The sequence below is a fragment of the Gymnoscopelus braueri genome, assembly GCF_963280865.1.
Source record: "Gymnoscopelus braueri genome assembly, chromosome: 12".
In the NCBI taxonomy this organism is placed as follows: Eukaryota; Metazoa; Chordata; class Actinopteri; order Myctophiformes; family Myctophidae; genus Gymnoscopelus; species Gymnoscopelus braueri.
This window is the reverse complement of record NC_137614.1, coordinates 48822065-48894153: the sequence shown is the minus strand read 5'-3', so window position 1 is coordinate 48894153 and position 72089 is coordinate 48822065. Positions and strand designations below refer to the sequence as shown.

At 41.1% G+C, this 72089-nt stretch overlaps 4 protein-coding genes across 4 annotated transcripts in view; all 4 read left to right on the top strand.

Moving 5' to 3' along the window:
* Positions 1–2213, top strand: part of LOC308097715 (nuclear factor 7, ovary-like) — a 2974-nt gene extending 761 nt beyond the window's left edge. The window contains exon 1 of the mRNA XM_080445688.1: positions 1–2213. This exon is cut by the window's left edge and continues 761 nt beyond it. Coding sequence (XP_080301814.1) covers positions 1–641 — 641 coding nt within the window. The 3' untranslated portion in view covers positions 642–2213.
* A 17581-nt stretch (positions 2214–19794) lies between these two features.
* On the top strand, positions 19795–29285 carry LOC308096639 (E3 ubiquitin-protein ligase TRIM35-like; the record flags this gene model as incomplete). The annotated part of the gene is made up of 4 exons (XM_080444051.1): positions 19795–21132; positions 27672–27779; positions 28624–28701; positions 29259–29285. The coding sequence occupies 4 exons, from the start codon at positions 19795–19797 to the stop codon at positions 29283–29285; spliced, it is 1551 nt and encodes a 516-aa protein (XP_080300177.1).
* Positions 29286–30258: 973 nt separating this feature from the next.
* LOC308096637 (uncharacterized protein) lies at positions 30259–47229 on the top strand (the record flags this gene model as incomplete). Its single annotated transcript, XM_080444049.1, has 14 exons — positions 30259–31654; positions 32769–32779; positions 33764–33899; positions 34441–34522; positions 35153–35224; positions 35420–35531; positions 36555–36609; positions 36971–37161; positions 39733–41115; positions 43681–43810; positions 43945–44026; positions 44664–44735; positions 46049–46160; positions 47191–47229. The coding sequence occupies 14 exons, from the start codon at positions 30259–30261 to the stop codon at positions 47227–47229; spliced, it is 3873 nt and encodes a 1290-aa protein (XP_080300175.1).
* Positions 47230–47387: 158 nt separating this feature from the next.
* Positions 47388–65822, top strand: LOC308096636 (E3 ubiquitin-protein ligase TRIM39-like; the record flags this gene model as incomplete). Its single annotated transcript, XM_080444048.1, has 11 exons — positions 47388–47397; positions 53694–53818; positions 55887–55941; positions 56572–56762; positions 57688–57765; positions 58864–60267; positions 62800–62929; positions 63046–63127; positions 63763–63834; positions 64610–64721; positions 65784–65822. 11 exons carry the CDS (start codon positions 47388–47390, stop codon positions 65820–65822), a joined length of 2298 nt encoding a protein of 765 aa, XP_080300174.1.
* Positions 65823–72089: the final 6267 nt, after the last annotated feature.

Genomic DNA, 72089 nt, shown 5'->3' with positions numbered 1-72089 from the left:
AGTTCACACTGCAGGACCCACAGCCGGTCTCAGGAGCACTGATAGACGTGACCAAACACCTGAGCAACCTGACCTTCAGAGTCTGGGACAAGATGAAGGACATTGTCTCTTACACTCCTTTCATTCTGGACCCCAACACTGCCCATCCAGTATACATCCTGTCTGATGATCTGACCAGTGTGAGATGTGGAGAGAAACAGCAGCTTCCTGACAACCCAGAGAGGTTTGACCTCTATGGCTATGTCCTGGGTTCTGAGGGCTTTAACTCAGGGACTCACAGCTGGGATGTTGAGGTTAGAGACAATACATACTGGGAGGTAGGTGTGTTACCAGAGTCTTATCAGAGGAAGGGAAAAGAAAGGGGTCAATTCTGGAGAATACAGTTAGATAAAGGTAAATACACAGCAGGCTACTCACCAGGGTCAACCACTGATCTCTCATTGAAGCAGAAACCTCAGAGGATCAGAGTCCAGCTGCACTGGAATTTAGGAAAGCTGTCCTTCTCTGATCCTGATACTAACACACACATACACACCTTCACACACACTTTCACTGACACACTCTTTCCATACATTTACACTGGTCATGGTGGTTCTCTGAAGATGTTACCAGGGAAGGTCAGTGTAACTCTGGATAGTTAGACATGATGATGAATGGTGGTAAGAAGTACTTTAAAGGGGAACAAGTAAAGGAACATTACTAGTAGTATAGTGTCTATTTCGTCTCTGTCGGGCAGAAACCTCTTATCTCCATATTAATCAAATTGTTTTTGTAAATGAACGCCCTACTTGTACTTGATCATTCTACAGCGTCACACAAAAGCATCAAAAAATGATGCTTATTTAAATCCTGTAAAGTAACAGTTTTGGAACATACTGTATGAGGTTTCCACCCGACAGAGACCATATGATGTGTTGTGTCTATGGATGACAATCAAGTGTCTAAAGTAACACTAGTCTCTGATCTGTGATGTCATCAACATGTTCATATGATGGGATTATTATGTTGTTATGAATAATATCTACAGTTTTTAGTTAATAACCAATAATTATAAATCCTATTATCACCTGTTTATTATCAATAATAATAGTAATGCTAAAAATGATGTAATGTTTATAATTAATAATGGTAATGATTGTTCGTTACTGATGGTTATTATTATATTTTAGGTTCAGAGTTAAATGATCAAAATGATAAATATTACTGCAAAGCGGCAATTTGTCCTTTGACAGTTTCTGACAACATGTATTAAAGATAATTAACAGCTTTTATGACCATCAGACATTTCAATCATTTATGGTAAAAAAAAAGTGCCAGGTCATGGCCTTCTTCAGCAATGCCATCACCCCTACTGTTCAATTTATGGGGACATTTATGGGTTTCAACAGCATCACTCATTCACTGCCACAATTATTGCTGGCCGCGTTTGCCCACTGCCAGAGATTTTTCATTTAAAAAAAAAAGTACTCAGGAGCCGAGATACAGAATTTTTAAGTTTTAAGTTAACAAGGAAGTGGATGGGAGTGTAGATCTTTAAACAATCATATCTCCTTGGTCTTTGGGTCAAATTTGAAAAAAAACAAAAAACAAAAAACAAAAAAAAAATAATAATAATTTTTTTCTAAAAAAAAAAATTACGTTTTTTACGTCAGTGGCAGGATTGGTAAACGGGACAAATTACGTTTTTTACGTCAGTGGCAGTGAATGAGTTAAACATATCCATCTAGTTTGTTGATGTTTGGACAAACTGTCATTCATTTATGGACACATTTGCACCAGACCCATGAATGTGTTTCGAACTGGTGGCTACACCTATTTGGAGATTTAAAATACAATACCTAGTTCAACAGTCAAACATATAATAATTGAATGTATATTCTGATTTGTGTTGCAATTGTAGTTTTACTATATCATGTATCAGACTAATGTACCAATACTGTATTTTCTTTTTTCATTCTTTTCATGTAATTATACCCAGAACAATAACAAACGTTGATCCTACTTATGAAAATGACTGATTTACATACTGATATCCTGTCCTGCAGTAGAAAATAATGTGAAGAATAAATAAATAACTGGAGTGAAATGCATGAATACACTTAAAGGGATAGATAAGGAGAAGGATGGAAATTAACAGGATAACAAGACACTCAACTAAAATGATAGAGAGCCATCCTGTAGAGATGATTTAACTGTGCTATGGTCTACATGCTCACTGAAATGCCCTGTTAACTGTTTATATTATAGTCACTCAATGAGATGGGAGACACAGTGTTTCTGATGTAATGTGTAATGTGACTGCATTCATAATTAAAGTCTGACTATCGAAAAGTTGAAATCTGAAGTCTTGGTTGTTTTATAGTGTACAAATGAGCGTCGCGCCTGTCACAGACATGCGCAGAGCAAGTTCTGTCAGGGAACTCAGTGCAGTGAGCATGGCCTACTATTGGACCACATCAGCTCCACGTACACATCCACTCATCCATTCACACTCATCTCATTCTCAGACCGCTCTGTTTAAGCTGGAAGGTTGCACTTCTCATTCTGCTTGCTTTGCTGCACACACACCATTGCTGCTGCTGCGCTGCTGTTCATTGCTGTTGCTAAAATTGCTGCTCACCCTCCACCACCCCATGCTACCACCTGTTGTTTTGGATCTGCTGTTTATGTACTGGGGATTCTGAGTCCCTATGGTTGGGAAATGCGCTTTATCAGAGTACCTAAAAGCAGATCCAATTCATCGCCAAACCATAATAAATATATTGCTCATAATAAATATATTGCTCATTTTATATTCAATAAATATATCTTATTCTTCATTATTTGTCTTTTCTATTTATGAGTTGTCCTGACAGAATAGTGGATTTTCATGATTCATGACTGCATGTGTGATTCTAGTCTTACCACAGGGTGTGTTGGCATGAAATATTTTAGTAACACTGGTGAGTAATTATTATTTAGTATTTGAAAAGATAGTTTCATAAATGGTGAATTACAAACATTTTCAACATTTAGTGTTTTCTTTATATTTTCTTTTTCTTTTGTCATAATAATGAGTACTATATAAACTATATAAACTATACTATATTCTAATTATTTCTACAAAGCGTCCTCATAAATTATAGAATCGCTGAACGAGTTTGGATGAATGTCAAATAGTTTTATTGAACCATGTTGATATCCTGTCACTCTAATTCTGAGATATGAATGAGTTCTAATGAAAGATCTGTAAAGAAACTAAAAAAGTTAAAATAAACTGCCACACATTTCGTGTGATTTCAGATCAGCTGCATAAAATAACATATCTATATGTTATGACATCATACAGTATGACATTTTATATGTTAGCAGAGGTCAATATTTAAAATGTTACAGATGTTTTATGAAACCACCAAGGTGTTAGGTAAAATACACAACAAGTGTGTTTTGTCTAATCCTCTGAATATCAATAATTTTTTCTTTAACCACATTAACCACTTGAACCCCAGCATGCCTATTCTGGGGGGAACTTTCTGCGTCACTTTTGGGATAATTAACAGCATTTTTCTTAAAACTATTTAAATAGTATACAAAAAAGCCTATGTGTGTTTAAAGGTAGCTGCTCCGTTTATATGTGCAGTAGGTCTATGTCAGAGGTCCACTCGGTACAGATAGTGCAGGAAACACAGTGGTTAGTAGTCGTTGTAGTGGTTGTATTCCATTGGCTAACCTTGCACCTATGTCTCTCTCTGTTGTCTTCAGCACCTGAAGAGTTCCCAGTGGTGTCAGGAACACTTCCTCAATTACAAGGGTCTCCTGCGAGCCGTGACGGTCCGAGAGCAGCTGCGTCGGCTCATGAACAAGTTCAAAGTGCCGCGTAACACCAGTGAAGGTATGTGTGTGTGTGTGTGTGTGTGTGTGTGTGTGTGTGTGTGTGTGTGTGTGTGTGTCTGCATGTGTGTCATGTGGTGCCAGTACCATCATACAGTATCATGTGGAGTTGAAGGCGTTGAATTTATTTTTCCTGCCGTTGTGTTGCTGTCCAGGTGACCCTGATGTGATCCTGAAGTGCATTGCTGTCGGGTTCTTTGCCAACGCGGCCCGCATTCACCATTCAGGATCCTACAGGTGAGAGACCGACCATGGACAAAGGAAGAGAAATGATTTTTATGTGTCAAACGTACAATATTAAACTATTTCTCAGATGGGATGATGGCTGATTTAAGCAGTCACACATGGCCTGAGTCAGAGCTAGACGGCACACCTGTTGTGTCATTCATCACCAAACACACATTCGGGCGTATCTGTCGTGGCACTTTGTTATGTTTTTGTGTTGTTTCCTAACTCGTGGCAGTGGTTCCCAAACTGGGGGTCGGGACCCAAATTATTTTGGGGGGTCCTCAGACGATTAGCTTAATGTGCAACATTGTTTTCTCACTTAACAGTAAACAAACCAACATACAGTATAACTGTACAGGGTATATCTGCACATTTCTAAAGTTACAATTTAATGACTTTTTTTTTTTAATGAATTTTTGAGCGACTATTTTCACAATATTTATCTGTGGAACCGAGTCAAACTAAATGTAAATGCCTCAACTCCTATACAAATCCAAGTGCTTGTCAGGGTGGGGGGTCCCCAGTTCAAATATATTATTTTGGGGGGTCACGCCCTGAAAAGTTTGGGAACCCTTAAACTAAGGCATGGCGAGCTTGATGTCTGATTTAAGCGATCACAATGATAATAATAACCCACTGCCTCTCCCTCTCAGGACTCTACGTGACGACCGTGAGCTTCTCATCCACCCCAACTCTGTGCTGTTTGGGGAGACGCCTCCAAAATGGTATGTTAAGTCTGTCCATATATATCATTGATAAATTCATTCATACACGTGGTGGTAAGTACTCAAATTCTTTACTTAAGTAAAAGTTTCAATACTGAAATATAGACATACTCCGTTACAAGTAAAAGTCCAGAATTCTAAATTTACTTGAGTAAAAGTACAAAAGTATTGGCATCAAAATGTACTTAAAGTACCAAAAGTAAATGTACTAAAATGTTTGAAAATAGCAGATCTACAAGCTCACAACGCGTTGCGACGCGTTGTTATGTATAGGGCTGAAGTGGTTACTGTATGTTTTATAATACAATAATGTATATCTGCAAAGTAACTAGTAACTTTTTCAAATAATTTTATTGGAGTAAAAGTAGATATAGTGGCGTAAAAGTATTGGAAATTGGAAGTACAAACACCTCAAAATTGTACTTAAGTACAGTACTTAAGTAAATGTACTTAGTCACTTTCCACCACTGTATATATGGGGTCATCCCTATGTTCCCCGGGTTCTATGTTCCCCCACTAAGGTTAGGGTTAGGGTTAGGTTTAGGTTAGGTCCTATGTTCCCCGCTCTCCCTAGGAAAGCGGGGAACGATAAATTCATTCATACAATACACATACTGTATATTCTAGCAATGTTTTTGTTCTTTTTATTAAAGAAAATAAAAAAGTAGCAGTACAGAGATAGGTTTGCACCTGACAGTGACGATATGATTATTAATCAAATTAAATCTATCACATTCTGTCCTTCTCCAGGGTTATCTTCAATGAAGTGGTTCAGACTTCAAAGTACTACATGCGTGACGTGACTGCGGTTGAATCATCCTGGTTGGTTGAACTGGCTCCCCACTTCTACAAGCAGGCTAAGGTAGGCCGTAGAAACTAACACACTCATCCTTTGTTTGTTTTGCACCTCGGTCTGAAAAATGTGGATGTTTCCAGGGCTGCACATGGATTAAAGTTCTCAGTCACCCCAACTGATTTCAGTCATTTGGATTTGTAACTTTTGTAGCTGCTGTGAGCGCAGCATACAGTAACTGTCCATTCAACTCTGTGTGTGTGTGTGTGTGTGTGTGTGTGTGTGTGTGTGTGTGTGCCGCTGCACGTCAGCAGCAGCTGTTTATAAACAGAGCGCTGCGCATCACAGGAAAGATGAGAAGAAAACAATATAAAACATTTTGTCTCGTCTTTTTTCGTGAACTAAAATGAAGACATATATATAAGTCCTTTTGTTAAGTAACGTGCGCTACATTATTTAGATTTGCAAATGCACATTCCTGAGCCGTGCGCGTGTGCATTGCAACATTGCATCATTTTCACTAGAAACTTTGGGCTCGGCGCTACAAATTTCTGCCTCAGCGGGGCGCCGAGGCAGAAATGGTCTGCCGGAAACCCTGCTGTGACCCCACTTTGAGAACCAGTGTTCTGTCTGTCTGTCTGTCTGTCTGTCTGTCTGTCTTTTCTCTCTTATCTCTCTTATCTCACTATCTCTCTCTTCTCTCTAAACCAGGGGTCTTCAACAGGGGGTCCTCAGAGTAACTAAAGGGGGTCCGCCAAATCTATGTGTGACATGATTTCTTTTTTTACATTAACCACTTGAACCCTAGCATCACTTTTCTGAGGAGAACTTTAGCCAAAAATAGCAGATCTACAAGCTCTAGATCGGCTATTTTTGGCAAAGAGTTATTATAGGTGTCAAGGGGAAAAAAAGAGCAGCAAAATGTTATCTGAAACACAATATTATACAATATTGAGGGGGTCCCTGCTTCATCTCTCTCTCAGCTAGGGGGTCCTTGGCCTGAAAACGTTGAAGACCCCTACTCTAAACTCTAAAATGACACAGATGCTTTCCCGGATTGAACGTGTCTCTTATTTCTTTCAGCATGGGTCGCTGGCCAGCAAGAGATCTCGGATCCTCTGAGAAGTGGAGCCGGCCCAACACTCACTGCTGTGACAGAAAGAAAATGGAGAGCACCTCATTTAACACACACTGTGCCCTATCCATCACACTGTATATAAAAAAAGATTGTACAATGTATTTACTTTACATCTCCATCCAAGGGGCCCAATCTTGTTAGAATGGACACCGGTGAGTGGCACATCGTTGAGCCTCCACTCTCCTCTGCCTTTTGGCTAAAGATCAAAGTGTAGAATCTGTTCTTATCAGTTTAATATCTGACTGTTGTTGATGACCCTGTGCGGAGGAAGATGAAGTGATAGTATAGTATATCGACTGATTTAGTTGGCACGCTGGTGTCTCGCACCGAAAAGAGCCCGTCTACAAGTTCACAATGCGTTGTGAGCTTGTATATCATCTATTTTCCTCAAAGTAAGAGTTACCCCATTAAGACCTGGAACGCATCTGTGTCACTTTAGATTTCTTTGGCTATTCAAAAATAGCAGATATACAAGCTCATAGCGCGGCACCGAGTGCCGCGCTATGAGCTTGTAGATCTGCTATTTTTCGAAAATCTTGAAAAAAAAGGATTAGGATTTAGAAAACACTTTCAATAATCGCCTCAGGTCTTAATGGGTTAAAGGGATAGTTCACCCCCCAAAATTACTTTTTTTTCCTATCGATCACTCACCCCATGGAGACTTGAATTCATGGATATTCTTTTTGGTTTTTGTCGCATTCCTAAGCCAATAATTTGACGACGAGCAGTGGGTTCCGGTAGGAGACACAAAGACTCAATGAGAGACGGGTGATTTATTTGGGACGTGTGGAGAAGTTGAGGGGCGGAGAGGCAAGCGGGCGAGGCCCTGTGAAATTCTCGCGCTTGTGCTCGTTTCGTGCACACGGCCGCGGGGCGGCAAGAGCTGGATTGTGGTCAGCTTTTTTACCCCCGCTTCGCGCAGGAGGACAAAACAACAATGACTGGTCTGTGGCCCCAGACGCTCTGGGTGGGCGTTTTGCAAAAACCAAAATAGTGGAAGAGCCATTCAGTGTCTGTCAATCACAGGGCCCTGAGCGCAGACGTTGATTGGCTCTTCCACTTTTTGGTTTCTGCAGAAGACGATGATAATGTGAATTCACGCGACCGGGATGGTTTGCCATGCCAGGCTATGGTTTACCAGGCTTAAGACCTGGAATAAATGGTCAGATAGTAACGGTTGTTTCCACATTACACTTGAATGAACAGAATACTCATGTAGATCGGCTATCTTTTGGTGCAAGACACGATGCGCTGCCAAGTCTAATTCCGTCTTAAATGGCGATCGGTTCAGAATGTTCCCCACCGGTGTCCATTCCTAGCATTGGCCATACAGTAGTGACCCTCCACCTGTGTACATATCAGAGCAAGGCTGAGATCCAGGGAATGACTGTCCTGTCACAGCCCTCCTCTGGTTCTCAGCTTCCATTTTTATTTTTTTAACGCTGTAGTATTTTTGTTGTTATTCCAGTTGGCAGCAGCAGAACTCGGAAAATAAACTAAAGACAAAGTGGAAAGTGAAGATGTTATATTTTGAGGGACTTAAACGTGGTTTATCTTTCGGTTTTAAAGTTTGCTTTACCCCAAACGCCTGGGTGCCTTTATGTTTATTAATTGGTTTGCGATATCAACCTGTTGGATACAGAAGCGAAGCTTCGAATCAGATCTCATCCTTTTCATTTCTGGCCCCCCGAGATTTAAGACATTTTCAGGACTTTTGCTGCAGTGGAAACTGTGTAATGCGGTTTTCTTTGTTTGACCTTGAAGATTGTACAGCTGATGTGAAACTGTGAAAAAAGGACTTGGGACAGTTTGTCCGATAACTCTTTCTTGCCACTTAACTTCTGACTAGTTCGAAACGCAGTGGCCTTTCTACCTCTTGGTGCCAATTTTTTTCTATTAGCCATGATATTTCACATTTCATGTTCATATGGAATGTGCAAATAAACCGCGCAGATACAAAGCAGTGCAATCGAAAAAACTCAAAAAAAATCAAGTGCCATTTTGTTCCTATGATGATGTGAAGCAACAATGAAACAGTAGTGCTCATGTTTTTAAGCCATGTCTGTTTGGCCAATCATGACAGTGGTTCTTACATCACATTGGCATGCACATTTCATTAATTAATACTGCCATAATCGCTTGATATTTGGTATTATGAGGGGTTTACACTATGGTCTCGGAGGCACTTGCCCGTCGGGCAAGTACAGGTCATGTTCTACTTGCCCCAAAGGTCATGCCTACTTGCCCGAAAAGTACATTGTCCATTATGAAATGATAGCTTGTAGAACTAATAAATGTTAAATCCAATCGATAACTGCCGACTGGTGACAGTCACTTTGAAATACCAGAATGAGCGCAACTGCTAGTTGTAAAAAGTTAGCATTGTTCTTCATGAATAGCCAGTAATATTTAATGAAGACGGAATGCACTTGCCCGTCGGGCAATCTGAAAGCAAACCCAAACGTTTTATTTACCACGGGGCAGTCGGGCAACCGTTTAGTGTCAACCCCTTCCATTCCATGACGACAACATGCATTTTACATTCCTGCTTTTGCCTTTGTTTGTATACTTAGTAAATTGTGTTAATCTGGACAAGTATTTGGGTCTGAAAACTTCAGAAGGTCTCAGTGGAGCAATTGAACCAAGGGTGTCATTTTGATCCATATGTAGGACCTGCTTTCATATCGGTAAAGGTTACTTGTCCTGAACTTTATTGACTTATGTCTGCATGGTTTTCCATAACAGTAGGTTAACTTCAGATCAGTGAAACACGGTAATCAAACTCTGGAGAAATTAACGCCATCAAAAATAAGTGCAATCCAATTAGTAGAGTCTATAAGTGAAGTACTCTTGCATGTTAAAATGGTACTCTTAAGGTACACTTTAAGATCACCTTGTAGCTTAAAAAAACAAAAACAATGACGTAGCCAAACATGTAGCCGCAAAAAAAATGAAATTGTTTACTCCCATTTGTGCTGATTACTCCTGACTCTGTATGCAGACGACACTGCTGCAATCTGTAGAACTGTAGTTAACTCAACCACCGAGGAAAGAGATCTGTAACCCTTGACATCTCTAAAACACACATCTTCAAATAAAGCCTTATGGTCGTGCACTGAAATAACTGACCCTATAGTCTTTATTTACAGTGGTTCTCAAAGTGGGGTGGGGGATTCGGGAACCCCCAGGGTTCCTTGAAGGTGTTCCAGGGGTTCCCCCGGCTAAATAAGTTAATATAGCATCAACATTTAAAAGTTTTGAGCTTGTATTGATGGGTTATTTATGAAATAAATTGGAATATAGAATTTAGTTTTTAAATCTTCTCTTCTGGGGGTCCCTGGCACAAAATCTTTTCAAAATGGGGTGCGCCGCAGCCAAAATACATGTTAATTTGGGGGTCCTTGACATGAAAACGTTTGAGAACCACTGGCTTTATTACATTGAATACATCCATGTTTATTATTGTCTGCCAGTGAAGTATACTACTCACTCCTCAAGTCCTGTAGTGTGTTATTTTTACCAGAAGGTGGCAGTGTTTAATCATAAATGGGAATTTACTCCTCTGTATTATGATGACTACTTGGAGGAGTTTTATACTTTGTATTTTCACTGCTAAAGCCCTATCATTAGAAATGTCTGTACTTCTGTCTATGCCAGGGGTCTTCAACAGGGGATTTAGGACCCCTAGGGGGGTCCTCAGAGTTACTACATGGGGCCTGCCAAATCTTTGTGTGATAGGATATATTTTATTTTACATTAACCACTTGAACCCTATAGCATCCCTATTCTGAGGAGAACTTTAGCCAAAAATAGCCGATCTACAAGCTCACATGTGAGCTTGTAGATCGGCTATTTTTGGCAAAGAGGTTTGGTGTAGAGGGAAAAAAGAGCAGACCAAGTACAGAGCCAAAGGTCAAGTTTACTAAGCATTGAATGTTTAAGTGGTTAAATGTCTAAAATAAACATAACAAAACAAAACCTGCATTTACACAACACTGATGATAGTCTATGAAGCTGAGTATGAAATCTATGAAAAAGTTTAATCTGCAAGTTCCCGCAACTCAATTGTATACAATATGTAGTGGGGGTCCCTGCTTCATCTCTCTCAGCTAAGTGGTCCTTGGCCTGAAAAATGTTGAGGACCCCTGGTCTATGATGTTGGGTCCAACACACACACACACACACACACACACACACACACACACACACACACACACACACACACACACACACACACACACACACACACACACACACACACACACACACACACCACGTGTATAGGCATATGATAATATATGCTCAGAGTAATAGTAGCTATCAGTTTATGTAATGATGATTATGGTAGGAGTAGGGTTGTTGTGTCGTTGACAAAAGTAGGTTTATATGTCCCATGTAATTAAAATGAATGTGAAATGTTAATGGAGGGGGTGTAGTGATTTAGACACCTGCCATCGAACCTGCTTGTAGCTAACTCAAGCTGGCTGAGGATCCACTTACCAGTGCAGCTGTCCACTTCAATGATACATAACAGTGTGTGTGTGTGTGTGTGTGTGTGTGTGTGTGTGTGTGTGTGTGTGTGTGTGTGTGTGTGTGTGTGTCTCTAGATTTATTTTAGGATTTATTTAATGCAATGGCCTATGTGTACATGTACATATAAATCTAGCTTGTAATAATAGGCTATATTATACCTAACCCTTTAACTCAAATTGGAACTTGGAACTTTTTAAGAGTTCCCACACATCATCCTTTTGAGTTTAAGAGAAATAGTTCTTTTAAACCATTGTGTGGTTGAAACATGGACATCGTCTACTTACTACACACTAATTAAAATATAATGCGATCATTATGTTCAAATAAAAAATGAAATAGACACTAATACTGTGGTAAACAAGAAAGGACTATTTCCTCCAGTGGAGGGACCAACAGTGGTCCCCAGCAAACGTAGTTAATATAGAATCTCAATCATTTTAATCACTTTATTCATTGGCTATTCAAAAATAGCAGATCTACAAGCTTGTACATCTGCTATTTTTGAACATTTTACATTAAATCTTGAAAGTGTTTGGAAGATTTTGAATAATTTAGATTTTCTTTTTTTTTTACAGAAATCTTTTCTGGGAGTCCCTGGCACAAAACCTTTTCAGATGGGGGTCCGAGGCCAAATGCATATCAATTTTTGGGGTCCTTGCCTGGCTTTAAAAAGTTTGAGAACCACTGCCATAGGGACAGTAGGCCTTCTAGTAGTACAGTAGGCTACTATACTGTCTGATAGGACCAGTGATGGAAAGTAACTAAGTACATGTACTCAAGTACTGTACTTAAGCAGAATTTTGTAGGTATTTTTACTTTACTGGAGTATTTCCAATTTTTAATACTTTTACTTCTACTCCACTACATCTCAGAGGCAAATCACATGTGTTGTGAGTGAGCTTGTAGATCTGCTATTTTCAAAATATTTGTATACATATTGAACTTGTGAAATGGGACATTTTGCACAATGATTAATCTTACATTTGGTACTTTAAGCATATTTTGATGCCGATACTTTTGTACTTTTACTCGAGTGCATTTTGAATACGGAACCGATCTACTTGTAACAGGGTGTATATCTACATTGCGGTATTGATACTTTTACTTAAGTAACAAATGTGAGTACTTTTTCCACCACTGGATAGGACCAGAGAACTTCTTTCTCAGATTCGAGTCACTTTAAAAAAAAAAAAAAATCATCTCCAGCTTTGTGAATGATGCAACCTTGAGACCGATCAGGACCAGCGGCTTTCACTTCAGCGCCACCAAGAGGTCAGTTTAAGATTTTTTTTTGTTTTCTTTAAGTTATATTTCCATTAATCTTAATCATGAAGTCAGTGATGTTGGTTTTTTATTTGATTCTATACTTAATATTTTCGCTCGAAGCCACCCGTCCTCCCACTGAACAGGTCTGGTCCAGACTTTCCTCCGAGGTGGAAAGACTGGTGATGCGAGGTTAGGTCCAGACTAGCCCTGGTTCGGAGCGTTTTGTGAGTTCTCTCTAACGCCCTGCCAGACCCTGGGCTCTGCGCTTGTACAAGGAATTCCACTGCCCTGCGAGGGCTCCAACAGTAGTGAAAATAAACAAAACCATTTCACTACTCACCGAAACAAAGTCTGTTTTGTGTTGTTGAAAGTCTATTCTCGGAACTGGGAAGCCTCTCAGCACCCCACTTACTCTGTAAAATACACTTTTTGGGCAGAAAATAAAAGATGTCAGCGATATTATTTTTATTTACTCCACAGTGCCCTCTACAGATCTGGAGGAATTTAACTTCCCATTAACCAAATCTGTAGAGGGCACTGTGGAGTAAATAAAAATATATTATATATATATATGTATTATAATGTCTTGATTTTATGACAATTATTTATTTATGATAATTTTGCAGCGGGCCTATGCCGTTCAAAACTCGGTTTGGAGAAGCTCTGACGTGCGTGTGCGCGCGACAGTGTGTGTGCCGGTGGGATTGACTGATTGATTGATTGATGTAGTTTATTTAGAAAGACATGAGAATAGTACATGACAGTACATAACAGTACATGGAAGTACAAATTCACAATACAAGGTCTACTAAACTGGAAACCCTCATTAAGCATTACGCTTGTTTAAGATGAGAACCCCATGCACACAAATCATGATGAAATATAAGAGGCAGGCAGATATACACACTACTATACAGAATGTCATACAATCAGCTTTCAGGTTACTGGTATGACGAGAGAAAAAAATATATAAATATATACAAAAGAGGAAAATGAAGGAGGGGGGGGGGGTAGGGGGGGGTAGGTTAAGACTTAGACAGGGGCCATTTTCGAATTGCAGCCTCCTGAAGGTGTATCTTTAGGGCAGTTTTGAAAGTGAGTAGGGTTTTACACTCCTTTACTCCTTTTGGTAGGGCATTCCACATTTTTGATGAATAGCATGAGAACGAGTTCATACCCTTAGTTGAGCCAAATCTGGGTTGAACATGATCAGTGGAGCTGCCTCTGGTGTTATGATCATGGACTTCATTAACATTTTGGAAGTATTTTGACAAATACAGGGGGATCCCAATGTTGTGGTGTATCTTGAAGACCAGGCCCATAGCAAGTTGCTGTACTCTGTCCTCAACCCTAAGCCATCCAATCCTAGCAAAATGAGCAGGGGTTAGATGGGTTCTGTGATTGAGGCCAAGAAGTAGCCTTACAAGTTTGTTTTGGGATGTTTGGAGCCTTGTTTTTAAGGCCTTGGAGGTGTTGTGATACCATGAAGTGCATGCATAATCATAATGACCTTGAATGAGGGCCCCTGCAAGAATCTTCAGAGTATTCTTACTGACTAGGCGATCAATCCTCCACAAATAGCGTGTTGTTCGGTTGACATTTTTGATCACTTTTTCTGCGTTTTTGTTACCAGAGAGGTTTGCCTCCAAGATGGAGCCCAGGTAGGTAATTTCATCCTTTCTTTTGATGACATCATCACCCACTTTGATCGTGAAACTCTCTGCCTTGCTAAGGTTAGGACTGGACCCAAAGAGGATGGATTCAGTTTTACCCAGGTGTAATGAAAGTTTGTTGTCAGAGAGCCAGATGCAGATCTTGTTGAGTTCGGAGCTGAGAGTTTTCTCAACCTGCAGCCTGTCCCTGTCCGAGACTAGCAGGGCCGAGTCATCTGCGAACAGGAACAGCTTGCAGTCGCAGGCCGATGACATGTCATTCACATATATCAGGAACAGTAAAGGTCCTAGTATACTTCCTTGTGGGACACCACAAGTCACAGGGAGGGGGGGGGACTGGGTGCCGTTTACTTCCACCACTTGCTCCCTCCCTTCCAGGTAGGATCTCATCCAGTTCACTGACGTATCATCAAAACCTATTGCTTTGAGCTTATTGATCATAATTGGGTGATTGACGGTGTCAAAGGCCTTCTGGAGGTCCAGCATGACCATGCCGCAATATTTGCCCTTGTCGACATCTTGTTTGATAGAGTCGTTCAAATAGAGAAGGCATGTGTCAGTGGAGTGGTTTGTTCTGAAACCAGATTGGAATTTGTAGATTAGATTTTTTTCGGCAAGATACTTATCGACCTGTTCATAGACTATTTTTTCCATGACTTTCGAGATGGAGCTAAGAATAGAAATAGGGCGGTAGTTGCCAGGGTCTAATTTGTTTCCTTTTTTGTACAGAGGGGTCACCCTTGCTTTTTTGAAATCGTTAGGGACCCGTCCCTGTATGATGGAGAGGTTTATTATGTGGGTAATGATTGGAGCAATGGAGGCGGCCGAGTCTTTTAGAAATTTGGCGGGGATATTGTCGAGGCCTGTGGCTTTGTGTTGATGAAGAGCACTACATTTTTTAAACACCTCTTCTGTTTTCACAGGGGAGAGTTTAAAATCATCTTTGCGTACACCCTGTTTTTCGTAAAATGAGTCAACATGCTCTTCACCATAGCACCCAGAGTGAGGGGGTAGTTTTTCAACCAAATCTGAGGTTATGGTCGTGAAGAATATGTTGAGGATTTTACTCACTTCATGTTTGGATGTGATGAGAGTGTCATTCACCTTGAGGCTTATGTTTGTAAACCTGGTTTTCAATTTCTTGCTGCAGCCTAGTAGGTTGTTGAATAGCTTCCAAAGCTCGTGGTTTGCTTTTATTTTCCTAAATGTTGTCATCGAGGAAGCTTTTTTCTGCTAATTCGAGCATGCCATTAACCTTGTTTCTTAGCTTGTTTCTTTCTTTTACAAGTTTAGCTACGTGGGATTCGAGACCTTTGTTAAAACACCTGGCGAGTTTGATCCTACCTTTATGAAGCTCAGAACACTTTTTGTTTCTGACCTTCATGGCAGTAAGGATGTGGAACGATGGGGAACTGCACAATGCGTAGGTTGTCTACAGTTAGCCTAGTCACACTTTCCAAACCCCATAGGCAGTGGCTCCCAAACTTTTTATCTCGAGCACCAAAAGAGACATATTTATGTCCCAAGGATTTAGCATATCTAATGTCACAGACCCAGGTGAGCAAATGAACACACAAAAAAACACATTAGTCCAACTTTAGTCGGAAGTAAACATTTAAAAGTTGCTTGCAGGCCAACTCACGAGCAAACTACGTATTTTACGGTGGTGGAAAAAGTACTCAAATGTTTTACCTAAGTAAAAGTATCAATACTGCAATGTAGAAATACTTGGTTAAAAGTACAAGTCTGGAATTCAAAATGTACTTGAGTAAAAGTACAATATTTTAGTATAATATGTTGATATTGATATCAAAATGTACTTACAAGTGCACCCCTTGTACATGAATGACGCTAGTATGTCACTAGCCTGGTAAACCCTCCCTCCGGAAATCTCATTTCTATTTGATTCTGGAATCAAATAGAAATGAGATTTCCGGAGGGAGGGTTTACCAGGCTAGTATGTCACAGGGACTTGCTCCCAATTCAACCCTTGATGCAGAGTGCCAGGCACGGGGGCATTGGGTAGAGAAGGAGGCATTGGTTAGAGTCTTTGGTATGACCCGGCCGGGGATCGAACCCCGACCTCCCAGTCCTCAGGGTGGTGGACACTCTAACCACAAGGCAGAGTCCTGCACGGGTCCAATGTTTGACAACCCGCACCCACCCGGCCCCCATCAATAATCAGATCTGTATTCCAAACCGTCACCCATGACTATATCAAAATTAAAAAACAGACCCGCCCTAACCGTCAAATAATGGACCCGTTGTCCGCCCGGTTACCCGTGATTACATTGCAGTGAATAGCCTTCAGTCGCTCAATTTAAACGTGTTTTAAAATGCTTTCAACACAAGATAGCAGCCTTCAACAATAGCGGTACATTCAGCGGTCAGATTCGTTCAGAAATCTGCACGTCAAGTGAAGAACGGAGGAGCGAGCTTTCCATATAGCCACGCACGAGAACGCGCATACACGCAGTACGCACGTGTCATTGTTTACATTGTCAGATGATTTTAATTTGAAGGTTGAACAGGATGTTCAATGTGTTTTTTGTGAGTTAAGACAACTGACCGGCGTGCTGTGTTAAGTTACACAAGTGATAGTCTCGCGTAGCCAGACAACTATTCCACAATCTCCGAATGCTATATAGAGTCTGGAACTACAACTCCCAAAATCCGAGAGAGGAAACTGGCACTTCCGTTCACGAAAATATATTTAAAAATATCTTTACACTTTACTTTTTAATTTCCATTTCTGCTAAGCAGCAAGCTATGTATACTTAGATGATTTGTATTTATATTATGATAAATTTGCGCGACTGTAAAGACGAAACGGAAATGGAGAGGAGGCTCCACATCTGGTTTATATTCTAATCATGATCAGAGCTTCCGAGTCCCAGACTGTATGCCGGAAACATTTGAAAATTGTGGGAGGCAACAGTCTGGTAACGCGAGACTACACAAGTGACGTTGTTTGGGCGGAATCAATTTCACAATAAAATGTTACCCACCCGTGTTTGGTTCAGTACCGCCCGTCCCCTTCCCCGTCAACTTATAAAAGTATATTTTTCACCCGTTGTCACCCCTTAAACGCGGGTGCCGTCCCCTCAGGGACAATAAAGTCTTTATTGTGTAATTCCAAATATAATATCTTCAATTATATATCTAATATCTTCAATTATAGTTGCTTTGTTGATTAGAGATTTACAATCGAAAACGGTCTTCTCATTGACTTACATTGTACGCTCTAGGGTTTTTTGATTTGTTGAATCTGATTGGATTTTTGCTTTAAATGGATTTTTGCTTTAATCCATGCGTGTGTGTGTGTGTGTGTGTGTGTGTGTGTGTGTGTGTGTGTGTGTGTGTGTGTGTGTGTGTGTGTGTGTGTGTGTGTGTGTGTGTGTGTGTGTGTGTGTGTGTGTGTGTGTGTGTGTGTGTGTGTGTGCGCGTGTGTGTGCGTGTGTGTGTTCCCTCTCAGCCCCATGTTTGCTAAGATGCTCCTGGAGTCTGGGACCTTCGGCTGCTCCAAAGAGATCGTCACCATCGCCGCCATGATGCAGATTCAGAACATCTTCGTCGTGCCGCCCAATCAGAAGAAAGCTGCTGTGAGTTGAAACGGGGGCTTTTCTAAAGCAATGGGGGACCACCAGGGGTCCAAAAGGGACCCTTACGAGTCTATAACTCCTTAGAGTGTACAAATGGAATTAAATAAACACTCAGGATTTTACGATGTACAGGGGTGGGCAGCATTTATTTCCAGAGGGCCATAATGACTCTGATAAAGTGAGTAAAGGGCCACACATTAGTGCTGAATTCTGTTAAAACTGCATGAATTTGGTAGACATGCCAGACTACTTTAAAATAAGGTCCTTGCTTTCACAATAAGATTTTTTTTCTTTTTTCTTTTTTTACAGCTGTAGTATACTGTATCACTCTGGTGTACTCTGTACTTCTTACATAAAACAATCCTTGTCAATAACTTTTAAATGAGCCTATACAGTATCTTATCTTAACTGATATGCACCACTCCATAGGTCACCGATAAAACACATTGCATTATGTTATAAATATGGACTCAAGGCTGTTTTACTGTTACATTATAAATATAAAACATTTGAGTACGGATGGAGGAGTGCAGGTATTTTGCTCAAATGGTAAATATTAATTACTATTAATTGGAGTTGACTTAAATTCATTTGTCTCAAAACAATTAACACATGGATCTACAAACTAACAACACGTTGCACCGTGATACGTTATTAGCTTGTAGATCTGTTCCTTTTTGTCACGTGACACCTTCGCTCCACTCTGTCTTGGGGCATTGATCGCACACTGGTGTAAGAGCCTCATTATTACACTGTATGATTGCTATTAATGGGATTGCTGGAAATGGGATAAATCCTTTGGTCCCAGAGATAACACATTGTATTAAGTGGGGGTCCTTGGCCTAACAATGCATATCATTCAAACTGGGTCCTTGAAATGAAAGAAAAAAAGGTTGAGAATCACTGCTGTGTACATCGTCACAGAAAAGTACTTTATAAAACATAAATCACGTCTGTCTGATGTTTGACTCTGCAGGCTAGAGAACACAGGAAGTTTGCTGTGGCTGAGGGAGATCATCTCACCATGCTGAACGTGTATGAAGCATTCATCAAGGTATGTGGACTAATGCCTTAATACTTGGTACAGTAAGTTTAAGGCTGGACTCAGACATTCTCTTCAGACATCCATCCATCCATCTTCAACTGCTTATCCGGAATCGGGTTGCGGGGGTAACAGTTCCAGCAGAGAGCTTCCCTTTCCAGAGCAACATTAGCCACTTCCCTCCTGGGGGATCCTGAGGCGTTCCAAGGCCAGTGTGGAGATATAATCCCCCCAGGTTTGGTGCTGTAATGTGAAGTCACATGATGAAACTTGATTCAATTATTAGCTAGTGGGACAGAGGTCAGAATCTCCATGTATGAGATCACTTCTTGTGTTTCAGCATGAACTCGCCTATATTTAACTTCTCTTTAAAGTCTCTTCTATGGTTTCCGGTACGGAAATCTTTGTTAAAGGGCCGTTTGTTTACAACTAATGTCACCATGTCCGCCAACACTACATCACTGCCATAATCTCAAATGCAAATGCATTTCTGCCCTCCGGCCTCAGTGGGTGAAAAGGTGATTATAACTGAACTTTGCATTGCAAATTTGCGTTGTCAAGGCTCTGCCCATTGCCAGTCTCACCTGACATGAAACAGGAAACAGAGAGGTTGCTAACCTTACCCCTCACACTGCAGTACTATCATCCTCACACACACAGAGAGACCGACAATAAGAATCACCTTCAGATCAAACACAACTTCCAGTGAGGAGGACAGACTGTCTGTCCACAGCTACAGGAGGGAATACTGACCCAGACCTTGAACCTGCTGCTGACTCTGTCAGCTGAATGGACTTTAACAAGAACCAGGATTCACAATGAAAGTAAACTTCAGGGAACATTCTAGAGGAGGGAGTGTTACCACCACTGACTGGCTGATTTCCTGGCTTGAACAGTGTGTTAGTAGCTTCACTCGGAGACCAAATGGCTTCCAAGTCGTCTCGCCCTGAAGAGGATTATTCCTGTCCCGTGTGTCGTGACATCTTTAAAGATCCTGTTATCCTGTCCTGTAGCCACAGCTTCTGTAAAGCCTGTCTGCAGGAATGGTGGAGAGAGAAGGTAATAAAGGAATGTCCAGTTTGTAAGGAGAGACATTCAGTGGATCCACCCAGAAACCTGGCTCTGAAGAACGTGTGTGAGGCCTTCATACAGGAGAGACATCAGAGAGCTTCAACAGGGTCTGAGGTTCTCTGCAGTCTGCATGCTGAGAAACTCAAACTGTTCTGTCTGGAATGTCAACAGCCAGTGTGTGTTGTGTGTCGAGATTCTAAAAAACACACCGACCACAGATTCAGACCCATCGATGAAGCTGCATCGGATCACAAGGAGGACGTCCAAAAATCACTGAAGCCTTTACAGGAGAAACTGGAGGTCTTTAATAAAGTTAAAACAACCTATGATCAAACAGCAGCACACATTAAGGTCCAGACTCAGCACACAGAGAGGCAGATGAAGGAACAGTTTAAGAAGATTCATCAGTTTCTACAAGAGGAAGAGGAGGCCAGTCAGATGATGAAGGAGAAGATTGAGGGTCTGAACAGAGACATCTCAACTCTTTCAAACACAATCAGAGGCATAGAGGAGGAGCTGAGAGCTGAACACATCTCATTCCTGCAGAACTACAAGACCACAATGCAAAGAGTCCAGTTCACACTGCAGGACCCACAGCCGGTCTCAGGAGCACTGATAGACGTGACCAAACACCTGAGCAACCTGACCTTCAGAGTGTGGGACAAGATGAAGGACATTGTCTCCTACACTCCTGTCATTTTTGATCCCAACACTGCCCATCCAGTATACATCCTGTCTGATGATCTGACCAGTGTGAGAAATGGAGGAAATCAGCAGCTTCCTGACAACCCAGAGAGGTTTGACCAATATCCCTTCGTCCTGGGTTCTGAGGGCTTTAACTCTGGGACTCACAGCTGGGATGTTGAGGTTGGAGACAATACACTCTGGACATTAGGTGTGTTACCAGAGTCCTTTCAGAGGAAGGGAGACAGAGGGGGTCAATTATGGGGAATATTGTTAAAAGAAGGTAAATACACAGTAATCGTCTCACCATGGTCAGTCACTGATCTCTCAGTGAAGCAGAAACCTCAGAAGATCAGAGTCCAGCTGGACTGGAATGAAGGAAAGCTGTCCTTCTCTGATCCTGACACTAACACACACCTACACACCTTCACACACACTTTCACTGACATACTCTTTCCATACATTATCACTGGTCATACTGTCCCTCTGAAGATGTTACCAGGGAAGGTCAGTGTAACTCTGGATAGTTAGACATGATGATGATGGGTGGTAAGAAGTACTTTAAAGGGGAACAAGTAAAGGAACATTACTTGTAGTATAGTGTCTATTTCGTTGCTGTCGGGCAGAAACCTCCTATCTCCATATTAATCACATTTTTTTTGTAAATGAACGCCCTACTTGTACTTGATCATTCTACAGCGTCACACAAAAGCATAAAAAAATTATGCTTATTTAAATCCTGAAAAGTAACAGTTTTGGAACATACTGTATGAGGTTTCCACCCGACAGAGACCATATGATGTGTTGTGTCTATGGATGACAATCAAGTGTCTAAAGTAACACTAGTCTCTGATCTGTGATGTCATCAACATGTTCATACTGTATGATGGGACGATTATGTTGTTATGAAAAATATCTACAGTTTTTAGTTAATAACTATAACCAATAATTATAAATCCTAATTATAAGTCTATTATCAATAATAATAGTAATGCTAAAAATGATGTAATGTTTATAATTGATAATGGTAATGATTGTTTGTTACTGATGATTATTATTATAATATTGTAGATTCAGAGTTAAATTATCAAAATGATAAATATAACTGCTAAGCAGCTATTTGTCCTTTGACAGTTTCTGACAACATGTATTAAAGATAATTAACAGATTTTATGACCATCAGACCTTTCAATCATTTATGGTAAAATCTGTGCCAGGGCATGGCCTTCTTCAGCAATGCCATCACCCCTACTGTTCAATTTAAGGGGACATTTATGGGTTTCAACAGCTTCATTAAACATATCCATCTAGTTTTTTGATGTTTGGACAAACTGTCATTCATTTATGGACACATTTGCACCAGACCCATGAATGTGTTTCAAACTGGTGGGGTGGCTACACCTATTTGGAGATTTACAATACATTTTACACACCTGGTTCAACACTGAAACATATGATAATTTAATGTATATTCTGATTTGTGTTTCATCTGCAGTTTTACTGTATAATGTATCAGACTAATGTACCAATTCTGTATTTCTTTTTTCATTCTTTTCATGTAATTATACCCAGAACAATTACACAAACATGTGGTTAAAAACTTTGATCCTACTTATGAAAATGACTGATTTACATACTGATATCCTGTCCTGCAGTAGAAAAGAATGTAAAGAATAAATAAATAACTGGAGTGAAATGTATGAATACTCTTAAAGGGATAGATAAGGAGAAGGATGGAAATAAACAGGAAAACAAGACACTCAACTAAAATGATAGAGAGCCATCCTTTAGAGATGTTTTAACTGTACTATGGTCTACATGCTCACTGAAATGCCCTGTTAACTGTTTATTGTATAGTCACTCAATGAGATGGGAGACACAGTGTTTCTGATGTGTAATGTGACCACATTCATAATTAAAGTCTGACTATCCAAAACTCATCTGAAGTCGTGGTTGTTTTATAGTGAAGTACAATAGTGGATTTTCATGATTCATGACTGCATGTGTGATTCTAGTCTAGTCTTACTGCAGGGTGTGTTGGCATTAAATATTTGAGTAACACTGGTGAGTAATTATTCATTATTTAAAAAGATAGTTTCATAAACGGTGGATTACAAACATTTTTTACATTTAGTGTTTTATTTTCGCAGTGTCATAATAATCAGAATCAGAATCAGAATCAGTTTTATTGTCACATCACAGGTTTACAAGGTAAAAAAGTGGGTGAAATTCTTTTTTGTACATCGTTCCCATCGCAACGTTAGTTTCCATAGAAAGAAGAGGGGGGGGGGGGGAGAAGAAGAGGGTGGGGGGCAGGTGGGAAGGAGATCAAAAACAAGAGAGCAACAGAAGGCCAGACAAGTTATCTACATATTTACAAATTACCTGAGATAATAAAAAACTAAAAAACTAAACTAAGGTGCCTGAGCATAGCAGCAATGTATTGTATACTGTGCATGTTATACTTATACTGTGCATGATAGACAAAGGACGTTAAGGTGCTTAGAGGAAAAGGAGCACAATAAAAAGACCCAAAAAAAGTCAGTGCGTTATACAAGGGATTAAGGTGCAAAAGGTCAGTGCGTGTCCACCTAGAGTGGACTGACCCTAGTATAATCCGCATGTAGCTCCATGAGGGAGTGCAACAAAAGTCATTTGTACCTGGTGTAGTCCACAGGTGTGTCCGAGGGGGGGGCTAAAGTCCAAGTAATTGTCCCTGGTATAATCCACAGGTGTGTTCAGGAAGAGCCAGAAAAGTCTGCGCCGCCTGCTGTCAGGCTGCTGAACTCATCCAGGCTTATGCCCCATTCAGCATTCTGACAGCAGTTGGATTGAAACTACACCAAAATCTGGTGGTGGAACTCTTGATACTGCGGTAGAGCCCCTTGCCCGGTCGCGGTCGTTGTAGGGGGTTGAACAGTCTGTGACTTGGGTGGTGCTTGTCCTTGATGATGCGCTTGGCTTTGACCACGCACCGCTTTTTGTACAGTTCCTGGAGCGCTGGGAGCTCGATTCCCATTATCCGCTCTGCCGATCGCACTACTCGTTGTAGGCTGACCTTTTCTCGGGCAGTGCAGTTCCCGTACCAGGCCGTGACACAGCCTGTTAGGATGCCTTCAACAGAACTGTTGTAGTACAGCCTGAGGATGCGACGTCCTACTCCGAGCTTCTTCAGGCGGCGGAGCCAGTACAGTCGCTGCTGAGCCTTTTTCCTCACGTGTGTGGAGTGCGTCTCCCATTTGAGGTCCTCCTCGATGTGTACTCCGAGGAACTTGAACTCGCTGACCCTTTCCACTGCAGCACCGTCGATGAGGATGGGCGCATGGTCTCTCCGCGGCCTCCTGAAGTCCACGATCAGTTCTTTGGTCTTGTCGACGTTAAGAGAGAGGTTGTTCTCACGACACCAGTGTGCCAGTGATTTGATCTCCTCTCTGTAGTCAGACTCGTCGTTGTTGACGATTCGGCCTATCACTGTCGTGTCGTCCGCGTACTTTATGATGGTGTTGGAGACGTGTGTGGCTATGCAGTCATACGTGTACAGGGAGTAGAGGAGAGGGCTCAGCACGCATCCCTGGGGTGCTCCGGTGTTGAGGGTCAGGGGGTCGGATGTGATGCTGCCCATTCTCACCACCTGATGTCGGTTGGACAAGAAGTCCTGTATCCAGTCGCACATGCTTGGGTGTAGCCCTAGGTGTCTGAGCTTTTTGTCAAGTATTGCTGGGACAATGGTGTTGAATGCTGAGCTGTAGTCCACGAACAGCATACGTACATATTTGTCCTTCAGCAGCTTGTTGTCCATGTGCGAGAGGACGGTGTGGAGAGCCATGGCAATAGCGTCGTCGGTGGATCTGTTTTTGCGGTATGCATACTGCCACGGATCCAGCGAGGCAGGTAGCGTGGAGCTGATGTATTCCCTCACCAGTTTCTCGAAACACTTGCTGACGATCGGGGTGAGAGCAACAGGTCTCCAGTCGTTCAGGCATGTCACTTTGGCCTTTTTGGGAATGGGCACAATGGTTGACATTTTGAACCCTGCAGGGACCACAGCCAGGGAGAGGGAGAGGTTAAAGATGTCAGCGAAGACACCCGCCAGCTGGTCTGCACATGTCTTAAGGACCCGGCCTGGAATCCCATCAGGTCCGGCTGCCTTGTGGATGTTGACCCGTGTGAAGGCTGTACGCACTTCTCTCTCCGAGATGGTTAGAGGAGGGTTCTCCTCTGCTGGTGCTGCTGATGGCCCTGCTTGGCTGCCGCGGTTGGAGCTGATCTCAAACCGGCCGTAGAAAGTGTTCAGTTCGTTGGGGAGGGAGGCAGGCGGGTTCACCTCGCTTCTGGTTCTTGTTTTGCAGTCTGTCAAGGTGTGTACTGCCTGCCATGTGCTCCTGATGTCGCCACTGCTGAGTTTGTCTTGCATCTTTTTTGTGTAGGCCTTTTTCGCCTTCCTGATGGCGCTGTTTAGGGCCGCGCGCGTCGTGTTGCGCGTTTCCACGTCGCCAGATTTGAAACCAGCGTCCCGTTCATGCAGATGTGCACGTACTCCGCTGTCCATCCATGGTTTCTGATTGGGATAGATCCGAACTGTCTTTTTTGGGACTATGTCATCTATGCACTTGCTGATAAAGCCAGTGACTGAGTCTGAGAGTTCGTTGATGTTATTCCCAGCGGCGTTCTTAAACATCCCCCAGTCAGTCTGGTAGAAGCAGGATTGTAGCATAGCGTCTGTGTCCTCAGACCAGATTCGGATTTCCTTCTCAACGACCGGCTCCCTTTTTAGCCTCTGTTTGTAGGCAGGTAGCAGCTGGATGGCGTCGTGGTCAGAGCTTCCTAGCGGTGGGCGGCGGAGAGCTTTGTATCCATCCTTGAAGGGCGTGTAGCAGTGGTCAAGAATATTGTCACCACGGGTACTGCAGGCGACATGCTGGTGGAATTTGGGAAAGACCTTTTTTAAGTCTGTCCGGTTGAAGTCGCCTAGGCAGATGACTGCGCAGTCCGGGTGGCGATTTTCTTGTGCACTGATCGCCTGGTGTAATTCCCTCATAGCTGTGTCCTTATTAGCTCCAGGATGAATGTAAACAACGGCTACAATCACGATGCTGAAGTCGCGTGGTAGGTAGAAAGGACGGCAGGCTATGATTAAAAGTTCAAGGTCTGGTGAGCAGTGACTGTCTAGGATTTTAACATCTTTGCACCAGTTGTTGTTGATCAAGGCACAAACTCCCCCCCCACGTTGCTTACCGCTCAGTACAGGATCTCTGTCCTTCCTATACGCGGTGAAGCCAGGAGGAGTGATAGAAGAATCAGATGCTAACTCCGTTAGCCACGTCTCTGTTAGCACAACAATACTAGTCCTCCTCGTCTCTGCGTTGTATTTAACGCGCGCCAGTAAGTCGTCCATAGTGGTCACTGTTCTTGATTCACACAGAGATCTAACGTTCGCTAGCAGGATTGAAGGCAGTGCAGGTTTATATCCACGTTTTGTTGTTCTTACGAGAACTCCCGCTCTAGTGCCTCTTCGCCACGGTCTTTTTCGTCGGGGGTTTGTTGATCCGGCCGGAACAAAGGGGACCCCACCCCCCACCCAGCCGAGTGGAAGGTTTTCAGCAAAAAAGTCCGGAATTCTGTGTGTAATCGCTGTGCTAATGTCCATAAGTGCTTGTCTGTCATAACTCCTTAGACACGCGACGGTGTAGGGAAAGAAGAGAAGGCTAAAAAATACTAAAAAGATGGAAAAACGTTGCGATGTTACGGAGCATGTACGAATGCGGCCGTCCTTCATGGCGCTTCCGGTGTACCTAATAATGAGTGCATAAAGGAAGATTAGCATGTATTTTATTATAAAACTACTATACTATATTCTAATCCATCTCTACAAAGTAGGCCTGTCCCCGACTAAGGATTTCTATAGTCAAATCTGATTGGCCAAATGCTGTCTATAGTCGACTAATAGTCGACTAATGCAACACCAAAAAATATATATTTTTTAAAATGTATTTATTTATTTTTGGCATGATTCGACTGAGATTGGCAGTCTGATTCGACTGCCAATCTCTCAGTCGAATCATGCAAAAAAGATGTTACGCAACAGAGGAACATTCCATTTGGGCTGTAGGGGTGCTTAATGTCTGATTTAACATATACTTGCTTGGTTTCTCCCAATAAATCATGATGTATATCCTATTTTTGGCAAACTATTAGTCAATTAATATAACAAATTATCTCTCAGTGGAATAATATATATATATATTTATTTATTTTCATAATTCGATTCGACTAAGAGATTGGCAGTCGACTAAGACTCCCCTCAACTGATTAGTCGTCAGTCGACTATTCGAATAATCGAGGTCAGGCCTACTACAAAGCGTCCTCATAAATTATAGAATCGCTGAACGAGTTTGGATGAATGTCAAATAGTTTTATTGAACCATTTTGATATCCTGTCACTCTAATTCTGCTATATGAATGAGAGTTCTAATGAAATATCTGTAAAGATAAAATAAAAAAGTTAAAATAAACTGCCACACATTTCGTGTGATTTCAGATCAGCTGCATAAAATAACATATCTATATGTTATGACAGTATGACATTTTATATGTTGGCAGAGGTCAATATTTAAAATGTTACAGATGTTTTATGAAACCACCAAGGTGTTAAGTAAAATACACAATAAGTTAGTTTTGTCTAAGCCTCTGAATATCAATACATTTATCTTTAACCACATTAACAACTTGAACCCCAGCATGCCTATTCTGGGGGGAACTTTCGGCGTTTTTGGCGACGAGTTTTTGGCTTTTTGAAACAAATAGCAGCAATGTTTTGCAGTCACTTTTGGGATAATTAGCAGCATTTTTCCTAAAACTATTTAAATAGTATACAAAAAAGCCTATGTGTGTTTAAAGGTAGCTGCTTCGTTTATATATGTGCAGTAGGTCTATGTCAGAGGTCCACTCGGTACAGATAGTGCAGGAAACACAGTGGTTAGTAGTCGTTGTAGTGGTTGTATTCCATTGGCTAACCTTGCACCCATGTCTCTCTCTGTTGTCTTCAGCACCTGAAGAGTTCCCAGTGGTGTCAGGAACACTTCCTCAATTACAAGGGTCTCCTGCGAGCCGTGACAGTCCGAGAGCAGCTGCGTCGGCTCATGAACAAGTTCAAAGTGCCGCGTAACACCAGTGAAGGGCCACACATTGAAACTTAGTGTTGAATTATGTTAAAACTGCATGAATTTGGTAGACATGCCAGACTACTTTAAAATAAGGTCCTTGCTTTCACAACAAGAATGTTCAGTGTTTTTTTTTTTTTTACAGCTGTAGTATACTGTATCACTCTGGTGTACTCTGTACGAGGTTACAATGAAAAGATTTCTGACATAAAACAATCCACGTCAATAACTTTTAAATGAGCCTATACATTTATACAGTATCTTATCTTAACTGATATGCACCACTCCATAGGTCACTGATAAAACATTGCATTATGTTATAAATATGGACTCAAGGCTGTTTCACTGTTACATTATAAACATAAAACATTTGAGTATGGATGGAGGAGTGCAGGTATGTACTCAAATGGTAAATATTAATTACTATTAATTGGAGTTGACTTAAATTAATTTGTCTCAAAACAATTAACACATGGATCTACAAGCTGACAACACGTTGCACCGTGATACGTTATTAGCTTGTAGATCTGTTCCTTTTTGTCACGTGACACCTTCGCTCGACTCTGTCTTGGGGCATTGATAGCACACTGGTGTAAGAGCCTCATTATTGCACTGTATGATTGCTATAAATGGGATTGCTGGAAATGGGATAAAATCCTTTGGTCCCAAAGAGAACACATTGTATTAAGTGGGGGTCCTTGGCCTAATGCATATCATTCAAACTGCGGGGTCCTTGAAATGAAAAAAAAAAAAGGTTGAGACTCACTGTTATGTACATCGTCACAGAGAAGTACTTCATAAAACATAAATCACATCTGTCTGACGTTTGCCTCTGCAGGCTAGAGAACACAGGAAGTTTGCTGTGGCTGAGGGAGATCATCTCACCATGCTGAACGTGTATGAAGCATTCATCAAGGTATGTGGACTAATGCCTTAATACGTGGTTGGTTGGTTGGTTGGTACAGTAATTTTAAGGCTGGACTCGGACATTCTCTTCAGACATCCATCTTCAACTGCTTATCCGGAATCGGGTCTCGGGGGTAACAGTTCCAGCAGAGAGCTTCCCTTTCCAGAGCAACATTAGCAACTTCCCTCCTGGGGGATCCTGAGGCGTTCCAAGGCCAGTGCGGAGATATAATCCCCCCAGGTTTGGTGCTGTAATGTGAAGTCACATGATGAAACTTGATTCAATTATTAGGTAGTGGGACAGAGGTCAGAATCTCCATGTATGAGATCACTTCTTGTGTTTCAGCATGAACACGCCTATATTTAACTTCTCTTTAAAGTCTCTTCTATGGTTTCCGGTATGGAAATCTTTGTTAGAGGGCCGTTTGTTTACCACTAATGTCACCATGTCCGCCAACACTACATCACTGCCATAATCTCAAATGCAAATGCATTTCTGCCCTCCGCCCTCAGTGGGTGAAAAGGTGTTTATAACTGAACTTTGCATTGCAAATTTGCGTTGTCAAGGCTCTGCCCATTGCCAGTCTCACCTGACATGAAACAGGAAACAGAGAGGTTGTTAACCTTACTCCTCACACTGCAGTACTAGCATCCTCACACACACAGAGAGACCGACAATAAGAATCACCTTCAGATCAAAGACAACTTCCAGTGAGGGAGGACAGTCTTTCTACAGCTACAGGAGGGAATACTGACCCAGACCACTGGAACCTGCTGCTGACTCTGTCAGCTGAATGGACAACAACCACGATTCACAGTGAAAGTAAACTTCAGGCAACATTCTAGAGAAGGCGGAGTTACTACGACTGACTGAATTCCTGTATTGAGCAGAGTGTTTGTAGCTTCACTCAAAGACAAAATGGCTTCCACGTCACAATGCACGTGGCTTCCACGTGCATTGCGTGGCTGTACCTGTTTTCCCATAAATACCCTCTGAAGAAATCACACCACATACCTGTTTGATAGCATACCTGAGTGAGGCACAAACAACTGGTGTGTGTGGTGTGTGTGTGTGTGTGTGTGTGTGTGTGTGTGTGTGTGTGTGTGTGTGTGTGTGTGTGTGTGTGTGTGTGTGTGTGTGTGTGTGTGTGTGTGTGTGTGTGTGTGTGTGTGTGTGCGTGCGTGCGTGCGTGCGTGCGTGTGTGTGTTTGTGCGTTAGTGTCATAGCGCCACTCCTACCAGACTCATCTGAGAGAAACCAGGAAACAGAGAGGTTGTTATTCTGCCACTTCACACGCAAAGAGACGGACATTATGATTCACCTTCAGATCAAACACAACTTCCAGTGAGGGAGGACAGACTGTATGTCCACAGCTACAAGAGGGAATACTGACCCAGACCACTTGAACCTGCTGCTGACTCTGTCAGCTGAATGGACTTTAACAAGAACCAGGATTCACAGTGAAAGTAAACTTCAGGGAACATTCTAGAGGAGGGACAGTTACCACGACTGACTGGCTGATTTCCTGGCTTGAACAGAGTGTTTGCAGCTTCACTCAGAGACCAAATGGCTTCCACGTTGTCTCGCCCTGAAGAGGATTACTCCTGTCCTGTGTGTCATGACATCTTTAAAGATCCTGTTCTCCTGTCCTGTAGCCACAGCTTCTGTAAAGACTGTCTGCAGAAATGGTGGAGAGAGAAGGTAATAAAGGAATGTCCAGTTTGTAAGAAGAGACATTCAGTGGATCCACCCAGAAACCTGGCTCTGAAGAACGTGTGTGAGGCCTTCATACAGGAGAGACATCAGAGAGCTTCAACAGGGTCTGAGGTTCTCTGCAGTCTGCATGCTGAGAAACTCAAACTGTTCTGTCTGGAATGTCAACAGCCAGTGTGTGTTGTGTGTCGAGATTCTAAAAAACACACCGACCACAGATTCAGACCCATCGATGAAGCTGCACTGGATCACAAGGAGGACGTCCAGAAATCACTGAAGCCTTTACAGGAGAAACTGGAGGTTTTTAATGAATTTAAAACAAACTATGATAAAACAGCAGCACACATTCAGTCCCAGACTCAGAACACAGAAATGCAGATTAAGGAACAGTTTAAGAAGATGCGTCAGTTTCTACAAGAGGAAGAGGATGCTAGGATTGCTGCATTGTGGGAGGAAGAGCAGCAGAAAAGTCAGTTGATGAGGGAGAAGATTAAGGGTCTGAACAGAGACATCTCAACCCTTTCAAACACAATCAGAGCCATAGAGGAGGAGCTGAGAGCTGAACACATCTCATTCCTGCAGAACTACAAGACCACAATGCAAAGAGTCCAGTTCACACTGCAGGACCCACAGCCGGTCTCAGGAGCACTGATAGACGTGACCAAACACCTGAGCAACCTGACCTTCAGAGTCTGGGACAAGATGAAGGACATTGTCTCCTACACTCCTGTCATTCTGGACCCCAACACTGCCTATCCACAATACATCCTGTCTGATGATCTGACCAGTGTGAGAGATGGAGAGAAACAGAAGCTTCCTGACAACCCAGAGAGGTTTGACCGCTATGGCTTTGTCCTGGGTTCTGAGGGCTTTAACTCAGGGACTCACAGCTGGGATGTTGAGGTTAGAGACAATACACGCTGGGATGTAGGTGCGTTACCAGAGTCTTATCAGAGGAAGGGGAAAGTAGGGGGTCAATTCTGGAGAATACAGTTAGATAAAGGTAAATACACAGCAGGCTACTCACCAGGGTCAACCACTGATCTCTCATTGAAGCAGAAACCTCAGAGGATCAGAGTCCAGCTGGACTGGAATTTAGGAAAGCTGTCCTTCTCTGATCCTGATACTAACACACACCTACACACCTTCACACACACTTTCACTGACGCACTCTTTCCATACATTTACATTGGTCAGATTGGTGGTACTCTGAAGATATTACCAGTGAAGGTCAGTGTAACTCTGGATAGTTAGACATGATGATGATGGGTGGTAAGAAGTACTTTAAAGGGGAACAAGTAAAGGAACATTACTAGTAGTATAGTGTCTATTTCGTCTCTGTCGGGCAGAAACCTCTTATCTCCATATTAATCAAATTGTTTTTGTAAATGAACGCCCTACTTGTACTTGATCATTCTACAGCGTCACACAAAAGCATAAAAAAATGATGCTTATTTAAATCCTGAAAAGTAACAGTTTTGGAACATACTGTATGAGGTTTCCACCCGACAGAGACGATATGATGTGTTGTGTCTATGGATGACAATCAAGTGTCTAAAGTAACACTAGTCTCTGATCTGTGATGTCATCAACATGTTCATATGATGGGATGATTATGTTGTTATGAATAATATCTACAGTTTTTAGTTAATAACCATAACCAATAATTATGAATCCTATTATCACCTGTTTATTATCAATAATAATAGTAATGCTAAAAATGATGTAATGTTTATAATTAATAATGGTAATGATTGTTCGTTACTGATGGTTATTATTATATTTTAGGTTCAGAGTTAAATGATCAAAATGATAAATATTACTGCAAAGCGGCAATTTGTCCTTTGACAGTTTCTGACAACATGTATTAAAGATAATTAACAGCTTTTATGACCATCAGACCTTTCAATCATTTATGGTAAAAAAAAAGTGCCAGGTCATGGCCTTCTTCAGCAATGCCATCACCCCTACTGTTCAATTTAAGGGGACATTTATGGGTTTCAACAGCATCATTAAACATATCCATCTAGTTTGTTGATGTTTGGACAAACTGTCTTTCATTTATGGCCACATTTGCACCAGACCCATGAATGTGTTTCGAACTGGTGGGTACACCTATTTGGAGATTTAAAATACAATACCTAGTTCAACAGTGAAACATATAATAATGTAATGATTATTCTGATTTGTGTTGCATTTGTAGTTTTACTATATCATGTATCAGACTAATGTACCAATACTGTTTTTCTTTTTTCATTCTTTTCATGTAATTATATCCAGAACAATAACACAAACATGTGGTTAAAAACATTGATCCTACTTATGAAAATGACTGATTTACATACTGATATCCTGTCTTGCAGTAGAAAAGAATGTGAGGTAAAATAAATAACTGGGGTGAAATGCATGAATACACTTAAAGGGATAGATAAGGAGAAGGATGGAAATTAACAGGATAACAAGACACTCAACTAAAATGATAGAGAGCCTTCCTGTAGAGATGATTTAACTGTACAATGGTCTATTCTACATGCTCACTGAAATGCCCTGTTCACTGTTTATTGTATAGTCACTCAATGAGATGGGAGACACAGTGTTTCTGATGTGTAATGTGACTGCATTCATAATTAAAGTCTGACTATCGGAAAATTATCTGAAGTCGTGGTTGTTTTATAGTGAATTACAATAGTGGATTTGTCATGATTCATGACTGCATGTGTGATTCTAGTCTAGTCTTACTGCAGGGTGTGTTGGCATGAAATATTTGAGTAACACTGGTGAGTAATTATTATTTAGTATTTGAAAAGATAGTTTCATAAACGGTGAATTACAAACATTTTCAACATTTTGTGTTTTATTTGTGTCATAATGAGTGCATAAAGGTTAGCATGTAATTTTATTATACAACTACTATACTATATTCTAATCTATTTCTACAAAGCGTCCTCATAAAATATAGAATCGGTGAACAAGTTTGGATGTCAAATAGTTCTATTGAACCATTTTGATATCCTGTCACTCTAATTCTGAGATGTGAATGAGTTCTAATGAAAGATCTGTAAAGATAAACAAAAAAAGTTAAAATATACTGCCACACATTTCGTGTGATTTCAGATCAGCTGCATAAAATAACATCTATATGTTATGACATCATACAGTATGACATTTTATATGTTAGCAGAGGTCAATATTTAAAATGATACAGATGTTTTATAAAAAACGTTTAAAGGTAGCTGCTCCGTTTATATGTGCAGTAGTTCTATGTCAGAGGTCCACTCGGTACAGTGGTTAGTAGTCGTTGTAGTGGTTGTATTCCATTGGCTAACCTTGTACCCATGTCTCTCTTCGTTGTCTTCAGCACCTGAAGAGTTCCCAGTGGTGTCAGGAACACTTCCTCAATTACAAGGGTCTCCTGCGAGCCGTGACGGTCCGAGAGCAGCTGCGTCGGCTCATGAACAAGTTCAAAGTGCCGCGTAACACCAGTGAAGGTGTCTGTATGTGTGTCTGCAAGTTCGTGGATTAAAGTTCTACTGATTTCAGTCAGGATTCCATAGAAGCCAGCATGTCTTCTATGGAAGCACGTTGTGTAGCGAAAACAGCCGATCTACAAGCTCTCAATGAGTCGCACTGCGTCGTATTGAGAGCTCGTAGAATAGACTAGTTTCGGTTAATATTTTAAGATCAGCGCATTTGAAGTGGTCAAACTAACAATATATTCAGAAGCATCTTCCGTGAAACCCTAATGGTCTCAGATATTTCGTAAAAGCAATGATTTATTCACCTGGTTGGCAGTATGTAGAACAGCAGGAACAATGACTAAAACATCATAATTTTACATAATATTGTGTGCTTTAGGAAACAGCGCTAGTGTGTGGGGACACCTTTCACACCGTTTCACAAAGTGTGACATTTTATTTAGCTTTAATCTGTGTGCAAGTGTGTCATGTGGTGCCTGTCCCAAGTGTCCCATCATACAATATTTGTGGCGTTGAAGACATTTTTTATTAATATTTCTGCCGTTGTGTTGCTGTCCAGGTGACCCTGATGTGATCCTGAAGTGCATTGCTGTCGGGTTCTTTGCCAACGCGGCCCGCATTCACCATTCAGGATCCTACAGGTGAGAGACCGACCATGGACAAATCAAGAGAAATGATTTGCTTGTGTCCGTACAATATGAAACTATTTCTCAGATGGGATGATGGCTGATTTAAGCAGTCACACATGGCCTGAGTCAGAGATAGAACATGTGACGGCACACCTGTTGTGTCAGTCATCACTAAACACACACTCGGGCGTATCTGTCGTGGCATTCTGTTATGTTTTTGTGTTGTTGCCTAACTCGATGCCAGTGGTTCCCAAACTGGGGGTTGGGACCCAAATTATTTCAGATGATTAGCTTGATGTGCAACATTGTTTTCTCACTCAACAGTAAACAAACCAACATACAGTATAACTGTACAGGGTATATCTGCACATTTATAAAGTTACAATTTAATTACTTTAAATTTTTGAGCGATTATTTTCACAATATTTATCTGTGGAACCGAGTCAAACTAAGTGTAAATGCCTCAACTCCTATACAATTCCAAGTGCTTGTCAGGATGGGGGGTCCCCCTGTTCAAATATGATTATTTTGGGGGGTCACGGCCTGAAAAGTTTGGGAACCCATAAACTATGGCATGGTGAGCTTGATGTCTGATTTAAGCGATCACAATGATAATAATAACCCACTGCCTCTCCCTCTAAGGACTCTACGTGACGACCGTGAGCTTCTCATCCACCCCAACTCTGTGCTGTTTGGGGAGACGCCTCCAAAATGGTACGTTAAGTCTGTCCATATATGTCATTGATAAATTCATTCATACAATACACATACTGTATATTCTAGCAATATTTTTGTTCTTTTTATTAAAGAAAATAAAGAAGTTGCAGTGCAGAGATAGAAGGTTTGTGCCTGACAGCGACGACATGATTATTAATAAAATTAAATCTATCACATTCTGTCCTTCTCCAGGGTTATCTTCAATGAAGTGGTTCAGACTTCAAAGTACTACATGCGTGACGTGACTGCGGTTGAATCATCCTGGTTGGTTGAACTGGCTCCCCACTTCTACAAGCAGGCTAAGGTAGGCCGTAGAAACTAACACACTCATCCTTTGTTTGTTTTGCACCTCGGTCTGAGTGTGTGGATGTTTCCAGGGCTGTGTGTGTTTGTGTGTGTGTGTGTGTGTGCCGCTGCACGTCAACAGCAGCTGTTTATAAACAGAGCGCTGCGCATCACAGGAAAGATGAGAAGAAAATAATATAAAACATTTCGTCTCATCTTTTTTCGTGAACTAAAATGAAGACAGATTTGAGCCCAAGTCCTTTTGTTAAGTAACGTGCGCTACATTATTTAGATTTGTTCTGCGGCGCTGCAAACGCACATTCCTGAGCCGTGCGCGTGTGCATTGCAACATTGCATAATTTTCACCAGAAACTTTTGGCTCTGCGCTACAAATTTCTGCCTCAGCGGGGCGCCGAGGCAGAAATGGTCTGCCGGAAACCCTGCTGTGACCCTTGTGACACTTTCTTTCTTATCTCTCCTATCTCACTATCTCTCTCTTCTCTCTAAACCAGGGGTCTTCAACAGGGTGTCAGAGTTACTATGACCCGCTTTAATTACTTCAGTCTGTATAAGTAGCATAATGACTAGTATTACAATTCTGTTGTCTTTTTTATGTCCAATGTATTTGTATTTAAGTTAAAAAAGTTAACATAAGTATAACTAAATGCATTTGAAATTAAATACAAATGTTACTTTTCAGGATTCCAATTCAAAAATAGCCAAAAAAAAATTCAGGATTCCAATTCAAAAATAGGCGTTTTGAGCTTGTAGATTGGCTATTTTTGCTACTTTTGTGTGACATAGAATGGCAAAGTACGGCATTCATCTACGAAAAAAAGTTAAAATACGGAGACAAGAGGTGTCTGCCCAACAGTGTATGCAATGTGGAAGTGCGAGTGTGGAATTATAGTGGTCAACGTTGCCCACCCCTGTGTTATATGGTTCAAATAAAGTGGATGTAGAGGCATGTGGCATTATGTTTTAAATGTTAAACTTTGTAATTAAATTGCTGGACTTGACCTCCTGTGTTGTCATTGAACAGCCTCCCCCTGCCCAGACCATGGTCCAGGCTCTGGAGCTGCTCTACGCTATAGGAGGTAAGAAATGACTCCTTAAAGCAAACCTTACACGTCGGTAGAGGTTTAGGTTGTTGTAGTTATCTGGCCATGGTGTAATTCCAAATATAATATCTTCAATTATATATCTAATATCTTCAATTATAGTTGCTTTGTTGATTAGAGATTTACAATCGAAAACGGTCTTCTTTCATTGACTTACATTGTACGCTCTAGGGTTTTTTGATTGGTTGAATCTGATTGGATTTTTGCTTTAATCCGTGTGTGTGTGTGTGTGTGTGTGTGTGTGTGTGTGTGTGTGTGTGTGTGTGTGTGTGTGTGTGTGTGTGTGTGTGTGTGTGTGTGTGTGTGTGTGTGTGTGTGTGTGTGTGTGTACTGGCAGGCCTGGACCAGTATGGCCGGCTGACTGACCCCATGGGCGTGCGGATGGCAGAGTTCCCTCTCAGCCCCATGTTTGCCAAGATGCTCCTGGAGTCTGGGACCTTCGGCTGCTCCAAAGAGATCGTCACCATCGCCGCCATGATGCAGATTCAGAACATCTTCGTCGTGCCGCCCAATCAGAAGAAAGCTGCTGTGAGTTGAAACGGGGGCTTTTCTAAAGCAATACGTTGTACCATCACCGTTTCTCATCATGGGGTCTGGGAGACCACCAGGGGTCCAAAAGAGACTCTTACGAGTCTGTAACTCCTTAGAGTGTACAAATGGAGTTAAATAAACACTCAGGATTTTACAATGTACCACACATTGAAACTTGAAACACATAGTGCTGAATTATGTTAAAACTGCATGAATTTGGTAGACATGCCAGGTCCTTGCTTTCACAACAAGATTTTGTTTTTTTGTTTTTACAGCTGTAGTGTACTGTATCACTCTGGTGTTGATTTATTGATTGATGTACTTTATTTAGTAAGACATGAGAAACAGTACATGGAAGTACAATTCACAATACAAGGTCTACTAAACTGGAAAATTCGTAAAGCACTAAGCTTGTTTAAAATAAGTTCCCACGCACACAAATCATTATGACAGACAGATTGTGTACTCTGTACGAGGTTACAATGAAAAGATTTATTACATAAAACAATCCACGTCAATAACTTTTAAATGAGCCCATAAATGTATACAGTATCTTATCTTAACTGATATGCACCACTCCATAGGTCACTGATCAAACACATTGCATTATGTTATAAATATGGGCTCAAGGCTGTTTCACTGTTACATTATAAACATAAAACATTTGAGTACGGATGGAGGAGTGCAGGTATAGTACTCAAATGGTAGATATTAATTACTATTAATTGGAGACAACTTAATTTAATTTGTCACAAAACAATTAACACATGGATCTACAAACTAACAACACGTTGCACCGTGATACGTTATTAGCTTGTAGATCTGTTCCTTTTTGTCACGGGACACCTTTACTGGACTCTGTCTTGGGGCATTGATAGCACACATGTGGAAGAGCCTCATTATTGCACCTTGATTGCTATAGGCCTGGAAATGTGATAAAATCCTTTGGAAAAGTTTTGAAATGTCATTGTTTAAAATGTGAGGGAACCCTGAGTGTATATCGGGGTCCTAGAGATAACACATTGTATTAAGTGGGGGTCCTTGGCCTAATCCATATCATTCAAACAGGGGGGTCCTTGAAATGAAAAGAAAAAGGTTGAGAATCACTGCTGTGTACATCGTCACAGAGAAGTACTTCATAAAACATAAATCACATCTGTCTGATGTTTGACTCTGCAGGCTAGAGAACACAGGAAGTTTGCTGTGGCTGAGGGAGATCATCTCACCATGCTGAACGTGTAAGAAGCATTCATCAAGGTATGTGGACTAATGCCTTAATACTTGGTTGTGCAATAACTGCACACCGGTACAGTAAGTAAATGTCCGAGTATACACTCAATGAATATATTAATTAATGAAATAGAAACCTATTTCTATAATTCATCAATTGAATACTTTTTTCCCCCATTTTATATGTGCACTTAAATTAGCTGATAATTGTGATTAGATTATTAAATAATACATGTATATTTATTGATAGACTATATGTTAACTCAGTCTGAGCAAGTCCAGTAGTATATAGTAAGGTTTATCTACAGTATTGCCATGGAAACACTACCTTTCAAGCAAGTATTGCCAGTGGCAATACTACTTTTTTAATTTTAATTTTAAACACTTGAGTAACCTGTAATGAAAACTTAATTGTATCTAGTGAAGAACTGACTCATCAACGTTATTATTATTATTATTATCCTAAATTCAACGCCTCACTCAACTGCTTTCCAGGAATGACATGGTTATAACATCTTGCCTGGAATTAGTGTAAGACATGCAATGTACTACATTTCTGGTGTGAATAACATCATTGTAAAGGGCCCCCCAAAATCCCCCCAAAAAGGCTTGCGGGACCCCCAAAAAAGTACCCCCCAACATTTGCAGCGCGGGGGCTTTGCACGTGCACATTGTGGTACTCCACAGAATTTCCCACGGTTGTCAGGTCTGGTTGTGGTTTGGTGCTGTAATGTGAAGTCACATGATGAAACTTGATTCAAATATTAGCTAGTGGGACAGAGGTCAGAATCTCCATGTATGTGATCACTTTTTGTGTCTCTGCATATACTCGTGGATGGATGCCTATATTTAACTTCTCTTTAAAGTCTCTTCCACTGCCGTGGTTTACGGTACGGAAACCTTTGTATGAGGGCCATTTGTTTACCACTAATGTCACCATGTCCACCAACACTACATCACTGCCATAACTTTATGGTGTTGTGGCTCTGCCCCTTGCCAGTCTCGCCTGACATAAAACAGGAAACAGAGAGGTTGTTAACCTTACTCCTCACACTGCAGTACTATCATCCTCACACACACGGAGAGACCGACGATAAGAATCACCTTCAGATCAAATACAACTTCCAGTGAGGAGGACAGACTGTCTTTCTACAGCTACAGGAGAGAATACTGACCCAGACCACTGGAACCTGCTGGGTTAGGCTGAATGGACTTTAACAAGAACCACGATTCACAGTGAAAGTAAACTTCAGGCAACATTCTAGAGGAGTGAGAGTTACTACGACTGACTGAATTCCTGTATTGAGCAGACTGTTTGTAGCTTCACTCAAAGACAAAATGGCTTCCACGTCGTCTCTTCCAGAAGAGGATTATTCCTGTCCTGTGTGTTGTGACATCTTTAAAGATCCTGTTCTCCTGTCCTGTAGCCACAGCTTCTGTAAAGCCTGTCTGCAGGAATGGTGGAGAGAGAAGGTAATAAAGGAATGTCCAGTTTGTAAAGAGAGACATTCAGTGGATCCACCCAGAAACCTGGCTCTGAAGAACGTGTGTGAGGCCTTCATACAGGAGAGACACCAGAGAGCTTCAACAGGGTCTGAGGTTCTCTGCAGTCTGCATGCTGAGAAACTCAAACTGTTCTGTCTGGAATGTCAACAGCCAGTGTGTCTTGTGTGTCGAGATTCTAAAAAACACACCGACCACAGATTCAGACCCATCGATGAAGCTGCACTGGATAACAAGAAGGAAGTCCAGAAATCACTGAAGCCTTTACAGGAGAAACTGGAGGTTTTTAATGAATTTAAAACAAACTATGATAAAACAGCAGCACACATTCAGTCCCAGACTCAGAACACAGAAATGCAGATTAAGGAACAGTTTAAGAAGATGCGTCAGTTTCTACAAGAGGAAGAGGATGCTAGGATTGCTGCATTGTGGGAGGAAGAGCAGCAGAAGAGTCAGATGATGAAGGAAAAGACTGAGGGTCTAAACAGAGACATATCAACCCTTTCAAACACAATCAGAGCCATAGAGGAGGAGCTGAGAGCTGAACACATCTCATTCCTGCAGAACTACAAGACCACAATGCAAAGAGTCCAGGTCACACTGCAGGACCCACAGCCGGTCTCAGGAGCACTGATAGACGTGACCAAACACCTGAGCAACCTGACCTTCAGAGTCTGGGACAAGATGAAGGACATTGTCTCCTACACTCCTGTCATTCTGGACCCCAACACTGCCCATCCACAACTCATCCTGTCTGATGATCTGACTAGTGTGAGACGGGGAGAGAAACAGCAGCTTCCTGACAACCCTGAGAGGTTTGACCTCTATTGCATCATCCTGGGTTCGGAGGGCTTTAACTCAGGGACTCACAGCTGGGATGTTGAGGTTGGAGACAATACATACTGGGGTGTAGGTGTGTTAGCAGAGTCCTTTCAGAGGAAGGGAGACAGAGGGGGTCAGTTATGGAGAATAGGGTTAACTAATGGTAAATACACAGCATGCTTCTTACCAGGGTCATCCACTGTTCTCTCAGTGAAGCAGAAACCTCAGAGGATCAGAGTCCAGCTGGACTGGAACAGAGGAAAGCTGTCCTTCTCTGATCCTGATACTAACACACACCTACACACCTTCACACACACTTTCACTGACACACTCTTCCCATATATTGGCACTGATCGTCAAACTGTCCCTCTGAAGATATTACCAGGCAAGATCAGTGTAACTCTGGATAGTTAGACATGATGATGATGGGTGGTAAGAAGTACTTTAAAGGGGAACAAGTAAAGGAACATCACTAGTAGTATAGTGTCTATTTCGTTGCTGTCGGGCAGAAACCTCTTATCTCCATATTAAACACATTTCTTTCGTAAATGAACACCCTACTTGTACTTGATCATTCTACAGCGTCACACAAAAGCATCAAAAAATGATGCTTATTTAAATCCTGTAAAGTAACAGTTTTGGAACATACTGTATGAGGTTTCCACCCGACAGAGACCATATGATGTGTTGTGTCTATGGATGACAATCAAGTGTCTAAAGTAACACTAGTCTCTGATCTGTGATGTCATCAACATGTTCATATGATGGGATGATTGTGTTGTTATGAATAATATATACAGTTTTTAGTTAATAACCATAACCAATAATTATAAATCCTATTATCACCTGTTTATTATCAATAATAATAGTAATGCTAAAACTTATGTAATGTTTATAATTAATAATGGTAATGATTGTTTGTTATCAATGATTATTATAATATTTTATGTTCAGAGTTAAATTATCAAAATGATAAATATAACTGCAAAGCGGAAATTTGTCCTTTGACAGTTTCTGACAAAAGTTTTTGAAAAACCCTGTCAGTTTAAGAGTTAAAGATAATTAACAGATTTTATGACAATCAGACATTTCAATCATTTACTTTTATGCCTGATGAAGGTCCAAGCGGCCGAAACATTGCATCCTAAATAAAAACCTATTTATAAGTGAAGACGGTGTCTCCCGCTCTCTTCCATATTCAGCATTCATAGTCCGACGCACATGTCCGTTTGTAGGTGTGTAAAAGGACATGTCCTAAAAATCATTCATGGTCAAATCTGTGCCAGGTCATGGCCTTCTTCAGCAATGCCATCCTCCCTACTGTTCAATTTAAGGGGACATTTATGGGTTTCAATAGCATCATTAAACATATCCATCTAGTTTGTTGATGTTTGGACAAACTGTCATTCATTTATGGCCACATTTGCACCAGACCCATGAATGAATGTGTTTGGAACTGGTGGCTAATTCATTTTACACACCTTGTTCAACACTGAAACATATAACAATGTAATGTATATTCTGATTTGTGTAGCATCTGTAGTTTTACTGTATAATGTATCAGACTAATGTACCAATTCTGTATTTTCTTTTTTTCATTATTTTCATGTATACCCAGAACAATAACACAAACATGTGGTTAAAAACGTTGATCCTACTAATGAAAATTACTGATTTACATACTGATATGCTGTCCTGCTGTAGAAAAGAATGTGAAGGATAACTAAATAACTGGAGTGAAATGTATGAATACACTTAAAGGGATAGATAAGGAGAAGGATGGAAATGAAGAGGAAAACAAGACACTCAACTAAAATGATAGAGACCCATCCTGTAGAGTTGTTTTAACTGTACTATGGTCTACATGCTCACTGAAATGCCCTGTTAACTGTTTATATTATAGTCACTCAATGAGACACAGTGTTTCTGATGTAATGTGTAATGTGACTGCATTCATAATTAAAGTCTGACTATCGAAAAGTTGAAATCTGAAGTCTTGGTTGTTTTATAGTGTACAATAGTGGATTTTCATGATTCATGACTGCATGTGTGATTCTAGTCTAGTCTTACCGCAGGGTGTGTTGGCATGAAATATTTTAGTAACACTGGTGACAAGTAATTATTATTTAGTATTTGAAAAGATAGTTTCATAAATGGTGAATTACAAACATTTTCAACATTTAGTGTTTTCTTTTTGCAGTGTCATAATAATGAGTGCATAAAGGAAGATTAACATGTATTTTATTATAAACTATACTATATTCTAATCTATTTCTACAAAGCGTCCTCATAAATTATAGAATCGCTGAACGAGTTTGGATGAATGTCAAATAGTTTTATTGAACCATTTTGATATCCTGTCACTCTAATTCTGAGATATGAATGAGTTCTAATGAAAGATCTGTAAAGAAACTAAAAAAGTTAAAATGAGCTGCCACACATTTCGTGTGATTTCAGATCAGCTGCATAAAATAACATATCTATATGTTATGACATCATACAGTATGATATTTTATATGTTAGCAGAGGTCAATATTTAAAATGTTACAGATGTTTTATGAAACCACCAAGGTGTTAGGTAAAATACACAAAGTGTGTTTTGTCTAAGCCTCTGAATATCAATACATTTATCTTTAACCACATTAACCACTTGAACCCCAGCATGCCTATTCTGGGGGGAACTTTCGACGTTTTTGGCTTTTTTAGCTTTTTGAAACAAATAGCAGCAATGTTTTGCAGTCACTTTTGGGATAATTAGCAGAATTTTTCCTAAAACTATTTAAATAGTATACAAAAAAGCCTATGTGTGTTTAAAGGTAGCTGCTCCGTTTATACGTGCAGTAGGTCTATGTCAGAGGTCCACTCGGTACAGATAGTGCAGGAAACGGGGGTTAGTAGTCGTTGTAGTGGTTGTATTCCATTGGCTAACCTTGCACCTATGTCTCTCTCTGTTGTCTTCAGCACCTGAAGAGTTCCCAGTGGTGTCAGGAACACTTCCTCAATTACAAGGGTCTCCTGCGAGCCGTGACGGTCCGAGAGCAGCTGCGTCGGCTCATGAACAAGTTCAAAGTGCCGCGTAACACCAGTGAAGGTATGTGTGTGTGTGTGTGTGTGTGTGTGTGTGTGTCTCTGCAAGTGTGTCATGTGGTGCCCGTACCATCATACAGTATCATGTGGGGTTGAAGGCATTGAATTTATTTTTCCTGCCGTTGTGTTGCTGTCCAGGTGACCCTGATGTGATCCTGAAGTGCATTGCTGTCGGGTTCTTTGCCAACGCGGCCCGCATTCACCATTCAGGATCCTACAGGTGAGAGACCGACCATGGAGAAAGGAAGAGAAATGATTTGCTTGTGTCAAACGTACAATATGAAACTATTTCTCAGATGGGATGATGGCTGATTTAAGCAGTCACACATGGCCTGAGTCAGAGCTAGACGGCACACCTGTTGTGTCAGTCATCACCAAACACACACTCGGGCGTATCTGTCGTGGCACTTTGTTATGTTTTTGTGTTGTTTCCTAACTCGTGGCAGTGGTTCCCAAACTGGGGGTCGGGACCCAAATTATTTTGGGGGGTCCTCAGACGATTAGCTTAATGTGCAACATTGTTTTCTCACTTAACAGTAAACAAACCAACATACAGTATAACTGTACAGGGTATATCTGCACATTTCTAAAGTTACAATTTAATGACTTTTAATTTTTGAGCGACTATTTTCACAATATTTATCTGTGGAACCGAGTCAAACTAAATGTAAATGCCTCAACTCCTATACAATTCCAAGTGCTTGTCAGGGTGGGGGGTCCCCAGTTCAAATATTATTATTATTTTGGGGGGTCACGCCCTGAAAAGTTTGGGAACCCTTAAACTAAGGCATGGCGAGCTTGATGTCTGATTTAAGCGATCACAATGATAATAATAACCCACTGCCTCTCCCTCTCAGGACTCTACGTGACGACCGCGAGCTTCTCATCCACCCCAACTCTGTGCTGTTTGGGGAGACGCCTCCAAAATGGTACGTTAAGTCTGTCCATATATATTATTGATAAATTCATTCATACACGTGGTGGTAAGTACTCAAATTCTTTACTTAAGTAAAAGTTTCAATACTGCAATATAGACATACTGCGTTACAAGTAAAAGTCCAGAATTCAGAATTTACTTGAGTAAAAGTACAAAAGTATTGGCATCAAAATGTACTTAAAGTACCAAAAGTAAATGTACTAAAATGTTTGAAAATAGCAGATCTACAAGCTCACAACGCGTTGCGACGCGTTGTTATGTATAAAATAGGGCTGAAGTGGTTACTGTATGTTTTATAATACAATAATGTATATCTGCAAAGTAACTAGTAACTAAAGTTTTCAAATAATTGTATTGGAGTAAAAGTACAATATTTGCCTCTGAGATGTAGTGGCGTAAAAGTATTGGAAATTGGAAGTACAAACACCTCAAAATTGTACTTAAGTACAGTACTTAAAGTAATACTAGGTAACGTTTTCAACAAAACTAAAGTTAAATTGTATATCTTTTGTCAGTGGCAAAAGTTTCACAACACCCACTCCATGAATTTCACCCCCGGAAGCCTTTTATTTATATATTTTCTATTGAACGGTGAAGGGGGGGACTTTCCCGGGAAAATGACGTTCCTGGCCAACGTCATGACGTCGTGGCCGACGTCCCCAGGAACTACCGCAACGGTTTCCTGTTTGGCCAGGAACTACCGCGGTAATAGCAAAAAGGAACCTCACGCTGATGTTAAGAGAATGTAGGATTAGAAGATCGAAAAAGAACAGAAAAAGAAAGCACAGCTCATGGTAACTAATGCTCCACTGGCTAAGAGAAACGATCCGTAGATAGTATAAAACAATTAAAATATCGCTTTTTGAAACGCTTCCGGCTTCCGGTGAAAACGAATGGAATTCTGGGTAATCGAGGATTACGGAAATTGTATGCAGTGACGGTAGTGACCAGCAGAGGTTGCTAAAAATCGTTATTTGGGATTCTGCATTGTACAACTTTAAGTAAATGTACTTAGTCACTTTCCACCACTGTATATATGGGGTCATCCCTATGTTCCCCGGGTTCTATGTTCCCCCACTAAGGTTAGGGTTAGGTTTAGGTTAGGTCCTATGTTCCCCGCTCTCCCTAGGAAAGCGGGGAACGATAAATTCATTCATACAATACACATACTGTATATTCTAGCAATGTTTTTGTTCTTTTTATTAAAGAAAATAAAAAAGTAGCAGTACAGAGATAGGTTTGCGCCTGACAGTGACGATATGATTATTAATCAAATTAAATCTATCACATTCTGTCCTTCTCCAGGGTTATCTTCAATGAAGTGGTTCAGACTTCAAAGTACTACATGCGTGACGTGACTGCTGTTGAATCATCCTGGTTGGTTGAACTGGCTCCCCACTTCTACAAGCAGGCTAAGGTAGGCCGTAGAAACTAACACACTCATCCTCTGTTTGTTTTGCACCTCGGTCTGAAAAATGTGGATGTTTCCAGGGCTGCACATGGATTAAAGTTCTCAGTCGCCCCAACTGATTTCAGTCATTTGAATTTGTAACTTTTGTAGCTGCTGTGAGCGCAGCATACAGTAACTGTCCATTCAACTCTGTGTGTTTGTGTGTGTGTGTGTGTGTGCCGCTGCACGTCAGCAGCAGCTGTTTATAAACAGAGCGCTGCGCATCACAGGAAAGATGAGAAGAAAACAATATAAAACATTTTGTCTCGTCTTTTAACTACTAAAATGAAGACAGATTTGAGCCCAAATCCTTTTGTTAACTAACGTGCGCTACATTATTTAGATTTGCAAATGCACATTCCTGAGCCGTGCGCGTGTGCATTGCAACATTGCATCATTTTCACCAAAAACTTTGGGCTCGGCGCTACAAATTTCTGCCTCAGCGGGGCGCCGAGGCAGAAATGGTCTGCCGGAAACCCTGCTGTGACCCCACTTTGAGAACCAATGTTCTGTCTGTCTGTCTGTCTGTCTGTCTGTCTGTCTGTCTGTCTGTCTGTCTGTCTTATCTCTCTTATCTCACTATCTCTCTCTTCTCTCTAAACCAGGGGTCTTCAACAGGGGGTCCGGGACCCCTAGGGGGTCCTCAGAGTTACTAAAGGGGGTCCGCCAAATGTTTGTGTGACATGATTTTTTTTTTTTTACATTAACCACTTGAACCCTAGCATCACTTTTCTGAGGAGAACTTTAGCCAAAAATAGCAGATCTACAAGCTCTAGATCGGCTATTTTTGTCAACGAGTTATTATAGGTGTCAAGGGGAAAAAAAGAGGAGCAAAATGTTATCTGAAACACAATATTATACAATATTGAGGGGGTCCCTGCTTCATCTCTCTCTCAGCTAGGGGGTCCTTGGCCTGAAGACGTTGAAGACCCCTACTCTAAACTCTAAAATGACACAGATGCTTTCCCGGATTGAATGTGTCTCTTCTTTCTTTCAGCATGGGTCGCTGGCCAGCAAGAGATCTCGGATCCTCTGAGAAGTGGAGCCGGCCCAACACTCACTGCTGTGACAGAAAGAAAATGGAGAGCACCTCATTTAACACACACTGTGCCCTATCCATCACACTGTATATAAACAAAGATTGTACAATGTATTTACTTTACATCTCCATCCAAGGGGCCCGATCTTGTTAGAATGGACACCGGTGAGTGGCACATCGTTGAGCCTCCACTCTCCTCTGCCTTTTGGCTAAAGATCAAAGTGTAGAATCTGTTCTTATCAGTTTAATATCTGACTGTTGTTGATGACCCTGTGCGGAGGAAGATGAAGTGATAGTATAGTATATCGACTGATTTAGTTGGCACGCTGGTGTCTCGCACCGAAAAGAGCCCATCTACAAGTTCACAATGCGTTGTGAGCTTGTATATCATCTATTTTCCTCAAAGTAAGAGTTACCCCATTAAGACCTGGAACGCATCTGTGTCACTTTAGATTTCTTTGGCTATTCAAAAATAGCAGATATACAAGCTCATAGCGCGGCACCGAGTGCCGCGCTATGAGCTTGTAGATCTGCTATTTTTCGAAAATCTTGAAAAAAAAAATTATTAAAAAAAAAAAAAACTGTTAGGATTTAGAAAACACTTCCAATAATCGCCTCAGGTCTTAATGGGTTAAAGGGATAGTTCACCCCCAAAATTACTTTTTTTCTCCTATCGATCACTCACCCCATGGAGACTTGAATTCATGGATATTTTTTTTGGTTTTTGTCGCATTCCTAAGCCAATAATTTGACGACGAGCAGTGGGTTCCGGTAGGAGACACAAAGACTCAATGAGAGACGGGTGATTTATTTGGGACGTGTGGAGAAGTTGAGGGGCGGAGAGGCAAGCGGGCGTGGCCCTGTGAAATTCTAGCGCTTGTGCTTGTTTCGTGCACACGGCCGCGGGGCGGCAAGAGCTGGATTGTGGTCAGCTTTTTTTTCCCCGCTTCGTGCAGGAGGACAAAACAACAATAACTGGTCTGTGGCCCCAGACGCTCTGGGTGGGCGTTTTGCAAAAACCAAAATAGTGGAAGAGCCATTCAGTGTCGGTCAATCACAGGGCCCTGAGCGCAGACGTTGATTGGCTCTTCCACTTTTTGGTTTCTGCAAAACGCCCACCCCTCTGCAGAAGACAACGATAATGTGAATTCACGCGACCGGGATGGTTTGCCATGCCAGGCTATGGTTTACCAGGCTAAGACCTGGAATAAATGGTCAGATAGTAACGGTTGTTTGCACATTACACTTGAATGAACAGAATACTCATGTAGATCGGCTATCTTTCGGTGTCGAGACGCGATGCGCTGCCCAGTCTAAATCGGGCTTAAATGGCGATCGGTTCAGAATGTTCCCCACCGGTGTCCATTCCTAGCATTGGCCATACAGTAGTGACCCTCCACCTGTGTACATATCAGAGCAAGGCTGAGATCCAGGGAATGACTGTCCTGTCACAGCCCTCCTCTGGTTCTCAGCTTCCATTTTTATTTTTTTAACGCTGTAGTATTTTTGTTGTTATTCCAGTTGGCAGCAGCAGAACTCGGAAAATAAACTAAAGACAAAGTGGAAAGTGAAGATGTTATATTTTGAGGGACTTAACGTGGTTTATCTTTCGGTTTTAAAGTTTGCTTTACCCCAAACGCCTGGGTGCCTTTATGTTTATTAATTGGTTTGCGATATCAACCTGTTGGATACAGAAACGAAGCTTCGATTCAGATCTCATCCTTTTCATTTCTGGCCCCCCGAGATTTAAGACATTTTCAGGACTTTTGCTGCAGTGGAAACTGTGTAATGCGGTTTTCTTTGTTTGACCTTGAAGATTGTACAGCTGATGTGAAACTGTGAAAAAAGGACTTGGGACAGTTTGTCCGATAACTCTTTCTTGCCACTTAACTTCTGACTAGTTCGAAACGCAGTGGCCTTTCTACCTCTTGGTGCCAAATTTTTTCTATTAGCCATGATATTTCACATTTCATGTTCATATGGAATGTGCAAATAAACCGCGCAAATACAAAGCAGTGCAATCGAAAAAACTCAAAAAGATCAAGTGCCATTTTGTTCCTATGATGATGTGAAGCAACAATGAAACAGTAGTGCTCATGTTTTTAAGCCATGTCTGTTTGGCCAATCATGACAGTGGTACTTACATCACATTGGCATGCACATTTCATTAATTAATACTGCCATAATCGCTTGATATTTGGTATTATGAGGGGTTTACACTATGGTCTCGGAGGCACTTGCCCGTCGGGCAAGTACAGGTCATGTTCTACTTGCCCCAAAGGTCATGCCTACTTGCCCGAAAAGTACATTGTCCATTATGAAATGATAGCTTGTAGAACTAATAAATGTTAAATCCAATCGATAACTGCCGACTGGTGACAGTCACTTTGAAATACCAGAATGAGCGCAACTGCTAGTTGTAAAAAGTTAGCATTGTTCTTCATGAATAGCCAGTAATATTTAATGAAGACGGAATGCACTTGCCCGTCGGGCAATCTGAAAGCAAACCCGAACGTTTTATTTACCACGGGGCAGTCGGGCAACCGTTTAGTGTCAACCCCTTCCATTCCATGACGACAACATGCATTTTACATTCCTGCTTTTGCCTTTGTTTGTATACTTAGTAAATTGTGTTAATCTGGACAAGTATTTGGGTCTGAAAACTTCAGAAGGTCTCAGTGGAGCAATTGAACCAAGGGTGTCATTTTGATCCATATGTAGGACCTGCTTTCATATGGGTAAAGGTTACTTGTCCTGAACTTTATTGACTTATGTCTGCATGGTTTTCCATAACAGTAGGTTAACTTCAGATCAGTGAAACACGGTAATCAAACTCTGGAGAAATTAACGCCATCAAAAATAAGTGCAATCCAATTAGTAGAGTCTATAAGTGAAGTACTCTTGCATGTTAAAATGGTACTCTTAAGGTACACTTTAAGATCACCTTGTAGCTTAAAAAAACAAAAACAATGACGTAGCCAAACATGTAGCCGCAAAAAAAATGAAATTGTTTACTCCCATTTGTGCTGATTACTCCTGACTCTGTATGCAGACGACACTGCTGCAATCTGTAGAACTGTAGTTAACTCAACCACCGAGGAAAGAGATCTGTAACCCTTGACATCTCTAAAACACACATCTTCAAATAAAGCCTTATGGTCGTGCACTGAAATAACTGACCCTATAGTCTTTATTTACAGTGGTTCTCAAAGTGGGGTGGGGGATTCGGGAACCCCCAGGGTTCCTTGAAGGTGTTCCAGGGGTTCCCCCGGCTAAATAAGTTAATATAGCATCAACATTTAAAAGTTTTGAGCTTGTATTGATGGGTTATTTATGAAATAAATTGGAATATAGAATTTAGTTTTTAAATCTTCTCTTCTGGGGGTCCCTGGCACAAAATCTTTTCAAAATGGGGTGCGCCGCAGCCAAAATACATGTTAATTTGGGGGTCCTTGACATGAAAACGTTTGAGAACCACTGGCTTTATTACATTGAATACATCCATGTTTATTATTGTCTGCCAGTGAAGTATACTACTCACTCCTCAAGTCCTGTAGTGTTATTTTTACCAGAAGGTGGCAGTGTTTAATCATAAATGGGAATTTACTCCTCTGTATTATGATGACTACTTGGAGGAGTTTTATACTTTGTATTTTCACTGCTAAAGCCCTATCATTAGAAATGTCTGTACTTCTGTCTATGCCAGGGGTCTTCAACAGGGGATTTAGGACCCCTAGGGGGGTCCTCAGAGTTACTACATGGGGCCTGCCAAATCTTTGTGTGATAGGATATATTTTATTTTACATTAACCACTTGAACCCTATAGCATCCCTATTCTGAGGAGAACTTTAGCCAAAAATAGCCGATCTACAAGCTCACATGTGAGCTTGTAGATCGGCTATTTTTGGCAAAGAGGTTTGGTGTAGAGGGAAAAAAGAGCAGACCAAGTACAGAGCCAAAGGTCAAGTTTACTAAGCATTGAATGTTTAAGTGGTTAAATGTCTAAAATAAACATAACAAAACATGCATTTACACAACACTGATGATAGTCTATGAAGCTGAGTATGAAATCTATGAAAAAGTTTAATCCGCAAGTTCCCGCAACTCAATTGTATACAATATGTAGTGGGGGTCCCTGCTTCATCTCTCTCAGCTAAGTGGTCCTTGGCCTGAAAAATGTTGAGGACCCCTGGTCTATGATGTTGGGTCCAACACACACACACACACACACACACACACACACACACACACACACACACACACACACACACACACACACACACACACACACACACACACACACACACACACACACACACACACACACACCACGTGTATAGGCATATGATAATATATGCTCAGAGTAATAGTAGCTATCAGTTTATGTAATGATGATTATGGTAGGAGTATAGGGTTGTTGTGTCGTTGACAAAAGTAGGTTTATATGTCCCATGTAATTAAAATGAATGTGAAATGTTAATGGAGGGGGTGTAGTGATTTAGACACCTGCCATCGAACCTGCTTGTAGCTAACTCAAGCTGGCTGAGGATCCACTTACCAGTGCAGCTGTCCACTTCAATGATACATAACTGTGTGTGTGTGTGTGTGTGTGTGTGTGTGTGTGTGTGTGTGTGTGTGTGTGTGTGTGTGTGTGTGTGTGTGTGTGTGTGTGTGTGTGTGTGTCTAGATTTATTTTAGGATTTATTTAATGCAATGGCCTATGTGTACATGTACATATAAATCTAGCTTGTAATAATAGGCTATATTATACCTAACCCTTTAACTCAAATTGGAACTTGGAACTTTTTAAGAGTTCCCACACATCATCCTTTTGAGTTTAAGAGAAATAGTTCTTTTAAACCATTGTGTGGTTGAAACATGGACATCGTCTACTTACTACACACTAATTAAAATATAATGCGATCATTATGTTCAAATAAAAAATGAAATAGACACTAATACTGTGGTAAACAAGAAAGGACTATTTCCTCCAGTGGAGGGACCAACAGTGGTCCCCAGCAAACGTAGTTAATATAGAATCTCAATCATTTTAATCACTTTATTCATTGGCTATTCAAAAATAGCAGATCTACAAGCTTGTACATCTGCTATTTTTGAACATTTTACATTAAATCTTGAAAGTGTTTGGAAGATTTTGAATAATTTAGATTTTTTTTTTTTTTACAGAAATCTTTTCTGGGGGTCCCTGGCACAAAACCTTTTCAGATGGGGGTCCGAGGCCAAATACATATCAATTTTTGGGGTCCTTGCCTGGCTTTAAAAAGTTTGAGAACCACTGCCATAGGGACAGTAGGCCTTCTAGTAGTACAGTAGGCTACTATACTGTCTGATAGGACCAGTGATGGAAAGTAACTAAGTACATGTACTCAAGTACTGTACTTAAGCAGAATTTTGTAGGTATTTTTACTTTACTGGAGTATTTCCAATTTTTAATACTTTTACTTCTACTCCACTACATCTCAGAGGCAAATCACATGTGTTGTGAGTGAGCTTGTAGATCTGCTATTTTCAAAATATTTGTATACATAATTGAACTTGTGAAATGGGACATTTTGCACAATGATTAATCTTACATTTGGTACTTTAAGCATATTTTGATGCCGATACTTTTGTACTTTTACTCGAGTGCATTTTGAATACGGAACCGATCTACTTGTAACAGGGTGTATATCTACATTTGCGGTATTGATACTTTTACTTAAGTAACAAATGTGAGTACTTTTTCCACCACTGGATAGGACCAGAGAACTTCTTTCTCAGATTCGAGTCACTTTAAAAAAAAAAGTGATCATCTCCAGGTGTGTGAATGATGCAACCTTGAGACCATCAGGACTCCAGGAGGACCAGCGGCTTTCACTTCAGCGCCACCAAGAGGTCAGTTTAAGATTTTTTTTGGTTTTCTTTAAGTTATGTTTCCATTAATCTTAATCATGAAGTCAGTGATGTTGGTTTTTTATTTGATTCTATACTTAATATTTTCGCTCGAAGCCACCCGTCCTCCCACTGAACAGGTCTGGTCCAGACTAGCCCTGGTTCAGAGCGTTTTGTGAGTTCTCTCTAACGCCCTGGAAGACCCTGGGCTCTGCGCTTGTACAAGGAATTCCACTGCCCTGCGAGGGCTCCAACAGTAGTGAAAATAAACAAAACCATTTCACTTCTCACCGAAACAAAGGCTGTTTTGTGTTGTTGAAAGTCTATTCTCGGAACTGGGAAGCCTCTCAGCACCCCACTTACTCTGTAAAATACACTTTTTGGGCAGAAAATAAAAGATGTCAGCGATATTATTTTTATTTACTCCACAGTGCCCTCTACAGATCTGGAGGAATTTAACTTCCCATTAACCAAATCTGTAGAGGGCACTGTGGAGTAAATAAAAATATATTATATAACAATAAAATGTAATTGAACTTCTCTCTCTCTCTGCCTATACCTGTCATCAGAGGAAGACTTTGAGAAACTGCCCGCCACCACAGTGCCAGAGATGCAGCGCACCAACCTGGCCCCCGTCATCCTGCAGCTCAAGGCCCTGGGCATCGACAACGTACTGCGATTCAGCTTCCTCTCTGTGAGTATAACTGACTCTTGGTTTTACACAGGGGAGAGAGAGAGAGGGAGAGGTGGCTGTGATTTGATCTCTGCTTGTTTAATTAACTTAGACTGGCTCCCCCAGAGAGGACTGCTGGAATTAAATCTGTGAAATTGACACAGCCTGTTAGCTATACCTGTATAGTGGTGCTCCTGAAATCACTGAGAAAATGTTTCCTTAAGAACCACTTAAAGGGATAGTTCACCCCCAAAATGACTTTTTTCCTATCGATTAGTCACCCCATGGAGAATTCATGGATATTATTTTGTTTTTGTCTCATTCCTAAGCCAATAATTTGATGACCAGCGGACCAGTAGGAGACACAAAGAGTCTCCTTTGTGTCTCCTACCGGAACCGCTGCCCTACCGGTCCGCTGGTCATCAAATTATTGGCTTAGAAATTTATGGGGTGACTAATCGATAGATTTTTTTTTATGGGTGAACTACCGTAAATTTCGGACTATAAGCCGCGACTTTTTTCCCATTTTTCGACCCTGCGGCTTATATAACGGTGCGGCTTATCTATGGATTTTTACAGCTAACGGCCACTAGGGGACCTCCTAAATCTATGGATTTTACACCTGCGGCTTATAGTCCAGTGCGGCTTATATATGTACAAATCATTCAATTTAGCTGCTGCGGCTTATATTCAGGTGCGGCTTATAGTGCGAAAATTACGGTAATCCCTTTAAACCCTATATATTCACTGAAAATAGCCGATATACTAGCCTCGATCTCCAGGCTTTTATTGTTTAGTGTTGCTAAAAAATAAAAGCCTGGCCCAGCGCGTCGGTGTACTCGGTATGAGGAAGTGTTTCACTTCCCAACCAACCAGAGTGCAGTGGGCGTCGCTCGTAATGTTGTGTTAACGGGGCGGGGGTTGACGGACAGATCGGTGAACCAATGGGATCAGCCGCAATCTCTCGCCGGCTCTTTACACCCGCCCCTCTATACATGAAATCAGGAGCGTTGGGGCAGTCTACCGATATACAAACTCACAATGCGTCACATCGGCAGAAAACTCACCTTTGGACCACAAGGTTCTAGGTGCAATCTTGGGCACTGCCAACTCATACGCATATGAGTGGCAGGGCTTGGCTCCCCCTCCGTCACCTGCGGCTCCAGTATTTCCTTCCGTGCAACATTCACCGTCAGGCCGACGTGTACATTGCCTGTAGTACCATTGGCGCCCGTTGGCAGTATAAGGGGAAAAAAAGTCCTCGGGCCCTCTTTCTCCAAAAAAAGACCCACGTTGGTTGAAGTACTTGAGTAAATGTACTTAATTACTTGGACCAATACCCGACCCGTCGATCCACGGTCCGTGACAAAATGAACCCAGCCATTCCCTAAACACACACACACTACAAATAATATAGCACACAGTGCAGTAGGGGTCGAAACTCACGTTTTGTAGACGACCATTGTTTTTGTCTAGTTTGTGGACTAGTTTGTGTCTTTTATTGCGTTGTTTTGGCTAGATGCTACAATGCTAGCTTCATGTTAGCGCTGTTATTAAGTTGTGCGGTAACTACTGGGAGCTGATGGTAGGTGTGGTGCTCCACCTCAGCGGTCCATCTCCCAGGCCACTGAGAAGGGGATGGACTCCCTCGTTCTCGCCCGAAAATAAGCCACTCTGACCTACTTTATTATTTTGACAGAATGTTATCACAGAATGTTCAGAACAGGGGCACTAATAATAATAATAATAGTCTTTATTGGCCCCTCAGGGATATTCATCCTCACAGTCTGTTCCAACAGAAAAACACACAACCATATACTGTAGCACAGAACAACATAGCACACAACAGTCCCCCGTATACACAAAAAATATCCTTGTTTAGTGCAGCTAATGGCTGAGGGGACAAAACTCCTACTAAAACAAACTTTTTTTACCATTTCAAGGTTCTGTCCAGATGACACTAGGGGTTATATCATATGGTTCAAATAAAGTGGTTTTAGAGGCATGTGGCATTATGTTGTTTTTAAATGTTAAACTTTGTAATTAAATTGCTGGACTTGACATAACCTCCTGTGTTGTCATTGAACAGCCTCCCCCTGCCCAGACCATGGTCCAGGCTCTGGAGCTGCTCTACGCTCTAGGAGGTAAGAAATGACTCCTTAACCCTTTCAGACCGGGAGAAGCATCTGTGGCAGATATACAAGCAGATATACAGCAGATATATACAAGCTCTTGTAGATCTGCTATTTTTGAGAAATCATGAAATTTTTTGCAAATCTTTTAATATATCTTTTTTAAAGCAAACATTTTAACTCAAAATCTAACTCAAATCTTTGCTTTTGGGGGTCCCTGGAACAAAATATTTTGAGATGGGGGTCCGTGGCAAAATGCATATCCATTTTGGGGTCCTTGACATGAAAAAGATTGAGAAACACTGACACAGTAACAAAAAACAGTTAGGATTTAGAAGACATTTTGTAGAATCGGAACCTCAGGCCTTAATGGGTTAAAGCAAACCTTACACGTCGGTAGAGGTTTAGGTTGTTGTATTTATCTGGCCATGGTGTAATTCCAAATATAATATCTTCAATTATGTATCTAATATCTTCAATTATAGTTGCTTTGTTGATTAGAGATTTACAATCGAAAACGGTCTTCTCATTGACTTACATTGTACGCTCTAGGGTTTTTTGATTTGTTGAATCTGATTGAATTTTTGCTTTAATCCATGTGTGTATGTGTGTGTGTGTGTGTGTGTGTGTGTGTACTGGCAGGCCTGGACCAGTATGGCCGGCTGACTGACCCCATGGGCGTGCGGATGGCAGAGTTCCCTCTCAGCCCCATGTTTGCCAAGATGCTCCTGGAGTCGGGGACCTTCGGCTGCTCCAAAGAGATCGTCACCATCGCCGCCATGATGCAGATTCAGAACATCTTCGTCGTGCCGCCCAATCAGAAGAAAGCTGCTGTGAGTTGAAACTGGGGTTTTTCTAAAGCAATACGTTGTACCATCACCGTTTCTCATCATCGGCTCTGGGGGAGAGTGTACAAATGGAGTTAAATAAACACTCAGGATTTTACAATGTACCACACATTGGGCCACACATTGAAACTTGAAACACATAGTGCTGAATTATGTTAAAACTGCATGAATTTGGTAGACATTAAGCACTAAGCTTGTTTAAAATGAGTTCCCACGCACACAAATCATGATGACAGACAGATAGTGTACTCTGTACGAGGTTACAATGAAAAGATATATTACATAAAACAATCCACGTCAATAACTTTTAAATGATCCTATAAATGTATACAGTATCTTATCTTAACTGATATGCACCCCTCCATAGGTCACTGATAAAACACATTGCATTATGTTATAAATATGGACTCAAGGCTGTTTCACTGTTACAAAACATTTGAGTACGGATGGAGGGAGGAGTGCAGGTATAGTACTCAAATGGTAAATATTAATTACTATTAATTGGAGTCGACTTAAATTAATTTGTTTCAAAACAATTAACACATGGATCTACAAACTAACAACACGTTCCACCGTGATACGTTATTAGCTTGTAGATCTGTTCCTTTTTGTCACGTGACACCTTTGCTTGACTCTGTCTTGGGGCATTGATAGCACACTGGTGTAAGAGCCTCATTATTGCACTGTATGATTGCTATAAATGGGATTGCTGGAAATGGGATAAAATCCTTTGGTCCCAGAGATAACACATTGTATTAAGTGGGGGTCCTTGGCCTAAAAATGCATATCATTCAAACTGGGGGGTCCTTGAAATGAAAAGAAAAAGGTTGAGAATCACTGCTGTGTACATCGTCACAGAGAAGTACTTTATAAAACATAAATCACATCTGTCTGACGTTTGCCTCTGCAGGCTAGAGAACACAGGAAGTTTGCTGTGGCTGAGGGAGATCATCTCACCATGCTGAACGTGTATGAAGCATTCATCAAGGTATGTGGACTAATGCCTTAATACTTGGTTGGTTGTGCAATAACTGCACACAGGTACAGTAAGTTTAAGGCTGGACTCGGACATTCTCTTCAGACATCCATCTTCAACTGCTTATCCGGAATTGGGTCGCGGGGGTAACAGTTCCAGCAGAGAGCTCCCCTTTCCAGAGCAACATTAGCCACTTCCCTCCTGGGGGATCCTGAGGCGTTCCAAGGCCAGGGTGGAGATATAATCCCCCCAGGTTTGGTGCTGTAATGTGAAGTCACATGATGAAACTTGAATCAATTATTAGCTAGTGGGACAGAGGTCAGAATCTCCATGTATGAGATCACTTCTTGTGTCTCGGCATATACTCGTGGATGCCTATATTTAACTTCTCTTTAAAGTCTCTTCTATGGTTTCCGGTACGGAAACCTTTGTTAGAGGGCCGTTTGTTTACCACTAATGTCACCATGTCCACCAACACTACATCACTGCCATAATCTCAAACCCTTAAAAGCTGCTGTTTTTTGTCTGTTGACTTCCAAACTCTCTTTAAGACGTTTCACATGACTATGTCTCTCCTGTATTCCTGTGTCATGTCTTGATATCCTCTGAAAAGCTCTCTTCCTGACACTACTTTAAAAATGTCATTGAACAAGACACTGAACCCCTAACTGCTCCCGCTGAGTGGACATGCAGCAGCAGGTGACTTGCATTGCTGCCTCCGCCCTCAGTGGGTGAAAAGGTGATTATAATTGAACTTTGGAACAATTTTATGGTGTTGTCAAGGCTCTGCCCCTTGCCAGTCTCACCTGACATAAAACAGGAAACAGAGAGGTTGTTAACCTTACTCCTCACACTGCAGTACTATCATCCTCACACACACGGAGAGACCGATAATAAGAATCACCTTCAGATCAAATACAACTTCCAGTGAGGAGGTCTTTCTACAGCTACAGGAGGGAATACTGACCCAGACCACTGAAACCTGCTGCTGACTCAGGTTAGGCTGAATGGACTTTAACAAGAACCACGATTCACAGTGAAAGTAAACTTCAGGCAACATTCTAGAGGAGGGAGAGTTAGTACGACTGACTGAATTCCTGTATTGAGCAGAGACTGTTTGTAGCTTCACTCAAAGACAAAATGGCTTCCACGTCGTCTCTTCCAGAAGAGGATTATTCCTGTCCTGTGTGTCATGACATCTTTAAAGATCCTGTTGTCCTGTCCTGTAGCCACAGCTTCTGTAAAGCCTGTCTGCAGGAATGGTGGAGAGAGAAGGTAATAAAGCAATGTCCAGTTTGTAAAGAGAGACATTCAGTGGATCCACCCAGAAACCTGGCTCTGAAGAACGTGTGTGAGGCCTTCATACAGGAGAGACATAAGAGAGCTTCAACAGGGTCTGAGGATCTCTGCAGTCTGCATGCTGAGAAACTCAAACTGTTCTGTCTGGAATGTCAACAGCCAGTCTGTGTTGTGTGTCGAGATTCTAAAAAACACACCGACCACAGATTCAGACCCATCGATGAAGCTGCACTTGATCACAAGGAGGAAGTCCAGAAATCACTGAAGCCTTTACAGGAGAAACTGGTGGTCTTTAATAAAGTTAAAACAAACTATGATCAAACAGCAGCACACATTCAGTCCCAGACTCAGAACACAGAAATGCAGATTAAGGAACAGTTTAAGAAGATGCGTCAGTTTCTACAAGAGGAAGAGGATGCTAGGATTGCTGCATTGTGGGAGGAAGAGCAGCAGAAGAGTCAGATGATGAGGGAGAAGACTGAGGGTCTAAACAGAGACATATCAACCCTTTCAAACACAATCAGAGCCATAGAGGTGGAGCTGAGAGCTGAACACGTCTCATTCCTGCAGAACTACAAGACCACAATGCAAAGAGTCCAGTTCACACTGCAGGACCCACAGCCGGTCTCAGGAGCACTGATAGACGTGACCAAACACCTGAGCAACCTGACCTTCAGAGTCTGGGACAAGATGAAGGACATTGTCTCGTACACTCCTTTCATTCTGGACCCCAACACTGCCCATCCAGTATACATCCTGTCTGATGATCTGACCAGTGTGAGAGATGGAGAGAAACAGCAGCTTCCTGACAACCCAGAGAGGTTTGACCCCTATGGCTATGTCCTGGGTTCTGAGGGCTTTAACTCAGGGACTCACAGCTGGGATGTTGAGGTTAGAGACAATACAGACTGGGGGGTAGGTGTGTTAGCAGAGTCCTTTCAGAGGAAGGGAAACAGTGCGGGTCAATTCTGGAGAATACAGTTATATGAAGGTAATTACACAGCAGACTACTCACCAGGGTCAGACACTGATCTCACATTGAAGCAGAAACCTCAGAGGATCAGAGTCCAGCTGGACTGGAATGAAGGAAAGCTGTCATTCTCTGATCCTGATACTAACACACACATACACACCTTCACACACACTTTCACTGACACACTCTTTCCATACATGTACACTGGTCATGGTGGTACTCTGAAGATGTTACCAGGGAAGGTCAGTGTAACTCTGGATAGTTAGACATGATGATGATGGGTGGTAAGAAGTACTTTAAAGGGGAACAAGTAAAGGAACATTACTAGTAGTATAGTGTCTATTTCGTCGTTGTCGGGCAGAAACCTCTTATCTCAATTTTTTCGTAAATGAACGCCCTACTTGTACTTGTATCATTCTACAGCGTCACACAAAAGCATCACAAAATGATGCTTATTTAAATCCTGAAAAGTAACAGTTTTGGAACATACTGTATGAGGTTTCCACCCGACAGAGACCATATGATGTGTTGTGTCTATGGATGACAATCAAGTGTCTAAAGTAACACTAGTCTCTGATCTGTGATGTCATCAACATGTTCATATGATGGGATGATTATGTTGTTATGAATAATATCTACAGTTTTTAGTTAATAACCATAACCAATAATTATAAATCCTATTATCACCTGTTTATTATCAATAATAATAGTAATGCTAAAACTTATGTAATGTTTATAATTAATAATGGTAATGATTGTTTGTTATCAATGATTATTATTATAATATTTTATGTTCAGAGTTAAATTTTATGTTCAGAGTTATATTTATCATTGAAAATGATAAATATAACTGCAAAGCGGAAATTTGTCCTTTGACAGTTTCTGACAAAAGTTTTTGAAAAACCCTGTCAGTTTAAGAGTTAAAGATAATTAACAGATTTTATGACAATCAGACATTTCAATCATTTACTTTTATGCCTGATGAAGGTCCAAGCGGCCGAAACATTGCATCCTAAATAAAAACCTCTTTATAAGTGAAGACAGTGTGCGGGACTCCCTCTCTCTTCCATATTCAGCATTCATACTCCGACGCACCTGTCCGTTTGTAGGTGTGCAAAAGGACATATCCTAAAAATTATTCATGGTAAAATCTGTGCCAGGCCATGGCCTTCTTCAGCAATGCCATCACCCTACTGTTCAATTTAAGGGGACATTTATGGGTTTCAATAGCATCATTAAACATATCCATCTAGTTTGTTGATGTTTGGACAAACTGTCATTCATTTATGGCCACATTTGCACCAGACCCATGAATGAATGTGTTTGGAACTGGTGGCTACACCTATTTGGAGATTTAAAATTCATTTTACACACCTTGTTCAACACTGAAACATATAATAATGTAATGTATATTCTGATTTGTGTAGCATCTGTAGTTTTACTGTATAATGTGTCAGACTAATGTACCAATTCTGTATTATTTTCATGTAATTATACCCAGAACAATAACACAAACATGTGGTTAAAAACGTTGATCCTACTAATGAAAATGACTGATTTACATACTGATATCCTGTCCTGCTGTAGAAAAGAATGTGAAGGATAAATAAATAACTGGAGTGAAATGTATGAATACACTTAAAGGGATAGATAAGGAGAAGGATGGAAATGAACAGGAAAACAAGACACTCAACTAAAATGACAGAGAGCCATCCTGTAGAGATGATTTAACTGTACTATGGTCTACATGCTCACTGAAATGCCCTGTTAACTGTTTATATTATGGTCACTCAATGAGATGGGAGACACAGTGTTTCTGATGTAATGTGTAATGTGACTGCATTCATAATTAAAGTCTGACTATCGAAAAGTTTAAATCTGAAGTCTTGGTTGTTTTATAGTGTACAATAGTGGATTTTCATGATTCATGACTGCATGTGTGATTCTAGTCTAGTCTTACTGCAGGGTGTGTTGGCATGAAATATTTTAGTAACACTGGTTAGTAATTATTATTTAGTATTTGAAAAGATAGTTTCATAAATGGTGAATTACAAACATTTTCAACATTTAGTGTTTTCTTTTTGCAGTGTCATAATAATGAGTGCATAAAGGAAGATTAACATGTATTTTATTATAAACTATACTATATTCTAATCTATTTCTACAAAGCGTCCTCATAAATTATAGAATCGCTGAACGAGTTTGGATGAATGTCAAATAGTTTTATTGAACCATTTTGATATCCTGTCACTCTAATTCTGAGATATGAATGAGTTCTAATGAAAGATCTGTAAAGAAACTAAAAAAGTTAAAATGAGCTGCCACACATTTCGTGTGATTTCAGATCAGCTGCATAAAATAACATCTATATGTTATGACATCATACAGTATGACATTTTATATGTTAGCAGAGGTCAATATTTAAAGGTACCTTAGGTAAAATACACAATAAGTGTGTTTTGTCTAATCCTCTGAATATCAATACATTTTTCTTTAACCACATTAACCACTTGAACCCCAGCATACCTATTCTGGGGGGAACTTTCTGCGTCACTTTTGGGATAATTAACAGCATTGTTCTTAAAACTATTTAAATAGTATACAAAAAAGCCTATGTGTGTTTAAAGGTAGCTGCTCCGTTTATATGTGCAGTAGGTCTATGTCAGAGGTCCACTCGGTACAGATAGTGCAGGAAACACAGTGGTTAGTAGTCGTTGTAGTGGTTGTATTCCATTGGCTAACCTTGCACCCATGTCTCTCTCTGTTGTCTTCAGCACCTGAAGAGTTCCCAGTGGTGTCAGGAACACTTCCTCAATTACAAGGGTCTCCTGCGAGCCGTGACGGTCCGAGAGCAGCTGCGTCGGCTCATGAACAAGTTCAAAGTGCCGCGTAACACCAGTGAAGGTGTGTGTGTGTGTGTGTGTGTGCATGTGTGTCATGTGGTGCCCGTACCATCATACAGTATCATGTGGGGTTGAAGGCATTGAATTTATTTTTCCTGCCGTTGTGTTGCTGTCCAGGTGACCCTGATGTGATCCTGAAGTGCATTGCTGTCGGGTTCTTTGCCAACGCGGCCCGCATTCACCATTCAGGATCCTACAGGTGAGAGACCGACCATGGACAAAGGAAGAGAAATGATTTTTATGTGTCAAACGTACAATATGAAGCTATTTCTCAGATGGGATGATGGCTGATTTAAGCAGTCACACATGGCCTGAGTCAGAGCTAGACGGCACACCTGTTGTGTCAGTCATCACCAAACACACATTCGGGCGTATCTGTCGTGGCACTTTGTTATGTTTTTGTGTTGTTTCCTAACTCGTGGCAGTGGTTCCCAAACTGGGGGTCGGGACCCAAATTATTTTGGGGGGTCCTCAGACGATTAGCTTTAATGTGCAACATTGTTTTCTCACTCAACAGTAAACAAACCAACATACAGTATAACTGTACAGGGTATATCTGCACATTTCTAAAGTTACAATTTAATTACTTTTAATTTTTGAGCGACTATTTTCACAATATTTATCTGTGGAACCGAGTCAAACTAAATGTAAATGCCTCAACTCCTATACAATTCCAAGTGCTTGTCAGGGTAGGGGGTCCCCAGTTCAAATATTATTATTATTTTGGGGGGTCACGCCCTGAAAAGTTTGGGAACCCTTAAACTAAGGCATGGCGAGCTTGATGTCTGATTTAAGCGATCACAATGATAATAACCCACTGCCTCTCCCTCTCAGGACTCTACGTGACGACCGTGAGCTTCTCATCCACCCCAACTCTGTGCTGTTTGGGGAGACGCCTCCAAAATGGTATGTTAAGTCTGTCCATATATATCATTGATAAATTCATTCATACACGTGGTGGTAAGTACTCAAATTCTTTACTTAAGTAAAAGTTTCAATACTGCAATATAGACATACCCCGTTACAAGTAAAAGTCCAGAATTCTAAATTTACTTGAGTAAAAGTACAAAAGTATTGGCATCAAAATGTACTTAAAGTACCAAAAGTAAATGTACTAAAATGTTTGAAAATAGCAGATCTACAAGCTCACAACGCGTTGCGACGCGTTGTTATGTATAAAATAGGGCTGAAGTGGTTACTGTATGTTTTATAATACAATAATGTATATCTGCAAAGTAACTAGTAACTAAAGTTTTCAAATAATTGTATTGGAGTAAAAGTACAATATTTGCCTCTGAGATGTAGTGGCGTAAAAGTATTGGAAATTGGAAGTACAAACACCTCAAAATTGTACTTAAGTACAGTACTTAAGTAAATGTACTTAGTCACTTTCCACCACTGTATATATGGGGTCATCCCTATGTTCCCCGGGTTCTATGTTCCCCCACTAAGGTTAGGGTTACGGTTAGGTTTAGGTTAGGTCCTATGTTCCCCGCTCTCCCTAGGAAAGCGGGGAACGATAAATTCATTCATACAATACACATACTGTATATTCTAGCAATGTTTTTGTTCTTTTTATTAAAGAAAATAAAAAAGTAGCAGTACAGAGATAGGTTTGCACCTGACAGTGACGATATGATTATTAATCAAATTAAATCTATCACATTCTGTCCTTCTCCAGGGTTATCTTCAATGAAGTGGTTCAGACTTCAAAGTACTACATGCGTGACGTGACTGCGGTTGAATCATCCTGGTTGGTTGAACTGGCTCCCCACTTCTACAAGCAGGCTAAGGTAGGCCGTAGAAACTAACACACTCGTCCTCTGTTTGTTTTGCACCTCGGTCTGAAAAATGTGGAGGTTTCCAGGGCTGCACATGGATTAAAGTTCTCAGTCGCCCCAACTGATTTCAGTCATTTGGATTTGTAACTTTTGTAGCTGCTGTGAGCGCAGCATACAGTAACTGTCCATTCAACTCTGTGTGTGTGTGTGTGTGTGTGTGTGTGTGTGTGTGTGTGTGTGCCGCTGCACGTTAGCAGCAGCTGTTTCACAGTGCTGCGTATCACCGGAAAGATGAGAAGAAAACAATATAAAACATTTCGTCTCGTCTTTTTTCGTGAACTAAAATGAAGACAGATTTGAGCCCAGTCCTTTTGTTAACTAACGTGCGCTACATTATTTAGATTTGTTCTGCGGCGCTGCAAACGCACATTCCTGAGCCGTGCGCGTGTGCATTGCAACATTGCATCATTTTCGCCAGAACTTTTGGGCTCGGCGCTACAAATTTCTGCCTCAGCGGGGCGCCGAGGCAGAAATGGTCTGCCGGAAACCCTGCTGTGACCCCACTTTGAGAACCAATGTGTCTGTCTGTCTGTCTGTCTGTCTGTCTGTCTGTCTGTCTGTCTGTCTGTCTGTCTGTCTGTCTACTCTCTTATCTCACTATCTCTCTCTTCTCTCTAAACCAGGGGTCTTCAACAGGGGGTCCGGGACCCCTAGGGGGTCCTCAGAGTTACTAAAGGGGGTCCGCCAAATCTTTGTGTGACATGATTTTTATTTTTTACATTAACCACTTGAACCCTAGCATCACTTTTCTGAGGAGAACTTTAGCCAAAAATAGCAGATCTACAAGCTCTAGATCGGCTATTTTTGGCAAAGAGTTATTATAGGTGTCAAGGGGAAAAAAAGAGCAGCAAAATGTTATCTGAAACACAATATTATACAATATAGAGGGGGTCCCTGCTTCATCTCTCTCTCAGCTAGGGGGTCCTTGGCCTGAAAAGTTTGAAGACCCCTGCTCTAAACTCTAAAATGACACAGATGCTTTCCCGGATTGAACGTGTCTCTTCTTTCTTTCAGCATGGGTCGCTGGCCAGCAAGAGATCTCGGATCCTCTGAGAAGTGGAGCCGGCCCAACACTCACTGCTGTGACAGAAAGAAAATGGAGAGCACCTCATTTAACACACACTGTGCCCTATCCATCACACTGTATATAAAAAAAGATTGTACAATGTATTTACTTTCCATCTCCATCCAAGGGGCCCAATCTTGCTAGAATGGACACCGGTGAGTGGCACATCGTTGAGCCTCCACTCTCCTCTGTCTTTTGGCTAAAGATCAAAGTGTAGAATCTGTTCTTATCAGTTTAATATCTGATTGTTGTTGATGACCCTGTGCGGAGGAAGATGAAGTGATAGTATAGTATATCGACTGATTTAGTTGGCACGCTGGTGTCTCGCACCGAAAAGAGCCCATCTACAAGTTCACAATGCGTTGTGAGCTTGTATATCATCTATTTTCCTCAAAGTAAGAGTTAAAGGGATAGTTCACCCCCCAAAAAACTTTTTTTTCCTATCGATCACTGACCCCATGGAGACTTGAATTCATGGATATTTTTTTTGGTTTTTGTCTCATTCCTAAGCCAATAATTTGACGACGAGCAGTGGGTTCCGGTAGGAGACACAAAGACTCAATGAGAGACGGGTGATTATTAGGGACGTGTGGAGAAGTTGAGGGGCGGAGAGGCAAGCGGTGAAATTCTCGCGCTTGTGCTCGTTTCGTGCACACGGCCGCGGGCGGCAAGAGCTGGATTGTGGTCAGCTTTTTTTCCCCCCCGCTTCGTGCAGGAGGACAAAACAACAATGACTGGTCTGTGGCCCCAGCCACTCTGGGTGGGCGTTTTGCAAAAACCAAAAAGTGGAAGAGCCATTCAGTGTCGGTCAATCACAGGGCCCTGAGCGCAGACGTTGATTGGCTCTTCCACTTTTTGGTTTCTGCAAAACGCCCACCCCTCTGCAGAAGACGATGATAATGTGAATTCACGCGACCGGGATGGTTTGCCATGCCAGGCTATGGTTTACCAGGCTAAGACCTGGAATAAATGGTCAGATAGTAACGATTGTTTGCACATTACACTTGAATGAACAGAATACTCATGTAGATCGGCTATCTTTCGGTGCGAGACGCGATGCGCTGCCCAGTCTAAATCGGGCTTAAATGGCGATCGGTTCAGAATGTTCCCCACTGGTGTCCATTCCTAGCATTGGCCATACAGTAGTGACCCTCCACCTGTGTACATATCAGAGCAAGGCTGAGATCCAGGGAATGACTGTCCTGTCACAGCCCTCCTCTGGTTCTCAGCTTCCATTTTTATTTTTTTAACGCTGTAGTATTTTTGTTGTTATTCCAGTTGGCAGCAGCAGAACTCGGAAAATAAACTAAAGACAAAGTGGAAAGTGAAGATGTTATATTTTGAGGGACTTAAACGTGGTTTATCTTTCGGTTTTAAAGTTTGCTTTACCCCAAACGCCTGGGTGCCTTTTATGTTTATTAATTGGTTTGCGATATCAACCTGTTGGATACAGAAACGAAGCTTCGAATCAGATCTCATCCTTTTCATTTCTGGCCCCCCGAGATTTAAGACATTTTCAGGACTTTTGCTGCAGTGGAAACTGTGTAATGCGGTTTTCTTTGTTTGACCTTGAAGATTGTACAGCTGATGTGAAACTGTGAAAAAAGGACTTGGGACAGTTTGTCCGATAACTCTTTCTTGCCACTTAACTTCTGACTAGTTCGAAACGCAGTGGCCTTTCTACCTCTTGGTGCCAAATTTTTTCTATTAGCCATGATATTTCACATTTCATGTTCATATGGAATGTGCAAATAAACCGCGCAGATACAAAGCAGTGCAATCGAAAAAACTCAAAAAAATCAAGTGCCATTTTGTTCCTATGATGATGTGAAGCAACAATGAAACAGTAGTGCTCATGTTTTTAAGCCATGTCTGTTTGGCCAATCATGACAGTGGTTCTTACATCACATTGGCATGCACATTTCATTAATTAATACTGCCATAATCGCTTGATATTTGGTATTATGAGGGGTTTACACTATGGTCTCGGAGGCACTTGCCCGTCGGGCAAGTACAGGTCATGTTCTACTTGCCCCAAAGGTCATGCCTACTTGCCCGAAAAGTACATTGTCCATTATGAAATGATAGCTTGTAGAACTAATAAATGTTAAATCCAATCGATAACTGCCGACTGGTGACAGTCACTTTGAAATACCAGAATGAGCGCAACTGCTAGTTGTAAAAAGTTAGCATTGTTCTTCATGAATAGCCAGTAATATTTAATGAAGACGGAATGCACTTGCCCGTCGGGCAATCTGAAAGCAAACCCGAACGTTTTATTTACCACGGGGCAGTCGGGCAACCGTTTAGTGTCAACCCCTTCCATTCCATGACGACAACATGCATTTTACATTCCTGCTTTTGCCTTTGTTTGTATACTTAGTAAATTGTGTTAATCTGGACAAGTATTTGGGTCTGAAAACTTCAGAAGGTCTCAGTGGAGCAATTGAACCAAGGGTGTCATTTTGATCCATATGTAGGACCTGCTTTCATATCGGTAAAGGTTACTTGTCCTGAACTTTATTGACTTATGTCTGCATGGTTTTCCATAACAGTAGGTTAACTTCAGATCAGTGAAACACGGTAATCAAACTCTGGAGAAATTAACGCCATCAAAAATAAGTGCAATCCAATTAGTAGAGTCTATAAGTGAAGTACTCTTGCATGTTAAAATGGTACTCTTAAGGTACACTTTAAGATCACCTTGTAGCTTAAAAAAACAAAAACAATGACGTAGCCAAACATGTAGCCGCAAAAAAAATGAAATTGTTTACTCCCATTTGTGCTGATTACTCCTGACTCTGTATGCAGACGACACTCTGCTGCAATCTGTAGAACTGTAGTTAACTCAACCACCGAGGAAAGAGATCTGTAACCCTTGACATCTCTAAAACACACATCTTCAAATAAAGCCTTATGGTCGTGCACTGAAATAACTGACCCTATAGTCTTTATTTACAGTGGTTCTCAAAGTGGGGTGGGGGATTCGGGAACCCCCAGGGTTCCTTGAAGGTGTTCCAGGGGTTCCCCCGGCTAAATAAGTTAATATAGCATCAACATTTAAAAGTTTTGAGCTTGTATTGATGGGTTATTTATGAAATAAATTGGAATATAGAATTTAGTTTTTAAATCTTCTCTTCTGGGGGTCCCTGGCACAAAATCTTTTCAAAATGGGGTGCGCCGCAGCCAAAATACATGTTAATTTGGGGGTCCTTGACATGAAAACGTTTGAGAACCACTGGCTTTATTACATTGAATACATCCATGTTTATTATTGTCTGCCAGTGAAGTATACTACTCACTCCTCAAGGCCTGTAGTGTGTTATTTTTACCAGAAGGTGGCAGTGTTTAATCATAAATGGGAATTTACTCCTCTGTATTATGATGACTATTTGGAGGAGTTTTATACTTTGTATTTTCACTGCTAAAGCCCTATCATTAGAAATGTCTGTACTTCTGTCTATGCCAGGGGTCTTCAACAGGGGGTCTAGGACCCCTTCGGGGGTCCTCAGAGTTACTACATGGGGCCAGCCAAATCTTTGTGTGATATGATATATTTTATTTTACATTAACCACTTGAACCCTATAGCATCCCTATTCTGAGGAGAACTTTAGCCAAAAATAGCCGATCTACAAGCTCATATTATTTAGCAAAGAGGTTTGGTGTAGAGGGAAAAAAGAGCAGACCAAGTACAGAGCCAAAGGTCAAGTTTACTAAGCATTGAATGTTTAAGTGGTTAAATGTCTAAAATAAACATAACATAACATGCATTTACACGACACTGATGATAGTCTATGAAGCTGAGTATGAAAAAGTTTAATCCGCAAGTTCCCGCAACACAATTGTATACAATATGTAGTGGGGGTCCCTGCTTCATCTCTCTCAGCTAAGTGGTCCTTGGCCTGAAAAATGTTGAGGACCCCTGGTCTATGATGTTGGTTCCAACATCCATGCACACGCACGCACGCGCGCGCGCGCGCGCACACACACACACACACACACACACACACACACACACACACACACACACACACACACACACACACACGTGTTCTTAGGCATATGATAATATATGCTCAGAGTAATAGTAGCTATCAGTTTATGTAATGATGATTATGGTAGGAGTAGGGTTGTTGTGTCGTTGACAAAAGTCGGTTTTTATGTCCCATGTTATTAAAATTAATGTGAAATGTTATTGGAGGTGGTGTAGTGATTTAGACACCTGCCATCGAACCTGCTTGTAGCTAACTCAAGCTGGCTGAGGATCCACTTACCAGTGCAGCTGTCCACTTCAATGATACTTAACAGTATGTATACTGTGTGTGTGTGTGTGTGTGTGTGTGTGTGTGTGTGTGTGTGTGTGTGTGTGTGTGTGTGTGTGTGTGTGTGTGTGTGTGTGTGTGTGTGTGTGTGTGTGTGTGTGTGTGTGTGTGTGTGTGTGTGTCTAGATTTATTTTAGGACTTATTTAATGCAATGGCCTATGTGTACCTGTACATATAAATCTAGCTTGTAAATTATACCTAACCCCTTTAACTAAAATTGGAACTTGGAACGTTTTAAGAGTTCCCACACATCATCCTTTTGAGTTTGAGAGAAATAGTTATTTTAAACCATTGTGAGCTTGAAACATGGACATCGTCTACTACACACTAATAAAAATACAATGCGAGCATTATGTTCAAATTCAAAATAAAATAGACACTAATACTGTGGTAAACAAGAAAGGACTATTTCCTCCAGTGGAGGGACTAACAGTGGTCCCCAGCAGCAAATGTAGTTAATATAGAATCTCAATAATTTTAATCCCTTTATCCATTGGCTATTCAAAAATAGCAGATCTACAAGCTTGTACATCTGCTACATTTTAGATTAAATCTTGAAAGTGTTTGGAAGATTTTGAATAATTTAGATTTTTCTTTTTTTTTACAGAAATCTTTTCTGGGTGGCACAAAACCTTTTCAGATGGGGGTCCGAGGCCAAATACATATACATTTTTGGGGTCCTTGCCTGGTTTGAGAACCACTGCCATAGGGACAGTAGGCCTTCTAGTAGTACAGTAGGCTACTATACTGTCTGATAGGACCAGTGATGGAAAGTAACTAAGTACATGTACTCAAGTACTGTACTTAAGCAGAATTTTTTAGGTATTTTTTACTTTACTGTAGTATTTCCAATTTTCAATACTTTTACTTCTACTCCACTACATCTCAGAGGCAAATATTGTACTTTTTACTCCACTACAATTATTTGAAAACGTTAAGTATAGTTACTTTGTAGATTTGGATTATTATTACAAATCACAGGTGTTGTGAGTGAGCTTGTATATCTGCTATTTTCAGTGCATTTTGAATACGGAACCGATCTACTTGTTTCGGTATTGATACTTTTACTTAATTAACAAATGTGAGTACTTTTTCCACCACTGGATAGGACCAGAGAACTTCTTTCTCAGATTCACGCCACTTTAAAAAAAAAAATCATCTCCAGCTGTGTGGATGATGCAACCTTGAGACCGATCAGGACTCCAGGAGGACCAGCGGCTTTCACTTCAGCGCCACCAAGAGGTCAGTTTAAGATTTTTTTTGGTTTTCTTTAAGTTATATTTCCATTAATCTTAATCATGAAGTCAGTGATGTTGGTTTTTTATTTGATTCTATACTTAATATTTTCGCTCGAAGCCACCCGTCCTCCCACTGAACAGGTCTGGTCCAGACTAGCCCTGGTTCAGAGCGTTTTGTGAGTTCTCTCTAACGCCCTGGCAGACCCTGGGCTCTGCGCATGTACAAGGAATTCCACTGCCCTGCGAGGGCTCCAACAGTAGTGAAAATAAACAAAACCATTTCGCTACTCACGGCAACAAAGGTTGTTTTGTGTTGTTGAAAGTCTATTCTCGGAAGTGGGAAGCCTCTCAGCACCCCACCTACTCTGTAAAATACACTTTTTGTGCAGAAAATAAAATATGTCAGCGAGACGGAAATTATTTGTATTTACTCCACAGTGCCCTTACCATTAACCAAATCTGTAGAGGGCACTGTGGAGTAAATACAAATATATTATATTTATATTATATGTATTATAATGTCTTGATTTTATGACAATTCTTTATTTATGATATTTTTGCCGCGGGCCTATGCCGCTCAAAACTCGGTTTGGAGAAGCTCTGACGTGCGTGTGCGTGCGACAGTGCGTGTGCCGGTGGGGTGGGGAACTGCACAATGCGTAGGTTGTCTACAGTTAGCCTAGTCACACGTT